At 50.2% G+C, this 60,404-nt stretch overlaps 2 protein-coding genes and 1 long non-coding RNA gene across 5 annotated transcripts; 1 reads left to right on the forward strand and 2 right to left on the reverse strand.

Moving 5' to 3' along the window:
- Positions 1-2,054: 2,054 nt before the first annotated feature.
- Positions 2,055-42,951, reverse strand: LOC121065894. Of its 3 annotated transcripts, none has more exons than XR_005817380.1 (2): positions 42,645-42,951; positions 2,055-2,610 (listed from the first exon to the last, which is right to left on the reverse strand). It is a non-coding gene; the product is annotated as an uncharacterized LOC121065894 (long non-coding RNA). The 3 variants fall into 3 exon arrangements; XR_005817381.1 differs by lacking the exon at positions 42,645-42,951 and adding an exon at positions 40,997-41,232; XR_005817379.1 differs by lacking the exon at positions 42,645-42,951 and adding an exon at positions 34,440-34,696.
- Positions 35,854-40,338, forward strand: DLX6 (distal-less homeobox 6). Its single transcript, XM_040549028.1, has 3 exons — positions 35,854-36,297; positions 37,152-37,345; positions 39,176-40,338. The coding sequence occupies exons 1-3, from the start codon at positions 35,940-35,942 to the stop codon at positions 39,425-39,427; spliced, it is 804 nt and encodes a 267-aa protein (XP_040404962.1). The 5' UTR covers positions 35,854-35,939; the 3' UTR covers positions 39,428-40,338.
- Positions 42,952-47,005: 4,054 nt separating the features above from the next.
- DLX5 (distal-less homeobox 5) lies at positions 47,006-49,978 on the reverse strand. The gene is made up of 3 exons (XM_040549467.1): positions 49,376-49,978; positions 47,906-48,090; positions 47,006-47,710 (listed from the first exon to the last, which is right to left on the reverse strand). Exons 1-3 carry the CDS (start codon positions 49,728-49,730, stop codon positions 47,378-47,380), a joined length of 873 nt encoding a protein of 290 aa, XP_040405401.1. The 5' UTR covers positions 49,731-49,978; the 3' UTR covers positions 47,006-47,377.
- Between the last annotated feature and the right edge of the window lie 10,426 nt (positions 49,979-60,404).

The raw sequence follows: 60,404 nt of genomic DNA on the forward strand, positions 1-60,404 counted from the left end.
CCAGTGAAGTGATGGAAGCAGAGCCCAGAGCAGCCAGCTTCCCACTGCCCCCATCGAAGTAACCGTAGACGCAGCAGGCATGACCGCCCAGTGGCACAACCAGTTGCCTTTTTAAACCTCCCTTATGCAGAAGGGGACGGCTGAATGGGCTTCGGGACAGTGAGGAACAAGCCCTAGCATCTCCAGCTGTCTCGGTTTGTGATCTGAAGGGAGAAACCTCTGTGGATATGGCACTGCCTGTTGTTTGACAGCAGTAACAATCACAGCTTTCCTCACCTGGGGCTGCCTCTGAGTGCGCTGCAAAGCTCTGTCCCTGACTAACTCTTTTCCCTGAGGCTCTGTTTAGCATTTCTACAGATTTCATGAGACTCGGTTACTTAAGCGTACTCCTGAAAATATAGGGCCACTTTATTGAGTGATACAGTGCTATACACTTCCCTGGCCTTATTTGTTTTTATTTACTTTTTTTCAACTACTTGTTCCTTGTTAGAGCTGGGTAGAAAAAATGGTTTCCTTGAAGGGTGAAAGATCTCACAGCTTCAGGAATGTCCCTGTGCCTGTTCTACTTCAGCGTGCTACCAAGGCCTTTCAAACAAGGCATGCTGCCAGCCATATTTTCTTTTCCTGCTCAGAGCAGTAAACAGCCAGGGATTAAGGCTCACTGGAGCTGTTGGAGAACTGGGCAAAAATGATTACTCTGTAGGAACAAGAATAAAAGGCCGCTGTAGCCCGGGATCAGCTCGGTGTGTTGGAGGAGGGTGTGGTGCTTTGCTCATCTCCCCTGCTGAAGGTGTTTCACTCTGTGCAAGTAATGGCACGTCAGTCTGAGAGGAGACAGGGACTTCCACCTGCTCCTCCCAGCACGCTGAGCTAATTCCTGGACTACCAGCCCAGGCTCTTTCACTCTCTTGCCTAATGTTGTGTTGTTATGTACGTGAACTGGAGCTGCTCCAACCGGAGAAATTCTCCTTTTGAAACAGTCAGCAATGCCAAACCCACCTGGGCTGTGGGGTGCTGACTCTCATCTCCCTGGGTCAACTCAAAGGCACTATAGCCTTACATGGAGTGTGCTCTTTGGGATCTGAATATCCCACCCAGGAACTTCTGGCTGCCCCGAGGCAGCAAACAAGGGTCTCTTATTTCAACCAGAAACTTACTGAACCAGAGTACAGCTTCCCGTTGAAAGTTATGGGTCTGGCAAATCAGCATTTTTTGATTAGAGGACATTTTTTTCAGAAAGTTCTCAGCCATTTGTGTTCCCTCTCACCCTTACCTGCAGATCTTCAGTAGGTTCCTCCACCTGTGCATCTTCGTTTTTCTAAGAAGTTTTCATTACGTTGATTCAAATATATGTATATATATAGGAGACCACTTCAGCCATTCCACAGCATAAGCTGTCCTTTTATTTTCACCATGTGAAGGGTCAGCTTGTAGCTATGCTAACCTAGCTGCCACCCTAAAGAGAGGGTCTCCCATCATCCCCCATCACCAGGACGAAGCAAATTGCTGAAACACTTAGCGGGTGCTATACCTCTGTTACATCTCACCAGCTGAGCGGGGGTACCTGATGTAGTATGGGAAGATAATTGGAGGTTCCTTCCATCTGATTAAGTGAATCTGAGACGTGGGCAGAGCATGGGAACTATCATGGGAAGGGGTGATGTATGGCCCTACCCCCTCGAAAACCACAAAATCCAAAAGAGAATCAGTCAAAATCTTGCCCCATAACAGACCCGTGTGCCTTTCTTTTATTTCCTCCCTTCACGTGGCAGAGCTTGTCTTTGGAAATCTCTGCTCTTCTGATGCTTATGTCAGAAAGAGGGGGGTGGGGGCTGTCAGAGCAGGCAGAGCTCAGCGACGTTCCCTCCTCAGGCTCACCGCTGTTCTGATGCTCCAGCTAAAGAAAATCTCCGCCGATTTTTTTTGTGCTCAGAATGAAGCTTCCCACTGCTAGCCTTGGTAGATACAGAACATCCTGACTGGGCAAGAGCTCTTTATGGATATTTCTAGTGCTCAGAGGGAGAAGGGAAAAAAAAAGCAACAAACTACAGTAAGTTTGCAGTAATTGCTTTAATGAGGCAAAGCCCTTTAGAATGCAAACACGCTCAACAATACACAAAGAAACAATCAAAAAGAAAGTGTTTTATACAGGCTGTTTTATAAGAAGGTAATAAAAACAATTGTATGGCACACTCAGTTGCATAAACAGGCTCACCATGGAAGGTGTTTGTGTGAGAGCAGGACTATGAATACTTAATTGCTTCCATTATTCTTATTTTCAGTACAAAATACTGCAATCAAAACTTAATCTGCAGCTTGATTTTTAAATAAAAAGGTTATATTCCAGTTCCATTGTTGTAAATATAATAAAACACAGTCTTTCTGTAAATGCTCTTTCATTTCTTACTGCTTCTAAGGAGGTATAAGAGTGGTTAATATCTACATCCCTGTCAATTTTAAGTCATTTTTCAAAGGCAGGATCATTATTTCTCTTCACGTGGAAGGTAGAAGACCAAAACGTTCAAAAGGTCTTCATTAATGACGTGACTAGAAGTCATGGAAGCCTTGGTGAGATCCTTCCGTGGCTGCCAATCCTCTTTGAACCAAGCCCTATAAGCAACACAGAATTCAGGTTTATTTTCATTCACACATCTGTTCTGACAAGACCAGAGGAACACACAGGGGAACAATATAAGGAAACATGAGTTTGGGGACCTTAGTAAATAGCAAAGTACAAAACTGAAAAAACGCCACCTGTTTTCTAGTACTTCTCAAGAGGGTAAATTACTCAGACAACAGGCTCATATGAATTTGAATACAATCTGGTGTGTCTGGAACATTGTATTCTACATCTAGTGATTTTTATTTTTTTTTAACATGTGCTGTTACACTTCTGCTTTAGTAGCATCTAGACCAGAGTAATTTTCAAATACTTAGACATAAGTACTCCTTTTTTTTTTCTCTGACTTTTCACTTCAGGAAAAGATGCAGAACTGTCAAAGATCTGCTGTGTACATAAACTGAGTGATACATCTGAAAAGATTTAGGGACCGAGATTTTCTTATATGAGAAAATGAGTGCCTGGATTAAAGAAAAAACAAAACAAAACATATTCATTAATGGCATGTGCTCTACACACTGAGCACGTTGTTGTAAAATAACATAACAGAGTAATACCACAAAGACCAGAGTCATTCTTGTTGCAAACTGGTGTCTCTAGGAAAGCAACGATGGCTTCTATTTTTAAACTAATAGCAAAGCATGACTTTAAACTTGATATTTGTTACTCAGACACATCTTAATTTACATATTTAATTAGAATCTTAGATGTTAAGAAGTAGCGCTAGTAGGCCTGTAGTAATTTCTAGCTTAGAAATTGTCTGACTGTTGGACTTCTGTTAGTGCTACAGACCATCTGACAAATAGAAAATGTCATTATTATTTTCACCTTTCTCATCATTACATATAGCACTATGTTATCAGGCATCAAGCAGCTACCATTACACGTTTCCAGCTCACAATTTCATCATCACACTTCACATCATTACTTTACACTATTAATGCCCAAAACAAGTTCACATGAAGAAAAAATTAAATAAAAATTAGTAAGTCAGAAATTCAGACATACAGTCTGAATTTTGGGAGGTCTTGTGCAGACCCAGGAGTTGGATTCAGTGATCCTTGTGGGTCCCTTCCAACTCCAGATATTGTCTGATTCTATGATTCGCATTCTCATTCTTCCTACCCCAGGGAAAATAAGTATTTTTAACAACCTTTCAACTCACTACAGTAGAGCTCCTGCCCAACAGAACAGAGGACATGTAACTAAGTTGATGAATATTTCAAATTGCCTATGACTTGCGTGTGGAGTATAGCCCTTTCTATAACCAAACTTTGATCATCTCAGAAGTCTTACAGCAAGATCAGCCTTCCCAGCCACTTATCTTCAGGGTGTCAAGGAGACCAAGAACTCCCAGACACTGCTTGTTGACCTTTCAGCAAGGTACCTTACCCTCTTATTAGACATAATCATGCTGGCATCCATCAATCTTCAACAATTAAAGGCAAGAGGATATACTAAAGAGGAACACGTGTATGTGTATATGTATGTGAATGTATATATAAGAAGGAATTTTACATATTTATAAGAAGGCATGAATGTACAGATTATAACCATATATGTATAAGGAATATATATATATATATTAGGATGAATGCCTACAGATATTTTAGTAATAGATATATATGTGTGTATGTGCATCTGCTGGACAAAACAGCTTTGATGATTTAAAGCAAATATCTTGATACACTGAACAGCTTTTTTTAAGCAAGGCAAATTACAATTTCTAACTTTCCATTATATGTATCTCCTTAGTTTCTTCATGAAAATAACCAATTGCCAAACAAAGATTATAAACATACCATGATCCTATTGATCTCATTTCTCCTAGCAAACAGTTGAATGATGGTATTCATGAGTAAGATTTTTTTAAAAAATTAAATTAAATGGGTGTCTTGGTTTGGATTACATTTTATGCAGAAAGATCTAGCACATTAATCTGAAGTTTTCAGAAGCAATCCAGACCATGCTTTCCTCTTAGTGTCAAATTCTTCATGGTTCAGAAAGCAAATCTGCAATCCAAAATCCAAACACGCCAAGACGATCTATAATGTGCTGCAGAAGTGGAATTGAAAAGACAAGTCATTCAGTCCAATGAGCTAGATGGGTGTCTGGAAGCATGCTGAATGTCATCTGCTAGCAACAGTCATCAAGATCAAGGAGCCTAGCAGAGGCATATTGAAATGTTTCCAAAGTTCCTCATGAGCTAACATCTGCCTGCAAGGACGAATGAAGAACAGCCAGGAACTAGTAGTGAGGAACTTCCAATAAAGAGGTGCAATACTAACCAGCCCCCCAAGTAATCAGAGAGGCTTGATGAGATGCCACAGTATGATTATCTGACTGATCCTGAATGCTTTGGCTCTAAGGTCCTGATGTAAAACTTTTACTAATGCGTGTTTGTCATCACAATGGATTTTTCAAGTCTTCCTCTTCAATCCCTTGCCAGAGGTTGTTCATTATAGAAATCGGGCTACAGTGAAAGTAGTTCCAGAATAAGCCACACAGTCTTGCTTTGGCCCCCTTCTCTGTGAGGAAGCTGTCTGTATTTGGAGCTCAGCTGAGTTCCTGTACTGGCCTCTCTACATCTGCAGGACCTCCACCTCTGTCACAATGCTCCATTATTACTTTGGGAAGGTAATTAGCTGGGGAGGTATTATCTGGGGAGGTGTTACTTGCGAGCAGCCTGCTGTGATGTTGAATTTTTATTAAGGGCCTCAGAATGGCGATCTTCATGATTTTTCGTGCACTTAGAGATCTTAGAGAGGCAATCTTAGAGATCTTCATGCACTAGTTTGGGCTTGGTTTGCATTGCTGGTAATGTACGTTAAATAGTAGATAAAATATCATTTCCTGGAAGGGAACACAAAGTCAAAACAAGGTGCCTGATTTGGCACTGTGTGATATATTGTGCTAATGGCTACATCTCAGACCAGGTAAGAACTCTTCCTTACTGAAAGAATCTGCACACTGATCAAACCTGTAACGAGCACTTCACAAAGCATAGCGATCCAAGTCTTTGGAAGGTGTAAATGGGCACAGTAGCTATGGTCAATCCCCATTTCCAACACCTAAGGCTCTAGCTGTCCATCTCTGTTTTTATCATACTTGCATTGGTGAAGTTGCTTACTGAAGAAAAAAAAATGCTTCTAAGGCTGCTTCCTTAGAAGAAATGTTGCCCAAGAGCAGTTTACATCACACGCTATCTGGAAGCTATTCTGTGAAACATCGTAATAATTGCTTTCCCTGGACTCACACACTTATTAGTAGCAGCTAAAGTTAACAGATTGGAAGACTGCCTGAAGATGATGGATGGGTTTTCTCAGATAGTAGATTTCTGGTCATTTTCCATGGCAGCTGTAAATTTTAAAATAATATAAAATTAAGCAGCGGTAGAATAGAATTCACAAATATTACACAGCTACTGACTTGATCATTAATCATCCTAAATTAACATTAAAGTGTTACATATGATGAGTGAGATTCTGCCCTGGGGTGTATACAGAAGTTTCTCATTGATTACAAATGGGAAATGGCACGTGTATATGGGCAAAGAATTTAACCAGCTGCTTGTTTTGATGGATTTGTCTTTATTACTATTTAAAGGAGGTGGAGACATTTCTGTTTTACAAATTCCTTTTCATACTAGTGATCTGGAAGAAAATGGTCGAGAGCCATCTTCTGATTTTAGTCAATATCCCAACATTATCACTGCTTATTTTTGAAGTTGGAAGAGCGTCAATGACCTCCAGAGTTCAGCATTCATTTGATCTGCCTGATGTCCAATTTTGAGGTTGCTGCAGTCAAAAAGGAATCTGTTAACAAACAGAGTGAAGATTTTTGTCAACTACTGATATTCCCTATAGGCTAAAATAGCATATTTTCCTAGACTTTGTCCTAATTTACTCTGTTATTTTTTTAATGAAATCATATCTGTCTTCTTCAAATGACTAACTAGAGAGGAGATGGCAGAGATATGCATGTAAAAACAAACAAACAAAAACAACAATGTCCATCTCCTTGTCCAGCAACCAAATCAGATTCAAATGAAGAAGTCTTGAACTCCGATATAACGATTCCTCGCTTTCTGAGCAGAATCTGTTATACAAATTCTGTACTAATTACACTATATGTAGGCATATTTATGCCATACATGCAGTTAGTATTAATATATACTAGCTACAGGACTGAGTTTTCCAGCATTACTTAGTCTGACATTTAATGTCTTTCAGTCTCTATGTACAATACTATGTAGTAGTAACACTGAAAACAACTTATTTGAATGCCAGCTACGGAATACTGTTATCACCAGTTTTTTTCAGGGCCGATTTACTTCTGTTTATCTACAGGGTTTGGTAACAAATACATGTATTTTGGGGCTCTAGGTACATTAAACATACTGAATAGTCAAAGCTTGTAGAAGCTAATTTCCCTGTCATTGCATTATAGTTAAACTGGTTACGCACGTCTCATTCAATTATGTAACTTAAAGAATACCAACAACATAGGTTCCCAATTTCAATAGTACGTATGCTGGTTTTAGCACTTACAATGGATCAGCTTTTAGCATGAGACACTACGTTCATCATACTTTGAAATTCGGAGCCACAATTTAAAATGTAATATTGTCTCTGTGTGTTGTTAATGGCCTTTCTTTTTGTACTTTCTGGATGTATACTGTAATATTTTGTTCAAATCAAGATCAAGACTGGAAGTTAATTCACAATACATATACACAGGTAAGCATTGGCACCACAAGAACCTCTGCTGTTATCAGCCTAATCCAGTAGGTATTTAAGCAGGGAAAAAAAATGCTTAATACAAAAATGAACTAATTGCTGTTAAATCCCAATGTGGGGAAAGTGCCAGGTATACTATGAAGTCTTCTTTAACGGTACTTCTTTAATGATATTTATTCTTGTATTAGGTTTATGTGGCAAGGTTTTGGTAGCAGGGGGCTGCAGGGATGGTTTCTGTGAGCAGAGCCCAGCAGCTGCCCCATGTCAGATCAGAGCCAGCTCCAGCTGGCTCCAAAGGGACCTGCTGCTGGCCAGAGCCGAGCCAAGGAGTGATGTTGGTTAGGCCTCTGGGAGAGCAGTTAATGAAGGGGGAAAAAAACTGCTGTGCAACAAGAGCTGGGAGAGAGGGGTGAGAACCAGCCCTGCAGCTCCAAGGTCAGTGCAGCAGGAGGGCAGGAGGTGCTCCAGGCACGCAGCAGCAGTTCCCCTGCAGCCTGTGGAGAGGCTCCTGGTGGAGCAGGCTGTCCCCCTGCAGCCCATGGGTCCCACATGGAGCAGATCTCCACGCTGCAGCCCGTGGAGGAGCTCCCGGTGGAGCAGGTGGATGTGGCCTGGAGGAGGCTGCGGCCCATGGAGAGCCCCCGCAAGAGCAGGTCCCGGGCCGGAGCTGCAGCCCGTGGAGAGGAGCCCACGCAGGAGCAGGGGGTCTGGGGGGAGCTGCCGCCTGTGGGGGACCCATGCTGGAGCAGTCCTACTCAGGGGGAGGACATAGAAAGGGTGGATGGGGGAAGGTGTCTTTACTTCACTGTTATTTCTCACTGCACTAGTCTATTATTAGTGGGCAATAAATCACATTAATATCCCTTATGCCAAGTCTGTCTCAGCTGTGATGGTAACTGGTGAGTGATCTCCCTGTCCTTATCTCAACCCATGAGCCTTTTTTCATCATATTTTCTCCCCCTGTTCAGTTGAGGAATGGGAGTGAGAGAGCAGCATGGTGGAGCTGAGCTGCCCATCGGTGTGAAACCACCAGAACTCTGTGTGGGAGGCACTCTGATATTGCAGTGGTACAGAAGGAGCAAGGAGAAAGGAAGGGTTAAATTAATATCCACAGAAACTGACATACTATTATGATTTTAGCATTGTGCAATAGAAATAAAGCACATATCAAATGGATTAAAAACTAGCTGACAGATCTCAAACAACTAAGCATCAGCTGGGATTTGAGACTGTCTGAATGTTCCCAATGTTCCCTTGGGCTCTGTACAAGGCCTAATATTCTTTAGCAATTTCACCAATGGTCATGTAAACATATCCCTGAATACAATCTGTGAATGACATGAGTTTGGCAGGATAGTATACAGTGATGAAGACTGGGCAGTCAAACAGAAATCAGGAATGGTACAGGAAGGAACCACAAAAATATTCAAAGGATAATTCCTTGCAGTAAAAACATGATAAATAAATAAATAAATAAAGAGTTTCATCTGTTTATTTTATCAGAAAGAAGATGAGGAGAGGTGAGTTGTATAAATAAGTAACTCACAGAGGGAAATATCGAGAAAAGACTCTTCCATCTAGCAGAAGAACCATGGGCTGGAAACTTAAGCCAGCTACACCAAAATTGAAAGTAAGATGCCTTTTTTATAATAAAAGAGCTTATATTTCGGAAAACATTTTCCAGGGATATACCAGATACACTGTATGATCTCTTAAAAACAAGAGGAAGAAATGCTTTAGCCAAAAACGGTTGTTTTGTTGTTGTTGTTATTGTTTTAATATAATAACAGGAGATAGTGTAAAGACATATAGGCAGGCAAATTGATCATATTCTGTGTGTGTGGATTTACACAAATTTACCAGAGTCAACATTTCCTCATCTGTATTTGGTATAAAGAATGAAAAATTATCAGAATTTCTTTCCCATCTGTCTATGTAAGAATTCTAGCAAAATTCTGCAAGCTTATTTTACATTTGAATTCTAGCCTTTATTTGTTTCTTAACTCATGTTCAGTTACTTAAGCACTGTCTTCTAAGGAGGCAGATTATCATCGTTTAGTCTTACCTTAAGGAATATTATAAAAGAAAATGTTTATGAGACGTTTAGAATGTGTAACAAAGTCTACAACACAAATTGTTATGCAACACGGCAAGTTGCTAGAGAGAATAGCCCTTATTTGTTTTACTGAGGTAAAATAGAGGGAAGAAATGCAACTAATCATAGTGTAGCAAATATTAACAGACTAATCATGAAATTCTACAACCACGTATGCTCTGAAATGCATGATGACATTAAAGTGTGCCTGTGTTAATTTTAAAATAGTTAGAGCCACAATAGCACTTCAGATATTTTCTGCTTCTATCAAATAACAATAATTAATAACTGTTAGCATCCTCCCCCCTCTTCCAAGTGGTAGTATATTATATCTCCGAGAAACTTGCTAAGCCAGCTACATTAGCAGCAACAGAGAGTAAATCCATTCAAAACAATGTGACTAAAAGCAGATTCTGTGTGTTTGCTTTTGCGTGACTAGAACAAAAGGTCCCACTGCTGCTTTTACAGCTAGATAGCATTTTATAATGCATTCTGAAATTTTGGGAAAGTCAGATTACAATGTTTGTTTAACATCAGACCCTCTAATGTTCAGATGTAAGGTCACTGCAATGTCCAGTCTGTGAAAACTTCAGTTTTTCTTTAGATATTAAAAAACAAACAAACAACAACAGCAAAAAACAACACTGAAATAATCCAAAAAGAGCTCGGGCTGTAGGAAAGAAGTCTGAAAAACAAACACTGTTAAAGCTTGGTCAGACACGATTATGTGGCTGACAATTACATATGATAACAATTAAAATGATCTGATTCCAATCACATGGCATCTTAATACAGCAAATCTCCAAGCAAATAATGTGTCACATAATAGGTTTTGATTGATGTTGTCAGCAGCCTTTTGAATGTTACGGGCACCTTCCCATCAATGCCTCAGAAATCAGTGGAGACTACTGACCTCATCCTAAACTGAAAGTATTTGCATGTACCTAAATAATGTCTCTGGCTTTAACTGTTCACTAACCTAAAATTCTTGGCTTACTAGATGATTTGATCCACGCATACATGGTGTCCAGCTGCTTACTTCCAGTTGCAAATAACTCAGCTAATATACGCATTAGTGGTTTTAGCAAAAACCCTCGATGTTTTCTGAGAGGTCTTTAAGTTACCTGCCAGTATAGCTGTGCTCGGGTAAGTCTGATTACAAGCCAGCTGAAGCGCTCCAAACAATTGCTGAAGTCCATGTGTTGGTTGGCAAAGGGGACCTAACCAGAAAGCATAAGGAGCTGCCAAGGAGCTGCCACTGAGCAGCATGAGCCTACTCTACTGCCGACTTTAATTTGCGTTAAAAAAATAGGGATGAGTTAATGATTGCTAAACCAACAAATCATCCTCCTATTGGAGGAGCCCCAGAGGACATTCTGTCTCCAGTGGTGATATAACCAGTAAGCAAACACATTGTCACATTGCCTAGAATGGGCATACAAAAAGCAGAGGGGATCTGACCAGGAATTTGGAGTATTTTCATGGTGCCAGTCTCCACACATGTTCTTGGCTTGGCCTCCTGCTCCTTATTTTCCTCTAGACCAGCATGAGGGCACAGCCCAAAAGCTACTCTTCAGATCTGTGATGCAAGTTTTATTGTTTCCTTCTGTATACTGTTAAGTAGGAAGAGAAACATAATGTCTTAAAAACGAATTGAGGAATAATACCATACATTTGTTAGAAGGATAGTTTTTGCTACCATTCTTGTTAAAAAAAAAAAAAAAAAGTTTTGTGTTTTGGCATCTAAGCCATGATTGCAACATCTCAGCTGGAAAAACAGCTGTCTCTTCTAACCATGGCTGCAATGAATACAGTTGTCCCACTGTAGGCTGTGGAGACCTAGATTCTATAAGAGCACGGTAAAAAATAAAGGTTTAGTTAAAATATTGCAACAATTTTTTTAGTGTTGTTGATGGTCAGCAAAAACCTTATGTGTTATTTACACCAGTTTCATTCGTCTGACAGAGCTTGTTATCCAGTCACAATGCAAGATCTTGCCTGTGTTTTAAATGTATGGGGTTTTATATCCAGTACATTGTAGTTTTTCCCATTATTTATGAGATCACACTAAAAATCAAGAATTATAACAGATCACCCTAGAGATCAAGAAATCAATGAAGCAATAATCCTCACGGGCAGACTGCAATGCAGCAGTTACTCGTGACACCTCAGACATAAATGTATTTCTGTTCTGAGTTAACAGTTCTGCAGAATACAGCACAGCTTTATCTAAATGGCCTTTCCTGTGAGTACTGGTCATTCCAATGCACGATGGATGTCATCTAACTATGAAGGAAATATATTGGTTTCCAACAGTAATGAGAGGAATTATCTAGAGCATCCATGTTAAATTAGAATCACATATTGCTCCTCTGCAAGGAGAATTATGTTCATTCTCTTTATGCACCAGAACTGGCTAGCATCACAGAAGAAAAGATTTTCAAGAAGAGCAGTGAAGCATCAGCTCATTGCAACACACCGCAGAGGACAAAAACTCCATATCCATACAGGTCTAAACTTTCAGCACCAATAAGACAACCACATGCCTTGTCCTGAATTGCAGAGAATTGTCTCAAAAAATCACTGATGTCAATCAAGTCATGTGATACTTAGACTTTACAGATGAAAGATCTCGACTTTGTGCAAGAACACGTTAGACAGAATGTCCAAGTCATTAATAGGCCATCACTAGAGCAATCAATAGAGTAGGTAAATAAGTCCAATCTGTATAAATACGCACATATCCATACATCTGTAGAGATCTAGCCATAGACATACTCTCCAAAGAGAACAGTATGACAGTAAGTAGTTCAGCTGATGCATAGTTTCCATCTCTGATGTCCAACACTGTAGATTCAAAGGCTACTTCGTAAGTAAAGTGCACCTCTTCACTGGAAATTATTTGTATTGCTGAACTCTATGAGACAAGAAATGGAATCTCACCAGTCATAAAGGAATGGGCCTTGAGCAGAACAGTGTGCCAGCACCGCATGGTCAGTGCCTTGTCTGCATGCTGCGTGTCAGTCCGTGGCCCCTGGCTTGCCATTGTGCAAGTTCTCCTCAATCACTCGAAGCGTTTTAGAGAGTATGGGAAAGAAGGAGCATGGTATAGGCTTCACACATTGGTCCAACCCAGATGGGTGCAAAGGAAATATTTTTGTTCCACGTGGCACCGTAGAGACCCATCTTCCCTTGTGCTGCTGAAGCATAAGAGGTGATTAGCATGGGAGGAAGGTCTCTCGTTTTCTTCATGCAGATTCTAATACAGAGGGACTTTGATCTTTAGGGGGACCTCGACCACAGTGTGAAATAATAATGATGATAACACAACAGTAATAATAGGTACAGATAGCAATAATGAACCTTGAACATGTATCCATTATAGACACATAAATATTCAGCTGTCTACAAGAGAAGAAGAGCACAGGTCATAGACTCTTTAGCTTCATTCCCTTCCTACACAGCCAAAAGTAGGCACAGAAATTATTGAAATACATTTATTAGCTGGTAAGTAGTGTCTTTTCAAATTGGTATGATAGGAATTTGGTGAGTCAAGCTGCTAATTTTTATCTGGGAGTTTATATAATATCAGGACAAAAACAAAACAAACAAAAAAAATGAGCTATGAAAGAATCTACAAAAACAGCCAGAGCAGCAAGGACTTTCTTTCAAAATGGGACAATAGAGGTTGTGACACATCTCAGTTCTCTGCAGTGCTTTGAAAAACTTAACATGTACCTACAAATCAATTGCAGGCCTCAATTTATTATTCAATTGATCCTATATATGACTTTTTTGAGAATAAAGGAGAAATACCCAACAACCATAGGCTGGGTGGCCTCTGGTCCAGCTTCCAAAGGCCACAGTAACTTATCCAGCCAATAGCCACACTTTGCTGCCACGTCCTTCACTGCTGCCCTCAGTAACAGGAAGGCAATAAATTGCAAGCTGTTAAATTGGCAAAGAGTTGGCCAGCAGCTTAGTCTTAGCATCATTTTTGCACAGCGTCCTATGGCCTCTACACCATTGCAAGATAGGAGTTGCATCCGTCCCAGTTCAGGCATGTCCCTACCACACGATGAGAACAATCCTGTGACAAAATGTGTGTAAATCTCAGCCTTGTGACAGGCCGTGCTTGAACCTCCTCATCTATTCCCAAAATAATCATTTTGTGAAGGAAGCATTTGCATTTTGATTAATGGATGTTCTTATCATGCCAGAGGTTATAGTGTATTAATTCCTCCATAAAAGAAGATGTAATCTTCTAGACCAAAGGGCTGGTATTGACACAAGGTATGTGGAGTACATATTTATGGAGTAAACACAATTATAATGTGTTGCCAGATGTAATGCACCAGAACTTCGGCTTTGGAGATAAGTAGCAAGCCTAGCATTTTCCTGAACGTGAATAGCGTCTTTCTGTCACAATGATTCATTCGTGATAGCAACAACCTATGTGATTCAGGTGTATGCAGGAAAGGAGCAGCCTTGCTTTGGGAAGTCAGCACTCTGAGAACAGAGGGGCAAAAACATGTTTCGGGGTAAAATGCTCAAGGTCATCAACAGTGAGATTTTCTGTAGGCATCGTAGGAAGGGAATAGATAGAATGAAAGTGGAGAAGGTAGTGTGGTCAGATGAAAGAATTCAGGGAAACTGAAAATTACCAGTGGGGCTGCACGGTAGAAGCCAAATATCTCTGTTATTTTCTGATCAAAAGGAATCAGTTGAACTCCAAACTCACTGAAAAGCAATGAGCCAGTGCTTCCGAGAGGGGCTGAAAACAGGGAGGTGGGGCTGCTTGTATAGTTTTGCTTGGCATAATTTCATTTTTCACAAAAACGTGGGGGGAATAACAATATCCTAAAACACTTCCAGACGGTCATTAATTATTTTTCTCCCTTGGATTACAACACACACAAACATAAACAACCCTTTCGGTTATGCTGGTCTGCAGTTCTGTGCCGACTTCCCGTTTGGAGCTAGTATGGAGCTGTCCCACTCTGTGTGTTGAAAGTCTCTCCCCTTGGAAATGCACTTGGACTGATGCCTCAAAGTGACATTTGAAACCTGCCCATGCTGCTTTGCTTTTTTTTTTTTTCTCCCCATTCTTGTTGTCAGACTCATCATGCTGAGTCATATTTGCAGCTAGATCACAATGATTATACCGAAATGTCAGCAGCTGCTCTTTTCACCCCCATATGGTGCCAGATTTAGGATGAGGTTTCCCTAATGCATAAACAATGACTATAATTGTGGGTTTTGACAATCAAGGTATCACAGAGATGTTATTTTGTTGTAAAAAAAATGCATTTCCACAGTTGTAATGAAGGGATGGGTCACACTGACCCACATGTTTCTTTGTAGTTCACCCCAAAGAAAGTCTATGACGTAAGTGAATCCCTGTCAGCATCGCTGTTGGTCATCAGATGTTGTTTGACAGGGAAAACAGCTAAAAGCTTTCTCATTTAATATCTTCCTAACCGTGAGGGCATGATTTGCTTAATTCCAGAGATGACTGATGGGCAAAAACCTGGCTTTAACTCCTGTTTAACTGCAATATAATTTCCTTGTGGTCCTCAGATAGCTCTGTCTTCTCCCACAGTGCTCCTTAAAGTTACCTGCTCTCTTTAAAAGTCAATTAAAAACAGCTGAGGTATCAGAGAAATAATAAACAAACAAACAAACTGGCAGAAGCTGGCAAAAGTAATGAAAACCCAAGGCTCTGTCTCTTCTTTTATTCATAGATATGCATCAAATATACCTCCACTATCTAGCAACAGTGGAGACAGATGATTGTGGAACTGTTGTCAGTGAGAGGTGAATCCAGTCCCAGCACCTCCAGTCTGTATTTTAATGCCACACAAAGCAATACAGAGATAAATGAAAGATAAGCAAGTAGAAAACCCTGTAAGGGCAAAGGCAGGGTGAATATGCTGTATTATTGTTGAGGACTGGGAGAAGAGTCATTGAGGCTGATGGAAGTAACCACTACCCTTCATTTAAGATAACAGAGTCAAGGTAGTTCTTTGATGAGGTAATACAGGGTTCCAAGACAAAGCAGAAGTACACCCTAAATCTTGAACAATGTGGGCAGATGGTACTGCTGGTTACTGCATTGAGTAAGGATGTATTTGTGTGTATGCATGTACAAAAGAACAAGCCAGCTGAAACAGAGAAAGAAATAAAGCTTTAAGCACAGCAGCTAAAAGAAAGCTACCTAGGCATAAACACCTAAAGGGAAACCTTATCTGGGGTGCTGAATTAAAAAAAAAAAATTAAAAAATTAAAAAAAAAGTGGTATTATAAGCAAAGTTTGGTGGTTTGATTGCATCTGCAGTCAGAGAAACAGGAGTCTCCATGTTGCTTGTAAGTAGGTAGAGCTGCATGCAAGAAAGACCTGACTCCATCAACAGCTTAGCTTCCTAACCAGAACAAGGCTTGTGGCCATCTGCATCAAAGGACGGAGTATTACAGGTAGTGAAACAGACTAAAATAAAGACTACCGACAAGCCTACACTGACCTGGGAAAGCTAAGGATGTTGTAATGAATTAAATCTTGTTGTAATGAATTAAATTCATTATGCTGTAATGAATCAAAAGCCACATGTTCAGAAATTATTACAAATGCAAAATGCTTTCACAGATAGCAACACTGACACTAGCAATTTTTTTCAGTAAAAGGAACTGTTCTGAAGCTTAAGCCAGCCCTCAGAAATGAGCCTAGGAAGACGCTAGTACTCTGCAGGATGAGAGGCTTAGCTGCGGTGAGGCCGAAGTGGGATGCCAGTTCCAGAGCGGGGTCCTTCCGTGAGAACCATCTCCAGGCTCACTATGTAGGTGCTTAGGCCTTGTCCTCAAAAGTGGCTCACACAGCTAACACATAACTAGGTGCCTAGAGTCCTATCTTCTCCTTCCCCTAAAACAACCAATGAGACCGGATTTTATGTACCCAGCGGCACATGAAATAGTAGATGGGTCTAACTATTTTGCTGGTTTCAACCTTTCCTGGACAAGCCTCTCCACTGAAACCCTCAGATGAGATGAAAATTAGTTGGACACATGATCACCGTGATGACCTCTGCAGTGACCTGAAGTGTACGTGTTATGCTGCCCGTGTAGCAACAGGTAGCGTGCATCCCCTCCTGGGTAGGAGTTCATCTGGATCTCTGTTGCTAAAACCATACAGCCCTTCTGCAGATGTAACTGAAAAGCAACACTGCTCTTATTGGAAACTATCCTGATCCTTCAGAGCCTAGGCATGGAAGATAATACGTAGGATACCAAACATAGAGCCCCAGCTGGATGTTTTTTTACACACCTTTACTTTACCTGTGTGGCTGTTCTCTGGGTATCTTGTTTCATCCACTTGGATAAGATTCATCTGCTCAGATCAAGCTGTCAGAGAACTAGGCATCTAGGATGACTCCGTTTCCTAGACTTCCCTTACAGTTATGGAGATACATACTTATTTCCAGAAAACAAGTCACCATATCCGAACAAATAAACCGAAGTTAGGTATCTCTCATAAATAGTACAGCCCATCTTTCTACCACCATTGACTGCAGTGGGGGCCTAGACAGCTAGTCGGTCTAAATGCTTTCCCTTGGGACAGCAGAAGTCAAGTGACAAATACTGGTTCCTGTGTACTGGGACACGGTGCATTGACAAATCTTTTTCTAGAGCATCTGTGGTTTCCCAGATGTAACCTTTCATTGCCTGTCCACCATCACCTGCTTTTACATTTGCATCTGTGTCACCATGGCTACTGTAGACTTGGGGTGCCATTTGTTTGGATGCCGCTTGCGGAACCTTTCTTATGTGTGTCAGAAAGACACTGCCAAAGGTAGTGAGCTTATGAGGGCAGAACATCGGAGGACTCTCTGAGAAAAGAGAGTGCTTCAGTGTCTGTTCTGCTTCAGAGTCTCATCTGCTTCAGTGTCTCATCTGGGGAGCAAACCTCAGCTGGTTTCTTTCCATGAAGCAGCACTACATTTCATTCAGTATTCCTCCACCACAAAATGTGTCTGGTAGGAAAAAAAAAAAAAAAAAAAAGTGTACTTGTGTCAGAAAGGTGTGGCTTGTTCTGGAGGTTAGAGTTGAGCACCATGGTCATCTGAAAGAGGAGAAGTAAGAAATGAGAGCATTTTGATTTGACTGCCAGTCTGCAAGGGGTGATAGAAGGTTGGTTTATTGTTCCTCCAGCATAATGTGTAAGGATGATTTGTAATGAGGTAGAATCTAGGGTAAATAGCTCTTGCTATAATACTTTGCCTTCAGATATCTTAAGAAGTAATCTGTGGCAGGTATGCTTGCTGCAAATCAGAGGCTGTCTTTGCATTTAGAAGTCACTATTATTATGCTAAAGGGTGTATGCTTACATAGTTCAAGTATGGCATTTGGAAAGAAGTAATTTCACCTCAGAGTGGAAGTTGCCCTGAGGCACAAATCCTCAACAGTGAAATTTTGTACGTGTACTTTGACAAACGCATGCCCGGGGGGCATGTGCCAAATTATGCCTTTGAAGCCATGGAAGCCTGGCTGTGGGAACCTAGAACCTTGAAGAGTTTCTCAAGAGAGAGGAAGCAGAGCCAGCTGGACTCATTTTCTATAGACAGAGATTTAATTGCTAGCTAGTAGCTACTACATCAGAAGAGAAATCGTTTCGGGGACCTGGAACATGCTGCTGTGAAGCTCTTGTTAGAGAAGTCAGGTGGCAGCCTGACTGTGACCCATACATATCCCGCTCTTCGCACATTATTTTTAACTCCAGTATTTACTGTCACGGTAAAATATGATCATAATTATAAGAAACAACACATAGCTGTCATTAAGCAGCACCTAAGAACAAACTGCAAATATTCTGCTTTTGAGTGCAAGCCAGCTGAGCAAAGAACAATTTCTCTAGAGCTAATGCGTATCAATTCAGCAGACTTCCAGAGATGAAATTAAGTCTATGTAGTAGAATTGATGTACAGCTTCTTATGCAATAAGTGTGTTTTTTTTTTCCCAGCCTGGTGGCGGCTGGGCTCTATCCTTCCCATTCTCTGAGAGAGAACCTTGCAGCCCCTGAGAGGCTGGCTCCTCTCTGTGGTACCAGGTACCTGTCTTCTGCTCCATGAGCTCTTTTTTGACTTCATCCTTCTTCAGTGCTCACAGGTAGGTCCTACATCTTCCTTAACTCACACAGACAATACGTGTGTTATTTTGTTTGTACACCAAAAGAGGTAGAAAATTGGACTAAAACATTGAGCTAAGAATAGGAAGCATAGTGTGAAATAATAACTCAACATTACTGTGCTACTAAGATAAATGTTTCTGTAGCAAATTCATTACTTTATAAAAATAGCACTTATGATAATAATAAAAAGTCCTACTGAGGGAAATTAACCTATGAAAGGGGGCTCAGGAGGGGTTGGATTATACCTTTATCACTACTCTGAGGTCAGAGCTAATTGGCAGACAACAAAGCTTATGAACCCGGAGTTGATTGCTGCCTTCTGCTTTTCTCCACTGACAGATGAGCACACCGCTCCCTCTATTACTCTTGTGATTTATTTTTACTTGTATGCAGATAAGATCAGTGCATCATTATGTTGGATTCTGTACCAACATGGAGCAAGAGCACCTCCACTATACAGCTTAGGATCTGGGCAGAGAGAAGGGGTGGGGGTGAATAAAGGAAGCATTTGTTCCTTCCCTTTTACGTGGGGAACAAATGCTCTAATCCATAGAATACACAGGTGCTTTGCTGATTTGGATCTAATAGGTCAGACTCACAACCACATTAATATATCTTCAAGCAACAGCACTGCCATTGCATGCCAGACATTTTTTACCTCCCCAAATAACTGTTCCTGCAGAGTGACCTGCACTGGGGAGTGGGTGATGGTTAAAAGCGATCCAGCAAAAAAGCAAAACCAAAAAACTCCCACATTTTAAATCAGATCAGTTCCCCTGTCAAGGATACAGTCTCATGGCAGCAGAGTTGGTTGTACTGGCTTGGGTTGCTGGTATAACTACACTTTGGATCACATCAGCCTGTGTTTGCCTTGGGTAAGAGTGCACACAAGGACAGTCACTGCTGTTCAACTGAGACACAATAGCTTGTTAAATTGTCATAAACTGATCATAAGTCTGAGTCCCAACTGGCTTACCCGAGGTCACCCAGCAGTTTGAGACACACCCAGCGACTGAACAACATCTCCGGAGTCCAGCCTAGTGTCAAATACAATGGCACTTTTCCTCTCTAATTGCAACCAATTGTCACTGTCTTCTGGTGGGTGTAACCAGGAGAAAATGGACATGGGAATGAACTGGGACTGTCCAGAGAGCCCTTCCAGCTTCAGCTGAGGCATGCTGGCAGGGCTTCATCAGGAAAACTTCATGGTTCCACCAGGTCCCATCTCCCCGAAGACAACAAACTGTTAGGTATCGTTGAGTAACTCCGAGAAAGTTCCTGTGATCCGTATAGGAGTTGCTATCACACCACACATTTCCAGGAGCGTGGACATCAGCTGCAGAAACGAGAAGCATTTTTCACCCTAGGGAAGCTCGTTCAGTTCAATGCCTTCCTTTCCCGTGCATCAGAGGGGCTGCGTGGTTAGCACTATGCAGCGCGTAGTTTATTGGCATTCTGTAACCAACATGGGAGATGTAAAAATGAAGTAGTGGGGCAAAGGGATGCAGTGCTGGAGGAACGCTGCTTTCCACAAGCCATGTAAACCCTAATTAATAGACAAAGGGCTCTATTCTTTTCCTGTGTTTAACTCCACCCCTCTCTTCTCTTCCCTTTAACCATACCCCTTCTCACCCTCCAGTTTACAGTAGCATATACAGGGCCTGACGAAAGCCCACACAAATCAATGCCAACACTCCCATTGACTTCAATGGGCTTTGTAACAAGCAAAGGGAGAAGAGAATAGGTGATTATTTTTCCTTTCCAAATGACAAGTCCCTCCCCAAACAAAACAATCCATATAGTAGTCATAAGTGTTTTATATTGTGCAGTGCATGGGCATAATTACTCCAACCCTTTAAACAGCTAGCAGCAGTTGGTCTCTTTCAATGCTTGGAAAATTATTTTAGACTTCATATCTACAAAACCGGAATTTTTTAGACCGTAAGTAGCTCGGATCAGATCTCAGCAGTTGCTACCACCATATCTGCACTGACTTCAAAAAGGACAGTCAGTTTGCACGTATAAAAGAACTGTCCCAGACTAGTACTTGCTGCACAGTCAAAATCATTTTGCTATCCACGAGTGGCTCTCTCAAAGCCATAAACGTAGCATCACCCCTGCTGTAGATGTTCAGCCAGTTATCTAGGCATGATCTTGATTAATGACTCACCTGGCACTTTGAATTCAAGCAGACTTCTGCCTACATAATCCTCATTGAACATGATTGCATGGGCACTGCGAGCACTGGGTGAATGTTCCCACTTCAGCACGTAAGTACCTTGTGGTCTCTGAGCCATGCATCTGTACGACATCCCTCAGAGGAGAGTGTGCCAGCCTCCCACCTAGCAGCTGGGGAACTGAGCCACACGATTTCAAAGGTATCGCCTCTCGAATCACGTAACATGAGTCTGAAGGCCTAAGTGACTTCACAAAGTCACGCAACTAGAAAACCCAGTACAGAACGGGCTACTGAGTCCAGATCTCAGTCTTGCCTGGGGACTTCCCAGACTTTCTGTCCATGTCTCCATAACATCTCCATCTATCTTCCCTACCCTACAACAGGGCATGCAAAGATTCCTCCACCTCTTCCTCTTGATTCATTGGTGTAAGGGCTTTACTGTGAAGTACAAAAATCCTGAGGGTATTTTAAGAGTTATTTTCTTTTCCCTCATAGCTGCCTCCACAGTTTGTCTGCTTAACAAAAGGCTATGATATGGAAAAAAAAAAAAAAATCTACTGCTAACTTAGTGTGCTAGTATGTTCTGGGCATCCAAACATCTTCATTCCAAAAAGCTCCATACTTTTTTTGGCAACACTTGGACAGAAACGATCCAACTGTATTGAAGTTTAGGTAACATGCAAATTGCTCTTATTCAAAAGGGTGTATGGAATTCTATTTTTCTAATCCTTCAACTAAAATACAATTTGCGGCTGTTCTTCTTCTGTCTGCCTGATTAAACATCCTTGAAAAAACAAGCATGGGACTGCAATAAAGAAAAATAAAAAGGTTTCTTTTAATCAGTAATTAAGGAGCAATTAAGTACAATTATTACAATTTGTATCTAATTTATAATATCTGTAGAAAGAACAGATGTAATTTATCCTCCAATAGTCAACAGTGTTTGGCTTAAGCAAAGCCACCTTACGCTTTCCTTCCCATTTACAACAGGGAAGGACACTGCAGATGGTGAGCTAATGTGCCCTAGCCAAGGGGTGGGAATGTTCGGCTAAGGGGTAGGAGCTGCTCAGAAACCTTTAAGTCAGTCGTCTGGGAGCATGTGAAAATACCCGTATGGGCAACATAAGATTCTCCAACTGTCTTTAGCAGAGGAATCCTCCATTTAGGTCAAGTGACAAAATTCTTCAGGATTTTAACCTGAAGTCTGAGCTCTTACTTTGGGGTAGCTGGCACAGTAACCGTGTTCCGTGTCGCAAGGGACCTTTGCAGAATGCCCCCCACGTGCATTTTGATATAAAATATGAAGAAAATTGGTCATTTTCATTTGATGGTTATGGGAGAAGGATTCTTCATTAACAGGCCATGAAAAATTACTTAGCTTACTGAGCTACTTACTAAGTCACAGGAAAAAATAATCATTATAGACTCTAGATTAACCTCTTTAACTCCGCAGTCTTTACATACTTAGGAAATACAAGCATCAGTTTGGACTGTCTGGAGTCAGCCAAAGCCAACATGACTACTTTCTGCCACGGATGCTTTCAAATAAAACTGTTACAAAATTTTATTTGGTGTCTAACCTTGTTTACAGTTCATCTGAGCCATACATGACTTGGTTGTAAAAAAATCAGTCTTCAGACACAGACGATTACCACAGAGCTGTGTTCAGGTGATGGATGGCTATAAAAGCACCTTATAAAGTTTTTGTTTGTTTGTTTGTTTGTTTGTTTTTGAATCACATGGTGTAAAACAGATACTCTTACAGACCAGAATGCATACAACGGGCCTCTTGCAAAGGTAGCCTTATCAATTTGGGTCAAGGAGAAGTAGTTACTGCACGTGGATGAGTCTAGAACGTCCTTCAAGCTCACCAGGCTGAATGCATGCCCCAGCCTTATCCTGATGCCATACCAGGGTAAGAGTCGCCCTCCCAAGCATCGCTGCCACCTGGGGAAGGACATACCCAAGAGGATCTGCAATACCTTCCAGACAGGTCCCTGACCTGACAAACCAGGGCCAGGAAGCACTGTGGTGTGCACACAGCGCTCCCTCAATTCATGACTTACAAACATTTTGAAGTTCTACATAGTGCTAGTGTTAGCTCTGACCAGCTGACTCTAGAATGGCTTGGGACTTCAAAGGGCAAAAGAACCTGTTGGGATATTAAAACCTCGCTCGTTCAAGCCAGTGTTACTTCAGAGAACCAAACAGTTCTGTAGTTTCACGGCTGACAGAAGCCACACGCAGTACGTGGGATTAAGATTTCTTGCCCCTTGCATGAACAATGTAAATCTGTTGAAAAAAAATGTTACGCAACAAAAGCCTTATGGTTTAAAACTGAAAATGATGGGGTTTGGGTGGAATGTACCACTAAAACCTGCCCATTTTAAAGTGGTAGCAAGGAGACAGATGCATATTCGAATGTTTCTCTTTTTAATTTTTCCAACACCTAATCTCTTAAATGACAGTAATCAGAAAAGAGGCATTCGAATTCTCTTGTGGGGAAGAGAAGGCGCCAGAGATGAAGCGATAACCATGCTGTGTCTCAAGCCATTCTCATGAGACTTCGGCTATGTGTGAACCCAAATCAGAGAGGAGAATTGTAGGCGCTGTGTCTGCCAGAATCCAAACAGCAGACACACTTCTGCTCTCGTGGCATGAACCCAAACTGTGGACAACCTCAGTTTCAGAAAGCTTTGCAGAATGTCGGGCTTGCTTATTCTGCTTTTAGTTTACATTAAAAAAATCTTTCTCACACACATATCCCTCAAAGCTAAAAGAACAATAAGATTGAGAAGTTAGTCATTCAAAAGGTAGAAAGTGCCAGACATGAGGTTACATATGCAACCCAAATTCAGTTCCTCATATGAGCTCATGATTAGACATGCTTTAATTACGTGGACACATACACTTTTTCCATGAGGACAACGATATCATAGGCTAGATTTATTAGAGGAGCAAAGTAATAAGGAACAGCAGAATCGTATCATGTGCCATGCTGGACAGTCTTAACAAAAGGCACTTGGAGCAGCCAGTGTGACTGCTAAAGAAACGGACAGAGCAGCCCAGCTCTGCCCTGGATGCTGTGGAACTGCCCTGCTGCAGTGGCAACAGGTTCCTTCCCTCCACCGTGCAGTGAGCTCTTGTACGGGCACGTGGGGAGGAAAGGAGAAAGGGAAGGCAGCGGGCTACGACTGCAGCTGTGTGGTGGGTAACGCACCAAGGGAATCGCTGACAAAAAGGGCTAGATTGCAGCCAAGGTTGCTCCCTAGCCTATGACCCATTTTATTTTCTGTGGCAATCTGGTTCACATTATGAGTACAGTACTGACAAAGTTGGGCGGGTTTTTTTCCTAATATTTTTTTTTTTGGGGGGGGGGGGGGGGGAGGGTTGGTGGCAATTCCGTGCCTTTTGCCACCTCCTCGCTAAATATTTCTTTGTTCAGCCTTGTGCCTTTGAAACTTCACACCCAGGTCTAGCAATCTTTGCTTTTCTAGCCCTCTGAGCAACGTAGCCACTTGTAAGCGAACGCGGGCTCATCTAGGCCTAAAGCTTTCTCCAGCAGAAGCCTCCCAAGCAATCGTTACGACGCCAGCGACCTGCTGTCCGACGGCACCCTCGGGACTGCCCTGGGTGCCGCAGACCCCTGGGCTGACTCCTGCAGCCCCCTCAGCGTGCAGCCGCCCGCTCCCTCGAGCCCCGGCCGAGCTCCGGGGCCGGGTGGCCGCGGGGCCGCGCTGAGGCGGGGCGGCCGCGGGCGGGGGAGGCGGCTCCCGGCCTGCCTGCCTCCTTCCCTCCTTCCCTCCCTCCCTCCCCGCCGCCTTGGCGGGCCGACGCCGCCCGCCCGGCGCCAGGGGCGCGGGGCCGGGCCGTGCCCCCAGGTGCGCCTCTCGCCCTTCCCGCAGGGCGGCGGGGGCAGCGCGGCGGGGAGGCCGCGGATCCCCGCCGCCCGCCCGGCCCCGGCCCCGGCCGCGGGATGCGGGCGGTGCCTTCCCCCGGGAGCCCCCCGGCAGTCGGCCGGAGCCCCGCAGGCAGCCCCCCCCCGGCTGCGGGACGAGCCGGGCGCAGCCCCAGCCCCGGGTCTAATCGAATAGCGGCGTGGTTAGGCTCGATTGGTATCCGCGCGGCTGAAGGGAGATTTGCAAATCGATAACGTAGCCGCATGCTTGGCTGCTCGGACGCTCGTGGAGAAGCCGTTGGCCGGGGCCAATAGATCAATCCTCCTCCTCCTGCCCCCGTCCGGTTCGTTTCTCCTCTGTCCCCGGAATTTTCTTGCCCCCATCTAACAAGGTGCCACGGTGCAACGCATCATTCCCGAAGCCAGCGTGCTAATTATAGATTAATAAGAGGTAAAACTCGGTTGAAACGACGCAGTGAAAAAATCCGAGCTGACCGAACTTAGCACGTCATCAAACGCATCGTGGTCACTTAAAATTCTGTGTTTCGGGGGACGCTGCACAATCTGCCAAACCCCGTGACTCGCTGGCACCGGCTTTTCCTCAGAGAGGCGAAGTTAGAATTCACTTAAAGTTACTCCGTGGCAACCCGGCTCTCGGACCTCGGAGAGTGTTCACGGCCCCAGCCCCGGTGTGTCCGATATTTCTGGCCTGACGCGGCTGCAGGCGACCCAAGTACGTGAAATGAGAGCGCTGGACGAGCCTCACGCCTTTCATTCATCCGGGCTTGAACCGAGGAGCTGAGCTGAGCCTCGAACCACCAGCGAAGGAAGAGCATAATTACTTGTCATTACATTCATTCCGATTTATAAATAATGTTTCTGGGTTTATTTTATTCAATGTTTAATTTAAAAAAAAAAATACTGATTAAAAATTAGCCCTTGGGCTACGTGCTGGATTATAGCCAGACGCATTATTACTTCTCCTTGGGACTCCGGAAGTATCTAAATGGACGAGGAGGGAAAATGAAGAGTTCCCACTCAATTAGTTACGACGGAAGGACAGTGCCGTGGCTTAAGCATTTCAGGTTTTAATTGTTGTAAAATGAGGAGGTATTTCGCCAGAATCGACGCCTAAATGTTGGGAGTGATCACACCGAAAGAGGATTTCGTCTGCCTTTTGGTATCCTCTCTCTCTCTCACACACGGAAGAGCACACAAACACTGCGCTTCTGCATCTGTCTGTATACACACACACACAAGGAAATTGTAGGTGGCTGCATATCTGCGCACACACGCACGTACATAAATTTCTCTAATATGTTTATATGTTCAGGGGCTGGAACAGCAGCAAAATAAGTGTTCCCTGATTTAGAACACTTCCCAGGTGCTGCAAACACTGATGAACCAAAATCCTGATGTAGAAAATGAATAGTTCCTCCGCACATACACACACACCCCAAAAAAAAGAGGGAGAAAGAGAGAGAGAGAGAAAGAAAGGAGAGGACAGGAGAACTCGATTTATTCTCATTTGTTTATCTCTAGATTTTTCCCCCTTTCTGCAAATTCATTTGAATAGCTTTCAAGCTGCAAAATGGAAATGTGGCTCCTGCCCTCTATTTCAGCAGCAGCGTCCTGGCAACAGAGCAATTTTCTATCATCAAGGATAAATGGCATCGAACAGAACATTCTGATAAAAAAGAAAAAAAGCTTTAGCCCAAGAAGCCCATGATTGCTGCCCTTCCTGTCTGTCATCCCTTTACAAAATCCTCTCCTCCAAACCTGAGCTGCATGCTGTCAGAGCTAATAATGTCTTCTAAAGAAAAGGGGAAGAAACAGCATTCATGCACAATGTTCCCATTTATTACATAGAGCGCTTATTTAAAAAAATTGCAAATATCTTTGTTTGGTTCACTGCAAATTAAAACCGAGATGTAGGAAGTTACACGATGCAACAATTATTCATGTCACAGCAGCGCATCAAAACCCTCGCATCCCGCGTCTCCATTGGTTAGTGCGCGCCTCTGTGTGTGTGTGTGTGTGTGTGCGCCACGCGGGGAATATCCCTGGCTATGAAAATAAAAAAAAAAAATCCCCTCGGCCCTCCAGGTAAGCCGGCGTCGTTCTGTCAGAGCACAAAGCACGGCGCCGTCAGGGGGGGACAACCCGGGCAGGAGGCTGCGTCCCAGCGCCGCAGGTGGCGCGGGGGGCTCCTCGGGGAGGACATTTCGGGCTTCTTTATCAATTTATTTCAGTATTTCTCTTTTTTTTTTTTTTTTTTTTTTTTACCGCGAAGGCAGCGGCAGCCCGGAGGCGCCGCGCTGCCCCCGGCGGCCCGCTGGGGGCCGTTGGGGCCGTTAGGGCCGTTGGGGCGGTTGAGGCCCGGCGCCGCGCGCGCATGCCCCGCGCCGCGGTCACGTGCCGCGCGCCAAGGGCCGTGAGGAGAGGCGGCCGCCCCCCCCCCCCCCCCCCCATTCCCCTCACAGGCACCCCGCGGGGCGGGAGGCGCGGAGGGGTTCGCGGTGTTCCTGAGGGAAGGGGGCCCGCAGCCCCGGCCCCGGGCTCACGAAACGACCCCCCCCGAGTAAAAACAGCCGCCATGGGGGCCTGGTGTTCTGCCCCCCGCTGCTTTGGGCTCGGGGATAGCCCCCCCCCCAGCTCAGCGAGACCCTCGGGAGCCCAGCGCGGTGTCTGTGTGAAACTTGCCTTCCCCGCGGGCCGTGGGCGAAACCTAAGCGGAGACACAAAGCGCGAAGCTTCCCCGCGAGCTCACACGTTCCCCCACACATATATATGCACCAGAAACCAGCAGAGCCCTTTAAACCTCGTTTCCTATTGGAAACCACCAGATCCCCTTACACCTTACAGTCCACGAAACACCTTTTGCCCCGCTCTGGCACGCAGGCCGTTTGATTTCCTTTTTCTCTCTTTTATTTTTTCCCAGAGGAATGGGGCAAGCCGTGCCATTAGCAGTGGCATCGTCATAATCCCCGTTCCCCAACCTGGAAAGACCCCTTGTAAACAATCGGCTCCTTCCCCCAGCCCGCTTCCCACCGCCGCTCGGCACTGACTGGAAGATTAATGAGGGTTTTTTAGCAACACCTGTCATTTTAAGCTGTCGACACAACCAATTAATACTTTTAATTACCCCTACAAGGAAACTAACCAGAGCCTTTCTGATTCGATTTGGCCGCCGCGTTTCGCCTCCCGTGAAACGAAGCGGGGGGAGGTGGGGGGGGGGGGGTGGACTGCTCCTTTGGGCGCCTTTACCTCGGCTTGGGCTTTCCCTAAAGGACTGGGAGTTATTTATTTGGGGAGAGAAAAGAAGGAAATAAATTTGTTTTCGGTCCTTTGGAAACATTCGCCGCCGCCCTGGAGAAGGAGAGCCCGGCGGGGCCGGCTCGGGGCCGACCTCAGCGCTCCCCAGGTGGAAGTGGCAAAAAGCTGGGGGGGGAGGCAGGGCGAAAAGAGGGGTTCAACCCCAGCCTTCCCCCTCTGCACGAGTTTGCCAGGGCAGAGAATGAGCACCCAGCTCCGGGAGCCTCACCCTGACCCAGCCTCCGTGGGTGTCCCCCCCCCCAGCTCCCAAAGCGGGCGGTGGGAGGCAGGGAGCGGGGATTTGGGGTTACACAGGCACCTCGCCGCCGGGCGAAGCCCCCCGAGCCGTGCCTCCTCTGCTCTCCTTTGTGTTATCTCTCGTGCTGCCCAGGCCTCGCAGAGTTCTGTCATAAAGGCGATGTCCCACATTAAAACAATATGAATTCGCGGATGGATCCTGAATATGAATGAGGTATGTGGTCGTACGGCTGCTTTTAAGCTGTACTTCTCCGAATATGGCTTTAATTAAATGTCTTCCGGCTCTAAAAGATTACATGTTGTGCAAAATATATCCTAGCATGAAATTTACTTCCACGATGCGAAATTAGGTTACTTATAAATGTCTTCATTTAAAAAGGAAAATCGCTTCTCCTCGTTCTGGTTTCTGTTTTGTTGAGCAGAGAGCTCCAACGAGGAGAGAGGGCTGGGATAATATATTTATAGAGGCACGTGTAACAAAACCTGCCAGGAGCGGAGTGGGTGAGGGCTGCTCGCTCAAATGCAGACAATTCACAAAACAGGCAAGTTAATCCAGATCTGATTTGTTTCAGATCCAGCTGTCAGAAGCCCGGGATACCTCCCGCGTCTCAGGCTGCGGGTACCGCCCGTGCTGCCCCCTTCTCCCCCCGCATGTGTGCGGGGCGCCTGGGGCTGGGGGCCGGGGCAAGCAGGTGGAGAGCGGCGACCATCTCCACTCGCAAAAAAAGAAAAAAAATTTAAAAATAGAACAAAATAAATTAGTTTTTGGCAGGGCGGAGGTGGAGGGTAGCGCCGTGGTGAGCCTGGGATGAGTAAAGGGGGCACAGCGGTTTGGCGGTGCCGGGGACATCGCGCTGGGTGCCAGGAGCTCTCCCCCTCCGGCCGGTGGGTGCAGGAGGAATTCAGGGCGCTGGAGGCGATGCTCTCTGCTCGCCTGCTTCTCTTTGCGCCCCCAGATACGGGATCTCGCCTAGATGAGTTTCTACAGGGAGATCAGATAATGGATCCCTCCGGATTACCTCTCTAAATTAACTTTTAGATTTGTTTTTATAGGCTGTTGAGACCCTGACAAAAGAGGCTATAGCCCGATGGAGATAGGAGATAAACATTTAAGGCAATCTCATTACACGGGAACGAGTGAAGAACTCTCCTTGCAATCTACTCTAGATAACGAGGCTGCCTGAAGGAACAAGTAAAGCCGAGATATTTACTTCTTTTCCTATTAAATAAACCTCAATAACTGCATTGACTTTGCGCAGTGTTTACTACATTTCTATTCAATGCTTGGGTAAATGCATCCCTAAAGGTAGAGTAAATAATTGCACTGATCTCAACAAGGGAAATGTGTAGGCATCTGAAGTGTACTAAAAATAAACGGAGGCGAAACAGCCTGGAGAGAGGACATCGCGCTCGTTCGCTGCGATTAAAGCCTCTGCTTTCACTCGCCGGCACCGGGGGCTGCCGAGCGCGGCCGGGTGACACCGGGAGCCGGCAGGCAGCCGCGGCCCGGCCCGGCTCGGCACGGCCCGGCTCGGCACGGCGTTTGGCTCGGGAGAGAAGGCGGCCGCGACCGCAGGAGAAATTGCAGCCTCTGTCCTGACTTAAAAGAGCCTCGAGTTTCCATCCGCCTCTGAGCCCTTCCAAGATGGGCACTTGAGAGCTGTGTTTTTTTGGTGTTTTTTTTTTGTGTTTTTTTTTTTTTTTTTAATTGGATGGCGTCTTCTTCTTCTGCCAGAAGCAAGGGGTTTTATTGTTGTTGTTGTTGTTTTTTTTTTTTCTTTCATTTGAAAAGAAAACAAAACAACAAAAGTCCCCGCTAAAACCAACATCTCTATTGCAGCAGCGCCCGAGCGGCCGGGGAAGCACGCCAGATAAAAGCCCGGCGGGCAGAGCTCCGCAAACCTGCGGCTGCCTTTGGGGGACGCTCCCCCCGACCCCAAAAGGGGACGGGCCCCCGGCGGGCCCCGGGTGGCAGGGCAGCAGCCCCCCGCGGAGGGGCGCGGAGCTCAAACCCAGCCTCTCGGGCTGCTCCCGGGGGCCCCGAGTGAAGGGGACAGGGCTGGCCGTGTGCGCAGGGTGTGGGGGGGGGACCTTTCCCCAATTTTTGGCTCAGGGATGTGGTTTGGGTGCGCACCTGGCCAGGTGCGGGGGGAGGCGGCCGGCCAGGCCCCCTGCCCCGGCTGCGCGCCTCTCCGCCGGGCTCCCGTCCCCAGCCAAGCAGCCCGAAGCCTAATTCCGTGTCAAAGCAGTTATCTGCCCCCCCCCCCTTCGCCCCCCCAAAAACACGCACCGCCCCGTCCCATCGGGGCGAGCAACCAACGACAACAACGACAAAAAAAAACCCACGTTACCCAAACAAAAAGCCCCGAGCCCCGGCTCTCTGCGGAGCCACAGATTGAATGAATCTGCCTGTAAGGTTTTAATTACGGCGAAGCCTTCGCTACAAATCCGTACAAGAGACGGTGGCTGGTTCCCTCTGGATCTTTCCCCTTCTGACTCCCATTATTTTGACCCACGCTGCAACACGGAGAGCGGCGTGTGCGATCCGGCTGCGGGGCTGGGCTGGGGTTTACCCCCCCCCCCCCCCCCCCCGCCCCCGCCTCCCCGCCACTTCCTTCACACTCGCGGTACGGAAAAGCCATCGACGCCTGCCTGTCTGTTATAACGCCAGCGGCTGGGAAGCCGGAGGAGCCTCCGCTCCGCTCCCGCTCTTGCGCTGCCGGCGCTCGGGTTCCCAAAGCGTCCCCTTAAAAGAGCTCGCCCGCAGCTGGAGGAGGCGAGCTCCTCGTGCGGGAGCCTCCGCTCGCCGCTCGGCTGCCGTTGAGGCGGCGGCAATGCGAAGTGCCGGCGGCGAGGCCGCGCGCTTGGGGGCGGGCAGGCTTGGGAGAGCGGGGAAGGGAGAAGAAAATAATAATAACGCCGTCGGCGGATGCGGGGCGAGGCGTTTGGGTTTGGCCCCCGCCAACCGGGCCCGCGACCGGGCTGCAAAAGCCGCGGGGAGGCGCCCCGTGCAGTTCTGCGGGGGGACGCTCCCTGGCTTTCCGCCCCTCCAGGGATTTCCCCCCCCCCCCCCCCACCGCCACCACTTTACCGGGGACCCCAACCCCGAGCGCCTCTCGGTCCCTTTGTTCATTCGGTTCTGCTGCTAAAAAAATCAGGGGGCCAGGCACCCCCCCCGCCCCCGCAGCCCACCTTCGGCATTTCCCTGTCCCTTTTAAAATCGAATAGCGAGGTCCGCCTCAGGCATGTGCGTGGGGTTCCCACAGGAAAAAAAAAAAATATATAGAAAAAAAAAAAGAAAAAAAAAAAAAGAAAATAAACCACCCGCGCTAATGTAATTCCTGAAATCAGCTTCTCCCGGACTTTCCCGGCCACGCTGCTCGGGGTGGGACAGCAAATGCTCTCCCCGGCTCTGATGTGAGCTGCGGGGGGGTCGGACGGGGGGGGACGCACGCCGAGAGCATCCCTCAGCCCCCGCGCGCTCCCTCCGCGGCCGGGGACACCCCAAGGAGCGCACGCCCGGGGGAGCCTCGGCTGCTGAACGCCACCAGCCCCCCCTGCACACAAACGAGCGGAGCAAAGCCGAAAGAGGGGATCCTCCTGCAGAGCCCCCCCCCCTCCCGCACAAACGCCAGAGCAGGACTTCGGGAGAAGGAGGGGATGAGAACTGAGAGGGGAACGTTTGTTTTCCCCTGTTGTTATTGTTGAACGCATGAATGAATGGATGACTGAATGAATGAATGGGACAGAAGGTGCTCCGAGGCATATAGGAAGCCTCCGGCCGCTTACATTAACTTCCTATTATACCCTAAAAATAGCACCCCGTTTCCTGTTGTTCGTCAGCTCCTTCTGACTGTTGTGTCTGTTGTGTGACATCTCTCGGCTCACGAACGCGACTCCAAAGCACGCACACGCTCGGGGCTCTGGCGAGCCTTACCCACAGCCATCATCAGGGCGGCGCGGTTCGCACCGTGACGCGGGGCGCGGGCGGCACGAAGTCACCGCGGCCCGGGGCACGGTGCCACGCACGGGTCCCCGCCCGTGACCGCGGAGCGGAGAGGGGCTGGGGGTGCAGAGGCCTCCGTGCCCTCCGGCTCGCGTTGGGCACCTCGGGGCGGGGGACAAGAGGGGACGGGGTGCGCCCCCCCCCTCCCCATTTCGCGAGTCGCCCCTCTGCTCCGGTGCCTTCCAACCCCACTGACTGAGGTCTGATTTCTCCAACCCGTGGCCGTCACGGGGGTGGGCAAGTGGCCCGGCAAGGACCCGCCGCACCCCCGACCCCCCGGGCCTGGGGCCTGCCAGCCGTCGGGGAAGAAATCCCCCGACACCTGCCGCTGCCCCCGGCAAGGCTCGGGCTTTCCACGGGGCCCTCATCGCCCCCCACACCCCTCCCCGGTTCCCCGAGCCCCTTGTCCTCCGCCCCGAGGTGCGGTAAGAGAGGGGTGCAGGGCAGCCGAGCCGTGCCGAGCCGTGCCGAGCCGCGCTCCCCTCCCCACAAGCGCGACCCCTTCGTGCCAGAGGCCACGAGGAAAGCGGGGGGTATTTATGGGGGGGGGGGGGGGGGGGGGAGAAAAAGCAAAGACAACAATAAATATTGACAAGCAGCGTGACTCCTTGCAGCCGAGTCATTAACAGCGACCAATCAACGGCAGCTCCATACCGGGAGATTTGCCTAATTAAATTGGGGGAAATTAGCGGGGTGAGGCTGGATGGAGTCAACTGCCCCGACGGAAGACGAGGATGTCTGAACGCGGCGGGGGACCGGCGCTCCCCGAGCGCATCCCTCCTCCGGTGCCCACCGGAGGCTCCGGGGGGGTCCAGGGGGGGCTCCCGAGGGACCCCCGCGGCCCCGGTGCGCGCCCCGCAGCGCCCCCGGCACCGGAGCCGGGACCGCGCACGGATGCGACGCGTTCGCTGCCTGCGGCAGGAGCAGCCCCGGCAGGCGCTGCCTGCCTCCTCCTCCTCCTCCTCCTCCTCCTCCTCCTCCTCTCCTTTTTGTTTCCCGTCTCGGCCGCCTTTCTCCCTTCCCAGGTACCGCTGCGAAGCGGTCTCCGGTCGTGCCCAACTTTTCCCGATGCCCGGGTTGGCGTCCGTTATGCCGAGGGAGCTCTTTGGGAAGAAGGAAGCGACGCGTTGCCAACACTCCCTAGCCCATTTTCCGACACCTTTTGTTACGCGTGCTCTTGCCGGTGGAGAAAATGCTAGTGTGTGTGCACCTGCGAGAAAAACGCCTTCGTGATGTTAACGGCGAGCTGGAGGGTATAAAGCAATAAAACTGCCAAATGTACCTGTTCCCACTGAGCGCGCTACCTCCACCTATGAATAAAGAGTCCCAGTAGGAATTCTCTCCCTTCTCTTCCCCTTTCTCTATATTTTTATTCACTGTAGGTTTGTAAACGCCTGGATCGGGTTACCCTTTCGCGTGTTGAAGTGGAACTCTTGTTAAAAGCCGGAGAACAAGGCTAGACGCTTACAACTGCATTCAGAGTTACTGAACCGACTCCAGAGGCTCAAGAAGTGAAACGGCGATGAGAGGGTGGGCGAGAGGGCACAACGCGCCCGGCAGCCCTCGACGAAAGACCCCGCGGATCCCCCTAAAACAAGCGAGCCGAGCTGAGCCCGGCTCCTGCCCCGCACCGCCCAAGGTCGCTTCGCGTCCCCGTCCTCCCCCGGGGACAGCGCGGGGCACCCCCGGGGGGCTGGCACCCACCCGCCCCCCTGGGCTGCCGGGGAGCCAGCAGCAGAAACGGACGAAGAAGGAAAGAAAACGGAGAAAAAAATGTTAGTAATTAAAAAAAAAAAAGGCTGATAATAATAATAATAATAATAATAATAATAATAATAATAATAATAATAATAAAACCACCCTTGAAATATTTCCCAAAGCGATGCGTTAAAAAATATATATATATTAATAAATCAAAGAAAAATCAGCGGAATCTAGGAACCAGTCCTCTGGGGTTGCCGCTGCGAGGGGCAGTGTCAGGACCCGTGAGTGGTCTGGGGGTGGCTCGGGGCTCGCGGGGCTTCTGCGAGCGGCGGCTGCCGGTGGTGCCGGTGCGGCTTTTCCGAGCCCGAAGCCTCCAGCCCCATCTCCCCACCCGCAGAAACTTGCGGGTCTCTCGAGGCTTGGCGGGGGCCGCCGTGCCCGTCCTACCTCAGTCCTCTGCGGTGGGGTCTGCCTCTGGAGTTCATGCTTAGCTGGACGCCAGGAGATTTAAGCGAGGGAAAGGGAAAAAGGAGAGGGAGAGGGAGAGAGAGAGAGAGGGGAGAGAGAGGGGAGAGAGAGATCCTCCGCGGCGCTGGATCAAACTTAATGTCTTTCCCCAGTCCATCTTTGAAAGAGAAGTGGTAATACCACCTGGATGCTCGGATATAAATCCCCTTGCAAATAATAAATGGATTAATAATAACAAGGTATGAAGTTCTTTTTATAGAAAAAAGGAGAGAATTGAAACTAAATGCGGCAGTTAGACAACCATTTTGATAAGAGGATAATTGAGGCGACACTGGTGTATAATTAGAGGATAATTTATGCTATATCCACTTTTATTCCACCTCCCAAAATAAACCCAGTCCATAATCATTACAGGCAAATTGTTCTGAATTTTATAGCAGCAATTTGAACAAAGTACTGCAGTTAATCATGGGAGATTTTTGTGTATTCCTGATTAGAAGTCTAATTGCCTCCTTCCAGAAAGTAAAAATAACTGTAAAACGACTCTATTTTTATCATTAACAATGTTGACAATAAAATAAAATCAACCGGAATTGTAATCTAAAGACAAATTTAGGGCGAAGGCGCTTTTCCTTGGGTCGTTTATATCCTAATCAAGCTTTGCCAAAACCACTAACCGCACGTAGCCATTTGCATATATTTGAAAGCGATTACGGGAGCCGCTGCTTTCAGGCGGAAAAAATGCGCCGCTTCGCCGGAGCGGGCCCGGCCGCCGGCGGCGCGCAGCGCGAAAATACCGCGCAGGGGGGAGAAAAATGGGGGGGGGGGGCAGATTTGGGGGGGGGGAGGAGGGGGACGAGCGGGGGCGCGCACCCCCTCGGCTCTCCCCCCCCCCCCCCTTTGCGCGCAAGAGCGCGGGGCGCGCAAAGAGCGCGCAAAAAAGGGGGGGGGGGGGGGGGTGGCGCGCCCGGGGAGGATGCGCGGCGCGCCCCCCGCGCGCAGCGGCGCGCGCCGGCGCGCCGTGTCGGTGACGTCAGGGGGCCGAGTGACCAATGGGGAGGCGCTGCCCTCCGGAGCCGAACCATTCGACTTGTGGCGTCCCTGCCCTGCGCGCCCAGGCGCGCCGGAGCCCAACTTTGGCAGAAGCCACCTTAAAAACCTCCGCCCGGGACTCCGCCAGCCCCCAAAAACACCCTTCGGGGGGAATGAGGAGCGGGGAGGAAAGGCGCCGGGAGTAGCCCTCCCTTCCCCCCCCTCCCCGCTCGGCACACACCGCCCTCCCTCCCCTCTCCTCTCCTCTCCTCTCCTCCCCTCCCTCCCTCCCTCCCTCCCTCCCTCGGTTAACAAGGCCCCTCGCACCACGGCGCCTTAAAAAAATAAATCCCCGCCGCCTCCAGCCGCGCCGCGGTGGTGGCCGGGCAGGGCGGCCGCGGGCGGGGGGCGAGCCGGAGAGCGCCGCTCTCTGCCTCCCCGGCGTCGATGATGACCATGACCACGATGGCTGACGGGCTGGACGCGCAAGACTCCTCCAAGTCCGCCTTCATGGAGTTCGGGCAGCAGCAGCCGCCGCCGCAGCCGCCGCCGCCGCCCCACTCCCAGCAGAGCTCGCCGGCCATGGCCGGCGCCCACTACCCGCTGCACTGCCTGCACTCCGCCGCCGGCTCGCACCCGCACCACCAGCACCACCACCACAGCTCGCCCTACTCCGGCACCGCCGGCTCCTACAACCACCGCTCGCTGGCCGCCTACCCCTACGTGAGCCACTCGCAGCACAGCCCTTACCTCCAGTCCTACCACAACAGCAGCGCGGCCAGCCAGACGCGGGCGGACGACGCAGGTGAGCGGGGGGGGCCCGGCCCTCCCGGAGAATCCCCCCCCCACGGCGGATCCCCCCCTAACCCCCCCGACCCCCGGGGCGCCGGCAGCGGGACGCGCGGAGCCCCCCCCGGGGTGTCCCCCCGCCCCGTGCCCCCCGACGGCCGCGGTGCCCCCGGTGCGGGGCGGCGGCGCCCACCCGCTCGCCTCCCGTCGGGCGCCGGGCTCCGCTCGGCGAGGCTCGGCTGCGGCCGGCTGGAGGCAAAATTCCTGCTAACACCTGAGGAGTGAAAGTTTCCGGGCGAGTGGGTCGCATTCCGCTTTGCTTTGGGGCCGTCTGATTTATGGTGGTGGTTTTTTTGTTGTTGTTGTTGTTTTGTTTTGTTTTCTTTTCTTTAAAATAATCCGGGAGCGGATCGTTTGTACGTATTCACCCGAAGGGGCAAGGCAGGGGGGCGGGGGGGGGAAGCATTGTTGGCAGTCTCGGGCTGCTGCTTCCCCGACCACCAAACTGGCGACGCGAAGTCCATGAGCCGGGGGAAACCTGGATGGCCGGGGAAGCAGCAGTCCCCTCGCCAAGCCGGCGCGGCGCTCCGTCGATTATTTTTCTTACTGTTTTTCTGATTATTCCTCTTATTTTTTCCCCTGGGAAGGGCAGCGCGCCCACCCTGCGAGGGGACCCCCGCGAGGAGCCGCGCCTGCTGGTCCCGCAGCAGCCGCAGCGATGCTGCCGAAGCGGTGCCCAGGCGGGCTGCGGGGCTCCCGGGAGCCGTCCCGACCGACCCCCCCCCCCCCCCCCCCCCCCCGATTTAATAGCTAAAGGAGGGTCGTGCGGCGTTCCCGGCCGAGATTTCAACTGTGCTGTTTTGCTTGCAGATCAGCAAAAAACAACGGTGATCGAAAACGGTGAAATCAGATTCAATGGAAAAGGGAAAAAGATTCGGAAGCCTCGAACCATTTACTCTAGTCTACAACTTCAGGCTTTAAATCATCGCTTTCAGCAGACTCAGTACCTGGCACTTCCAGAGAGAGCTGAACTGGCAGCTTCATTAGGACTTACCCAGACACAGGTAATTACTGGGAATCCCAAATCACTGAAATCCGGCTCGAGCAATAAAGGCCAAGCCCGGTGCGCTGGTCCCTAGGCGTTTTGGCCTCTGTACAGGAACGGTAGCAAAGGTAACGCACACGGCCCCGTATCTATCGCGATAGGACTTATTTAATGCACGACAGAGAAAACGGTCTTCTGCTGAAGTAACTGAACGTGCCCTTCCTTCCCTCAGCCGCCTGCTGAGCAAACGCTCCCCTTTTGATGTCACAAATAAAATTCTTAAATTGCCTATATTTTTCGGATGAGACTAATTCCAGCACCGACGTGCAATTGCCCAGCTGTGGAAAGGAGAACAAAACAAAGGCGAGGAAGCCTTGGGCCTGATGTAGAGCTAAAAGAAAAGGAAAGCTGCATCGTAGCAACCTAGAGGTAGAGAGAAAGCAGGAACACGTTAGGAAATACCTGTAAAATCAATAGTTAATTCATCCTGGATGACTAACGCAAATGCAGTGGTTACCCTTGGGCAAAATGTACAGAAGGTGATAATAGATCTGAAGATCAAAGCAGCCACGTACGAAATTATAGCAGGTTAAGCCATAGTTAAGTGTGGTTGGAGTAGCTGTGCCATTCTGCTAATTTAAGCCTGAAAGACACATGAGGCATTACAGACTTCCCGAGCTGGGGTTTGCGGAGAAGCGCACGGATAGATGGGATCAATTCGGGCAAAATGTAATCGTGAATTTATGGGCTTAACAAATAACTTCACTGTTTTATCATTGTCATTGATAACAGCCGCTTCCAGCCAGCGATTTCTGAATGCTCGGCAAACATTAATCACGGAAATAGACCTGATGGCCATACAAATGGGATTCTGGTGTATTTAGCGTGCACGCTCTCCCTCTCTCCCTCTCTCTCTCTCTCGTAGATTTAAGGGCCCGATCCTGAAAATGCAGACAGGCAAGCACCCCTGCCTATGTCCTACCATTCCATCTGCAAAGTTTGCAAGGTCGAGAGACAACACATTCGGGAGTTGTCTTTGTTTGTTTGATTTCGGGACGTGTATTTATATATATATATATACGTATGGCTCACATCTATATCACCCGTAGCATAATAATTCTGATCTGCCACGGCGGGCCCGATCCTGGCACGCCTCCGTGAGGGCTGACTCCTTCCTCGGCACTTTTGCTGGGTTAGGAGCAGGATGGGACCCAGAGCGACCCTGATAGCCGATCGCTCTCTGAGAAAAGAGAATTTTCATTCCCTTAAAAGCAACTCTTAAAATAAAGCTACAGTCCCGGCTCTGCTGTGCCTCCTCCCCTGTCACCTAAGCGAGGACCGTTTGGCCGTGCATGCTTTCGGATGCGCGGTTTCCGCGTAAAGATGCCCTTTGTCTCTTGGCTCCCCTCTCCTGGCACGAACCCGTACGAGTGCCCGTGTTTGACAACAGCGTGCCCAAACGAGCAAGTGACCCCCCAAACCCTGATCGGGGCACCCGCGGGAAGGCAGTAACACACGCGGGCACATGTAAAGCAGGAGGGCTCAGAGCACGGCCCCTACTCCAGCCTGATCAGTCTGGCCTGCCCAGGCAAAATCACGCTCCGGCTTAAAACCTGCGTCCACCTCGCTTTCCAGCTCCGCTCTTCCTCTGCTGTTCTCTCCGGTCACATCCAGAGCCCAAGAGCAGCAGTAGCTCACCCTCCTCTCCCACTGCCCACCCCCAGCCTGACACCCGGATGGCGTGGACTCTCCAGACCCTCTCTCGGAGCAAAACCACAGCCCCCGGGATCTTCCCTGCCGGGCCCTGGGTGCTCACGGCAGCCTAATATTTGCTGCGTTTTGCTTACAGGTGAAGATCTGGTTTCAGAACAAACGCTCCAAATTTAAGAAGCTGCTGAAGCAGGGCAGCAACCCCCACGAGAGCGACCCTCTGCCCGGCTCCGCTGCCCTGTCCCCTCGCTCGCCAGCCCTGCCTCCAGTCTGGGACGTTTCAGCTTCTGCCAAGGGAGTCAATATGCCTCCCAACAGCTACATGCCCGGCTATTCTCACTGGTATTCTTCTCCACATCAAGACACAATGCAGAGACCACAAATGATGTGAATTGTCCAAGAGAAATAATCTCCCAAGAACGCCTCGTCTCGACATGGCAAAAAGTTCCCCTGCTTTGCCAAGCCGTGCCAGCTAGCAGGCTCTGTGTGAACTTGTAGATGCGGCAAAGAGACAGAGTGGCTTTATTTTCTTTCTCCTTTTTTTTTTTTTTTTTTTAAAGTAACCTCAGCGATTGATCTCGACCAGAAAGACACAATTTTCATCCTGGCGCACAGAAGACACTTCTCTTTAGGATATTTTCATTTGGACTCCAAGGCACCAGCCTCTTTCTCTGTGGAGTATACGTCAAAACAAACTTTTTACTGACTTTGCCCACAAGAAGAACCTGAATCTACAGCGGCAGCCGTTTTTACTTGTTTAATGAGCTAAAGACATTACACGATGAAAGAGAGACTAGTCAAAGCTCCTTCATTTTTATTCACCAAATGCGGACTGGGGAAAAAGATGAAAAGAGAGAAGAAGAAGGGATAAAAAAAAAAAAAAAGAAAGGAAAAAAGCGAAGAGGGGAAAAGAAAGAGAACTGCTTGACGATGAAAATAACGCTGTGAGCCCCGAACATTGCCACGCAGCGAAACCTGCATGCTTTCCCGCAGCGGAGCGGGCTGCGGCTCGGAGGCGAGCACCGGCTCCGCCGCCCAGAGCCCCTCGCACACGCGTGGGGCCACGGGGTGACACGGGCAGGGGGTGACACGGCCCCCCAGGTCCCCGGTCCCCCGGCCCCGGGCAGCGGCAGGACAGACGGAGCCAGGGGCGGCTCAGCGCCGGCGTCCCCCCGCTCGTGAAGCCAGAGGGACCTTTCTCCCGAGCAACCTTTTTCTGTATATATTGTTGAATTTTAGTTGTACATATACTTTGTATGGTTTTGTCTTCTTTCATATATAGAGAGTAAAAGCCACAAAACGCCCGCCCGCCTCGCGTGTCTCTGCCGCGGCCCCCCGCTCCCCCCCCGGCCCCGCGCAGCGCGGCAGCGCCCCGACCCCAATCCCAAACCAATCCCGACCCCAATCCCAATCCCGACCCCAAAGCCGGTCCCGGTGCGGGCAGGGACCAGCCCAGCCCGCAGAAGCCCCCGGCCGCCGCTGCGATCGCGCCGCTCCCTCCCTCTGCGCTTCCCCCCCCCCGAGGACAGCTCGGAGCCCTGCCTTGCCTCGGAAGGTCGCAGAAGCAAAATTATTAGGAAAGGAGGCGCCCTCCTTTTTTTTTTTTTTTTTTTTTTTTTTTCTCAACAGCAGACAATGAAAGCCGAGGAATGCTTTGCAAAGCCTCGAAAGGTGCCTAGGCACACGCCACGCTGGCCAGCGAGCTCCAGCCCTCCTGGCTGGTGGCAAGCACGGCGACCACCGCAAATGCGAAGCCCTTTCCTCATCCGAGCTGGGTGCCCCATACTGCGAGAATTAATGGCTAGAGACCTGGGCATCCTGCAAATTATGAACCTTGAAACCACTGAGCCATTTATCAGAAGTCAATAGAGATCCTCAGAGTGCTCCGTATAATGACAGCTACACACAGTCGTGCAAAAGGACAGTCACTATAATTAGACACAAAGCAAAGACTACTTACCAATATACCAGTTTTTTGGGGGGTGTTTTTTTGTTTTTTTTTGAGCAACTTCCACGCTCAGTCAGTCTTCAGAGTGGTTTAAAACCGATCAGTCTTGTCATTTTCTACCATTCGTATTGTTACATTAGGAAAAATGTTTTCTTTTCTTTTTTTCCCCTTCCCACTGTGAAACTTTGGGTTCAGAGCTCCCCAGGATCAATTCTGAACAAAGCCTCCAGCTGCAGTGCCATCCAATTTGAAGCAGACATTGGGGACAATTTAAGGTTTTTATCCACAAGAAGGTTTTTTTCCATTCTCTTAAATGCAGCCATAATTAGAGTAATTTTTCATGTAGCCCGCTGATTACAGCGTTTTTACCGTCAAAGATAATTACCTGTAATTTTCTTCCACTTTTAATACTAAAAAGCCATCTTTATTTAGATTCAGGAACAGGAAAGGCGAAACAAAAGAGGAAAATTATTCTGTTATTCATACACAAATTGCAGAGACGTAGGGCCTAAAATTGAAAATTAACCAAAATTATAATGCTGAAAAGAATGGAAGAGGCTTCAGAAGTACAGCTGCTAGTGGGGCTCACTGAATTATTCAGATGACACTGGAGAGAAAGCTACCATACATTTAAACCAACAGCATCCTGCGCGGGGATGTGCGGGCGTGTGCGAGCTCCCTGCTCGCTCCGCATCAGCCCCGTTTACACGCGCACGCGGGCGCTGCCTTCGCGCCGGTTCCCCGAGCGCCCGCAGGACGGGGCTGAGGCTCGGGTGAGCCCCGGGGACCGGTAACCGGGCCGAGCCGGGCCGAGCCGAGCCGAGACTGTTTGCCCCCCCCCCCCCCCCCCCCCCCCGCTCCGCTTTAACCCTTTCGGCGCCGAGCAGAGGCTGGGGGAGGCCGAGGGGGGCTCGCCGCTCCCCGTGGGCTGCAGCGGGGCAGCCCCCGGGTGCGTGGCGCCCACCCCACGCGCGATTCGGAGGGCAGGCTCAAACGATGCCCCGACAGCGAGCGAGCGAGCGAGCGAGCAGCTAATGAAGCAGCCCAATTAGCGTAACGCAGTGGGAGAAGGTGACACGGGCGCCGGCGGGCTGGGGAGCGAATGACAGCGGAGGCAGAGCCATCTCCCCCACTCGCCCAGGGAGACTCTCATGAAACAGCGGCATCTATGGATGGAGCGGCGGCAGCTCCCCGCGCCTGCCTCCCGGCCGTGCCGAGCCGTGCCGAGCCGTGCCGGGGGCGCGGAGCTCCGCAGGGCTGGGCGAGGCCGCCTCCCCGCCGCCGCTGCCCCCGCGGCACGGCCCGGCACGGCCCGGCACGGCTCGGCACGGCCCGGCACGGCCCGGCACGGCCCGGCACGGCTCGGCACGGCCCGGCGCGCTGTCCCCGCCCCGCCGCAGGGCCAGCGCGTTTTTTTCCGCCGGGCGCGGAGCCCCCGCGCAGCCCCTGCGGGAGCCCGGCCCGGGCCGGGGCCGCCCCCGCCGCCCCCCCGAGCCCCCCGCCGCCCCCCGAAGGGGAGCGGAGCCGCGGAGCCTCCCGGCCCCGGCGGGGGAAAGGAGCGGGGAGGCAGCGACGAGAGAGAAAAGCCGGAGCGTGCCTCGAAGGGAGGCGAGAAGCAGCCGCAAAGCAGCCCCAACCCGAGCCGAACCCCCAAACTTACCCCCTGCGCCAATCGGTTAGGCAAGGATCGGGGTCTGGGAACCTATACCGACCAGAAGCGGTGTAGGATATTTTTCTGAGTCTCAGGGCAGAAGCTCTTTCTCTATATTCTTGGTTGAGTGAGCACATCCAGGTGTGAAATTGTTTGCACACCCCAGCACCTCTTATATTGCCAGCAAAATTAGCTGTTATTACTGTCACTGTTTAGTGATGGTTAGCTTGATAAAAAAAAACTGCTGTAATCAAGACCTGGCGCATCTTTGCAAATTACAGATAATTGTAAACGTCCAGATTATGATAATAGCATCCTAATCCAGCCTGCAATATAATTATTACAGAGTGTTACATCTGAAACTGTCCAGTAGGGCTAATTCAGCCATTATTTAGACCCTATTTTTGCACTGCAAATGGGTTGCTGAGTTGAAAATGTACGATTGTAATTTCACGGGGCACTCAATGAGTAATGGTATAGGGAGAGAAAAATACAAAAGTGAAACGCGAACGGTAGCGATCAAATCAAACTCCGAAGGACAAAAGGCTGTTTGATTCATAGGGAACGAGAAGAGCGGGAATTAAGAAAAGAGCAAATCAGTGGTCTGCGGCGGTACGTGCCCAAACCTCGAGGAGCGCGAGGCTGCTGGCAGCCGGGGGCTGATGCTCCGGGCTCCTGCCGGGACCATCCCGCCTGGCACCGCGGATCTTCCCCGCCGAAGGCTCCCCCAGCCCCGAACGGCGGCTCCCTCCTGCCCTGGGCCCCCTCCCAGGTGCCCCAAGCCTCGGAACCGGCCGGGGGGAGCCCCGGGGGGAGCCCCAGGGCTGCTGCCGGGCGCGGGGGGCCGGTGCCGGGCACCCTCCGCGGAGAGGTGCGGAGCCTCTGCGCGCCCGCTGGCCCGGTCGTCAGGGGTCCTTAAGGAAATTAGCGCAGCCCCGGCTTAATCGAAATTAATTAGCCAAAAGAGCCTGGCTAACAGGACTACCTGCGGCTAGCGAGGCTAACTCCTCGGGCTGGTTCCCCTCCCGATTAGCTTTCCTTAACCCCGGGCGCGGAGCGCGCAAACCCGCTCGGCGGGCGCATGCGGGGGGCTGCGCGGTGCTGCCCGAGGAGGGGGCGCAGCGGGGGGACCGACCCCGGCCCCCTCTCCTCTCCCCGGGCTGCAGCAGCCCCCGGCGATCGGCAAAAACGGCGCCGAGAAAGGGAAAGGGAAGCTCGGCGGGGAGCTGGGGGAGGAAGCCCCGCGAAGGCGCGGTGCGGTGCGCGTGGAGGGGAGCGCAAAGGGCTCCCGGGGCGCGGGGAGGGCAGGGCGCGGAGTCGGGGCAGGATCCGGCCCGGCGAGGCTCGCTGCTGCTGCTGCGGAGCCCAGGCTGAGGTTTAGGCAACCACTCCGGGACTGCCGGCGGGAGGAGGGCGAGGAGCCACCGCCAGGCTCCTCCTTGCCAAGTGCTGAATCAGGCGCAGCTACTGGCCGGGGCCGGCTCCCCGGGCCCTCACCTGGAGGGAAACGGGGAGGCCGAGGGGGCCCGGGAGTTTTTCCTGCGGCCTTAAAGGTCGGATGCGTGGGGGGATGTACACGCAGCCACCCGCGGCGTGGGCGTCGGGATTTATCGGGTCGGTGTTTCTGGCGGATAAACCATCGCTCAGCCTCCTAACTCGCGTGTAAATAGACGCACCGCAGAACAAAGAGCAGAAACATTTAATTGATGGAAGACAGATTCTCCCTAAAAAGAAAAAAAAAAAAAAAAAGAGAGAGAGAGACAGAAAGGGAGGCTTAATGTAAACTCCGCAGTTCCTATTTTCACGGCTCTTGTCTGACCTATAAAACAGGTTATTACGTTACTGCAGGCGACCGCTGAAACGCCCGAAAGCGAGAAGAGGGGTTTCTCCCCACCCCCCAAGCCCGGCTTTCCCCGAGCAATAGATCCCCTTTCCGTAATCCACAGCCGAACCACCTAAAAGTCTGTCAGTCGCAAAATTGCGTGGTAGAAAATCCCTAATGGATGCCACATGGGCGATGCTGCGATGCTCCCCCGCCGGCCGCCCCGCGGAGCGCCCGGAGCCCCGCGCAGGCACCGCGCACCGCGGGGGGAGCCGGAGGGGAGGGAGAGGGCGAAAGAAAAGCCCTAAAAAGCGAGGAGGGCTGCTCGACGCCGTGACAGGTTGGAGGGGGTGGGTTTTTATCCCCGGGGATGGAGGGGGAGGGAGAGGGAACGGCTTCCCGAGGAGGCAGCACTCCCCCGGGTGGAGGCTCCTCCGTGCCGGGGGATGCGGAGATGCCCGGGCAGGGTGCGGTGGGGCTCCCCTGGGGTTTGTTCCCCGCTGTCCCCGGCTGGGTCAGCTCTGGGTGCGTGTGCAGGGGGGTCTGCCGCGGCTGGGAGAGCTCCAGGGGTGCGGGCAGTGTCAGGAGGCCTCGGGCCGGGGCAGCCGGGGCTGCAGTGTGTGTGTGTGTGCGTGTGTGTGTGTGTGCGTGTGTGTGTGTGTGTGTGTGCGTGTGTCAGGCCCTGCGGCTCAGCCCTGGAGCCGCTCGGCACCCACAGGAATGTGGCTCCTCTCGGCTCCCCGAGCTGCCCCGGCTCCGCATGGAAATAGCCGCCAGGAAAAGAGAAGGGAGGGGAAGAGAGAGAGGGGAAAAAAAAAAAAAAAAAAAAAAAAAAAAAAAAAAAAGAAAAAAAAAGCCCCGAGCCAGCAATCCGCCGAGCCCAAACCCAGCGTCAGACAAAGGACAGTTCATCCCATCCCCTTCCCGGGGAGGCCCGGACAAGCCAGGCTCCCTCCGGCCGCCGCCGGAGCCCCGGGGTGCGCCCGGCCGGGGGCAGGCGCTGGGGTGAGCGGGGCTGGGGGGGCCCGGAGCATCCCCCCGGCCGGGGGCTCTGCCCGGGGGGCTGCCGGCCGGACACCTCGCGTGTGCTAACCGGGTCTGGCTGCCCTCCCCCGGGACGCCGTGCCAGGCTCCTGCCCCTCTATATGGGAAGAAATTAATGGTGGAGAGGGGGCGACGGGGAAACCGAGCCGGGGCTGGAAGGGGGCGAGGGGAGCGGTGCCGGAGCCGGGGCTCCCCGGCGGGGCAAATCCCCAGCTCTGCCCGCATCCCGCTGCCCCGGAGCCCTTCCTGCCCTCCCTGCCCCTGCAGGTTACAAGAGCCCAGCAGCTCTTCAAAGGAAAGGGGGGGGGGGGTGGACCGACCTGGGAAAGAGACTTCCACCTCCTGTGTCCGAGCCTTTCCGCGAAGGGAAGGAATCTCAGGGAGGGGGGGGAAGCTCTTACTGCAGGTTAAAAAAATAAAAAATAAAATAAATTAATTAATGCTTGGCTAGAGCGAAATGAAGAGAAGAACAGAAGAAAATGAAAAGGTCGAGCTTTTTTTTTTTTTTTTTTTTTTTTTTTTCTTTTTTTTCTTTTCAGGAGGTGGAAATTATAGCAGCAGACAAAGCCGAGCGTTTCAGCAGCTCCACGGCCGCGGAAACTCCCCGCAACCTGGCGGGGGAAACGAGCAGGAGCCGGTGCCCGGAGCCGCCGTGGGGCTGCGGGAGAGGCCCGGCTCCCCCCGGCTCCCCCCGGCAGGGCTGCCCGCTCCCCGGCACCGTGCCCGGCGGCACCCCCGCACCCTCCCCGGCTTTCAGGGCGAAGCTTTCAGCGAGCAGCCCTGTCTGTCGTACTGCAAGGCGTTTGGCAACCCCCAGACCTGTTACAAAACAGCACCCCCGGGGCTGCTTTCCTTGCGGGGGGGAGCGCACCGCACGCAGCACGGCGGCGGGAGCAAGCCCCCCGCAGGTAAGCGCACCGGGGGGGGGGGGGGGGAGACGTTTTCGGGTCCTCTCCCAGCCCTGCGGGCCCTGTCCCCGCCGAGCCCCGGTGGCCGGGGGCAGCTCGGAGCCCGGGCATCCTCCGCCGGGCGTTTGTGCGTGGGGAGCCGGCCAAGTCCCTCCTTCAGACGGGCCCGCTGCGAGCGCCCCAGCCCGGCTTTTAATGGGAGCGAGGGGAGCGGAGCCCTCGTTTTTCTCCTTTTCTCGTATTCAGCGGCTCCCTCGGACGGAGTGGTAATTTGTGTAATTAGCCGGGCTGTGGAGTGCGCGGCTCTCGACGCTAATTGCTCTCGGGGCGGCTGGAGGCGAGAGCCCCGCTTCCAGCTTCGCTTCGGCAGCAGCCGCGACCCCATAAAAAACCCCACGGGCTGCGGGGAGCCGCGCCGCAACCCCTCGGTGGCGGGGGGCCGCATCCTGCCCAGCCCCCGCGCCAAGCTCAGCACCCGCCGGCCTCGTCCCTCTCCGCAAAAACCCGGCCTTCTTTTTCCTTTTTCCTCCTTTTTTTTTTTTTTTTCCTTTTTCCTTTCTCACCGGCAGAAGAAGGGGGGAATTTGGAAACGCTCCTCGTGGTCGAAATAATTTTATTTTATTCAGAATATACAGTTTAATTCCTCTATCTACAATTATTTACAGGGTTAAAATAACATTGAAAAAAAGTCTCTGGAAAAGTTGAGGTCATAGATTTCAAGGCACCATTGATAGTGTCCACAGCTGAGCCAAAAAATGTCCGTATCGTATAAAAAAGGGTTTCCTTTGAAATGCAATAAGTTACATGCACAAGCTTTACACATTTTAATCTTTTTTGTTTGTTTGTTTCGTTTCCCTTTAAAAATTCCCCATATGCATTCCTTTCGTTATTATTCCTTAACAGTAAAACACAGGAGTCCAAGGAACAAATAATAATAATAATAATTAATAATAATAAAGGGTCAGGCTCTAATAAATTGTCCCAGAGGCCAGCGCTAACGGGTGCTGTAGGGAGCCGTGGGGTTGGAGGTGGGAGTTGATGGAGTTGGCACCGGGGTACCAGGAAGAGGAGCTCTCCAGGTAGCTGGATGCGGGGGACGGGTTGGAGTTTGGAGGGTGAGCGTGTGCGTGGGCATGGTGGCTGAGGGAGCGGGACGAGCCCTGAGGTTCCCAAACCGCAGGCGACTGGGGCGAGTTGCAGGCCATGGGGTCGCTGGAGCTGGGGCTGTGCTCCGGAGGCATCTCCCCGTTCTTCATGATCTTCTTGATCTTGGACCGCTTGTTCTGGAACCAGATTTTCACCTGGGAAGGGGGGACGGGAGGAGAGAGGAGGAGGGGGAGGAAAGCGACACCGTTACTGCCAGCCCGGGGACGGGAGCGCCGGGGGAGACCCCGCCGGCCCCCGGCCCCTCGACCCTGCCCTTCCCGGCTCCCCATCCCGCCGTGCCGAGCCGTGCCGAGCCGTGCCGAGCCGAGCCGTGCCGTGCCGTGCCGTACCTGCGTCTGCGTGAGTCCCAGCGAGGCGGCCAGCTCGGCCCGCTCGGGCAGGGCGAGGTACTGAGTCTTCTGGAACCTCCTCTGCAACGCCGCCAGCTGAAAGCTGGAATAAATAGTCCGGGGTTTGCGCACTTTCTTTGGTTTGCCGTTCACCATCCTCACCTCGGGCTCCGCCACCTCCTTCTCTGCACGGGCGCAAGGGCGGGAGGGAGACAGACAGACAGACAGACAGACAGACGCACAGACAAGACAGACACGCAGACGTTAAGGCGCGGGGCCCGGACACGACGGCGGCGTTGTCCCGCCCGCGGGCCGAGCCGAGCCGAGCCGAGCCGAGCCGGGCCGGGCAGCGGCGCCGGCCCGACGGGGCCCCCGCGGCTCCCCCCCGGGCTCCTCCCGCCGGGGCTCCGCCGGGGGGGGGGGCCGCTCCCTGCCCTCCGGGACCGACCCCCCCCGGGGCTCCTCCGCCTCCTGCGGCCGCGCCGGGCGCCGGGGCTCCTCCGGGCCGGGCGGCCCCGGGCGGCGGCGGCGCCGAGCGGCCGGGAGCGCGGGGCCTCGCCCCCCACGCGTGGGGTTTGCGCGGATCCGGCCCCCGCAGCCCGACCCCCGGCGGCGATCGCTTCCCCCGCACGTCCCCAAGCCGCCCGGGTGCCCCGCCGAGCCCCCCCCCCCCCCCCCCCCCCTCCACGCGCTCGGCTGGGGGCTCGCCGGATTTATTGATTTTCCCCCCTTTTATTTATTCCTCCCCCCCCCCCCCCCAATCTTACGAGGCAGTAAAGGCAAAGCGCTAAAAACGCGGTAAAAAAACCTAAAAAAAAAATCCTCCGGCTCTGCAGCCCTGCCGCCGCGGGGCTCCCCCCTCCCACTCTCCTCCCCCGCCCCTCCGAGCGCAGGGGGAAGGAAAACTTTCTTTGCCACCGCGAAGCCGAGGCGGAGGCGCACAACAAGGCTCGGCTCTTTTCCCCCTCTTCCTGCGGGGGGAAGGAGGAGGGAGGCAGCCGGGGGGGGGCCCGGGGCCGCTGCCCGACGGCTGCTTTCCTGGAGCACCACCGCCAGCAGCCCTTTCCGACGGGCTTCGTGCGCTTCGCATTGCGCGGGGTGGGCAGGAAAACTATTCCCGGCCTTCCCCCCTTAAAAAAAATATCAACATTTATTTGTTTTCTTTTTATTTTCTTTCTTTTTTCCTTTCTTTTTTCTCTTTTTCTTTCTGTTTTTTTACTTTTCTCTTTCTTTCTTTTTCTTTTTTTTCTTTCTTTTTCATTTTTTTTTCTTTCTATTTTCTTTCTATCTTTCCTTTTCTTTTTTTTCCTTCCTTTTTTTTTTCCCCCCCCTTTCTTTTATTTTTTTTTTTCTTCCCTTCCCTCCGCTGGCAGCTGCATCCCCTCCGTCCCCGGGGCAGGGTCGGGACGCTCTCCCCCCCCCCCCACCCGGGCTCCCCTCCGGCCGCCCCCCCCGGAGCCCAGCTCTCACCTGGCTGGCTGCCGGAGCCCTGGACGCGGTTGTAAGCCCCGCTGTACTGGTGGTAGGGGCTGGCGTAGCTGTAGTCTGCATAGGCTTTGGCAGGATAGTTCCCGGCGGATCCGTTCATGCCGTGGTACTGGTACTGGTAGGGGTTGAGCGCTTTGCCGTAGGAAGCCGAGGTAGGCGAGCAGTAGCCGTGCGGGGCTCCCCCCGTCGGGCTGTAGTAGTCGGAATCCGTCGCCGAGGACTCGGGCAAAGTGGGAGACTCCTGGGACGGGTGGTGCATGGCTGCGGCGCTCTGGAAAGGAGCCTGGAAGTCGCCGGACCTGACGGTGGGGACCCTTCTGTCAAATACTCCTGTCATAGCTCGGAGCCGGCTGCGGGCTGAGGGCTGCTGCTGGGGCTGCTCGGGGCTAAGCAGCCATGGCTGGGGGAGGAGGCTGCGGCGCTGTGTCTGTCTCCGGCAGACTGCCGGCTGGGGCGCAGCATAGGCTTGGTTAAATCCTTAATTGCGCTCTTACGCACAGCAGGGTGGATCGGGTTCCATTGGCCAGAGCAATCGGGAGCAGCGACACCCTAACTCGTCCAACTAGTTTAGCACAACAAAGCTTCGGCTTAAAAAAAAAAAAAAAAAAAGGAAAAAAAAAAAAGTCCCATTCAAGCTCTTTTAAAGTGAATACCAACAGCAACATCCGAGGCAGAGCGGTGGGGAGGTTTCCGTCTCCCCCCCCCCCCCCCCAGTACAGTGCAGCCTCCGAGGGGGCTCGGCCGGCCCCCAGCCCCCAGCCCGCAGCACCGGAGGCGGGGGGGGGGGCGGAGAAGCCCCCCCCGGGCTGTGCTGCCTCGCTCCTGCCGGCCTCGCCGGTGGCTCGGGAGCAACCCGCCGGTCCCCGGTGCGATTTCAGCTCCGGTGGCGGTAATGGTTAGCGCCTAGCCTCACCCGGCTTGCTCTTCCCCTCCTGGGGGACGTGGTCCGGAGCGTGTGCGTTAAGCGAAATAAACCCCCTAATAAACCCTCGTACCCCCCCCCCCCCGAAAAAAAAAAAAAAAAAAAAATCTCGGTTTTTGGTTGCATCATTTCCTGCATCCCCACCGCCCCGGGCCGCCTGCAGGCAGGTCCGGCTCCGGTGGAGCCCAAATCCCCCATCACACCTCCGCCACCGCCGTCGCAAGAGTCCTGCCGCGGGGTGGCAGCCCCCAGAGGGGGGGGTGAAGGGCTCGTCCCCCTTTCCCTCGCCCCCCAGCACCCCAAAACCCGTCCAGAGGAGCCGCAGCCGCCTCCTCCGAGCCCCGGCACCGGGGAGCGGCCGGGACGGGGCGAGCCGCGCTCCGGCTGTGCCCGGCCGCGGTGATTTCTATGGCGAAAAAAATGGATCGGATTTTACAAGACACTAAGGAAAACAAATAAAAGGCTGTTTTCAGTGACCTGGAGTTGTAGATTTTTTTTTTTTTTTTCTGAAGTTGTTTACCCTCCAGATTTAGCCTGTTTGCTCACCGAAGATCTCGTAGCCAGCTGGGTAACACTTGTAACACAACCGTGCATGTTGTACTTGAACTCATTGTTTGCTTTGGAAATGTCCACAGCTCATATAAAATCACATTAAACAAACCCCTAAGCATTTCATTATATGATTCACTTAGGTCTATGGAAATATCTCCCCCCCCCCCCCCCCTTTTTTTTTCTCTAAAGAGAGGAACCGGAGCGGGACACGTTTACGACTGGCGGGGGGGGGGGGTGGGAAGCGGGTTTGTTAAAGCTCCCGATTTGCATCCAGTCGGAGAGATTTTGAGCAGATGAAGAGGGGGAGAGCGGGGGGAAGCCCATCGGTGCCATAAATTCCAGGGCACTGCTCTCCAACACGCCCGGGCAGGAAGGTGCCGCCTGAGCGCCGGGGAGAGGAGCGGGGCCGGCGGCAGCCGCTGCACCCAGCCCCGGGAAATGGGGGAATAAGGGGGAATAAGGGGGGATAAGGGGGGATAAGGGGGAATAATGGGGGAATAAGGGGAGAAGGGGTGCCTGCCGCGGCAACGGGTGCTCTGCCTTTATTCAGAAGCAAGGGGAAAAAAAGTTTGGATGTTAAAAAGCAAGCGTGGGGGGGAATCCGCCAGGTATACCCACAACAGCCCCACGCTGATTTGTTTTTTTTTCGGAAGGCATCCGCAGGCGCTGCCATCCCCGCTCCCGCAACCCCTCGCGCGTTGCGGGACTCCTGCCCCCCGCCTCCACCGTCCCGCACCCGAATTTCTGGACTTTCCTCCTGTTTTTTTTTTTTTTTTTTTGGCCGTTTTTTAGCTTTTTTTCCCCCAGCGGTTTTTATTTAACACATCCGGTGGGGCGAGCGCCTTCGCGGGGCAGGAGCCGGCGCCTGCCTTCCACCCCACAATACGCCCATTGTTTACCCGCACATGCTCGCCGCGCCGCCCCGGGCCCCCCCTTCCCCGTTCCGGGCCGAACCCCGGGGCCGAAGCGGGCGGAGAAGGAGGGGGGGAGAAACGGACGGGGAGGAAGGGGGGGGGGGGGGTTGCGTGCTCGGAGCCTCCCCGTGGCCGTGCCAAGAGCGCCACGCCGCGGTCACGCGTGGCAGCGGCACGGCAGCGCTACCTGCGGTGTCCCCCCCCCCCACACACTCCCAAAGCTCCGCCGCCGCCGCCCCCTCGGGGCCCAGACTGAGCGGCGGCGGCGGGCGAGGAGCCGGGCGGCCCCGCCAGCGCCGGCCCCGGCGGGCACGGGCACCGGGGAGCGGGACGGGGCGGCGGGACAAGGCGGCGATTGTTCCCGGGGAGCCGCGCGGGGGCGGCCCCGGGAGGGGGGCGCCGAGCTGCCGCCGCCGGGAGGAGCGGGAGCACCCAGCCGGGCCGGCCCCGCGGGTTTTGGGGGGGGGGGGGGGGGGGGGCTGCAGCCGGACGGGGCCCCCCCGCCGCCAGCCCTGCGTGGGGCTGCCGTGGGACCCCCAGCCCGGGAGCCCGGAGGGTTTGGGGTGGGTTTTGGGGAGGGTTTTAGGGAGTGTTTCCGTCCCCTCTCGCCCCTCGGAGCTTTGTCTCTTCTCCAGCCGACGGGCGAAATATTTCGGATGAAGCCTCTCAGAGTTTTGGATGAAGTCTTCTCAATTGTTCAGAGAAAATCTTTTTGCTTTCTGGATAAAATATTCTAGGTTGGGCACCGAGTTTCTTTTTTTTTTTTTTTTTTTTTTTTTTTTTTTTTTCTGGAAACTGTATTTCCATGGAAATTGCTGGCAAAGAATGAAAGGAATTTTTCGCCCCCTTTTCTTAAAAAAAAAAAAAAAAAAAGCACACACACACACAACCTCCACAGTGGAAACATGGATTAACTCTTGTTTTACAGCACCAGAAAATGGTGATTTCTGAAGAGCTTGGACAACTTGAGGGCTTTGCTGGAGCTCCAGCGCTTCGGCTTCGGGCTTGCTTGGCTAGGGGAGGATGTTCAGCAAGGAAAGGTGAAGGGTCTGAGAGTCCTCGTATTCAGCCTAAGGCTGGGAAAAAAATTGCATCTGCTTCAGAGTAAAAATCTTGGTGTGTTCAGTATGGGGAAAAGGTAGATGGAGGCCAATGAAGAGGGCTAGCGAGCTGCCCAGAAGGATGTTCACAGGGCAATGGTAGAAGGGAAACGTGCAGGAAAGGGGCTTGGAATAAAAAGAATTGGGAGCAGGGGAAGAGAAATAAACCCAAAAGAAAATCCAGGCAGAGAGCCTGGGACTTTCTGGTCAGATTTCAGTAGGTTTCTGCAGAGCAACCTTGCTGGGTCAGGAGGCAGAAAAGGGGCATTTCCCCTAGGCACGACGCACACTGCTCTGGAGAACTTGCGGCCCTCCAAAAACCAGGATTTTGGGGGTGCCCCTGTGAATGTCACCATTCGTGTTGACGGAAGGATGCATGTTTGAGTCTGGGATCAAAGCCCTCGAGGTCTCCCAAGAGTTTGGGTGGACGTTGTTCCTGCCCTCCCGTCTGAGCACTTGCCAGGCTCTGGTGGCAGCCACTGCGAGTGCCCAGGAGGCGCCGGGCCTGCAGCTACCAGGCCGCAGGGTCAGCCTGGCCTGCAAATACACCCCGCAGAAAGACCACCACCTAAAATGCGTTAGGGATCGAATTTGCCCTTTAACAAACTCAGGGCAAATCGTGGCTGTCTCTTTTACTTGCCAAGGAGCTTATGCTTCTGCCTATTTTCCCCCAAACTGCACCGGCCTGACTGAAGGGAGGAGCCGGGGCTCCATGTTCGCCTCAGCTGTGTCGGCTGTGAGGGACAAGCTGATACTGGGGAGATTGCTGGAGATGTGAGATCCCTTCCCTCCTCTCCGGCGTCGCTGAGGGGCTGCTTAGACATCTCTTGACACATCACAACCTTCCCAAGGAAGGGCATTGCCTTGCCACCATGGCCCAGCCCACGGCCTCCACCTCCAGAATGGGAAGTACTTGGCAACCTCGCCCACTCCCTGGCCTTTCTGACCTCCATCCCTGTGACCTGGTGACATGGGAGCTCTCACTCGATTCATCTCGGCACATACACTACCCATCTTTACAGGAAAGGAGACCTGACCTGGGCTGGGTGGTGAGGAAAAGACCCTTCCAGGGTTTCTTCCTCTTTCCAGCCCATGTGCTTCCACCGCGGTGTAACGCCACCGGCCTCTCTGAGGTCATGGAGGCCAGCAGGGAAACGCTCCCAAGAAAATATTTGCACTAGCTGCCCTTCCTGAGCGGCTGCGGTGCCACCGGGCAGGTCTGGCGCAGCCGTGACAGCGGCGCAAGGGGAAGGGCAGAGGGGGAAAGGACCAGGAGCCGAGGAGGAAAGGACCTCGGCCACCGAGGGTGCTGCCCTGCAGGCACGAGATAGGCAGGAGGGGCAGGAGGAATGGCTTCAGGAAACCCGGCGTCCTGCGTGACTGACCAGCTGGTCTGGATGACTGTAATGATCTTTTCAGGCCTTAAAATTTATTGCTGTAGCTTTCAGCTCCGAGTAGCCACAGGCGGTTGCTCCTCAAGAAGAAGGCTGATTCATCTCCAGTACGGCAGCTCTCTCTGCTTATTCTCTCCCGCCTGTCACATCTCCTTCAGCCGTAACTCACTTCTCGGTCTCTCAGATAGGAGCAGGGCTGCCTCTCTGCGGGACTTCAGATGTTTAGATAAGTCTCTTTGCATCCCGATGCGGTAGGAATGCTTTCCCAGATCGCTGACATCCCTGTTAAAAGATGACTGACTGATCAAAGAATTTGAGGCGTAGCTTTCCAGGGCTGTTGTTTCCCTTTGGTCTGTTGTGGCTGGGGCAGAGCCGGGCAGGTTTGCTGGCAGAGAGGCTCGTGAAAGCCCAGGCACAACACGACACGTGGATCTTCCCTTGCAAACCTCAGGAGTGTAGCTTACCACCTTTGTTTTGCTCATTTCATAATTATCTAATACCGTGTTATCCTACAGAGGTCAGCCAAACTTTCATAATTTAGACCTTGACGGATCTGCGGATGATGGCAGTGTTGGAAAAAGCTCTCAGAAAATCCCGTTCAGCTAATTCTGTGTTTGATGCAAGGTTCGAATGCCTGTGCAATCAGCACAAATCAGGCAATGTTAAAGCATACAAATCAATGCAGTAATAAACCGCAGCAATTAGGCTGCTCAGGCAGCGAATACAAAAAGTGACATTCACAAGGGGCTGAGACACCTTGCAGGTTAAAGATCAAAATAGCAAAATCACATCTCTTTTCATACCGTTCTGTCTTTACTACTCCCATCACATGACCTACCGGCCTCTCCTGTTCGGTTTGTCAATGTGTACTTGTGTACACATATCTAGTAGATAATACGTATAAAAAGTCTTACTAACTTGTGACTGTCATACAAAAAACACTTCATGTTCAGTTCCTCAGTACAGCTTTGCCTTTTTTTTTTTTTTTCAATAAATTTATGCTAGACTTTCCCTGACTGCAATTTCTGGGCTGTATTCTTTTATCTTCTTCCTTAACTTTTACGTCCTTCGCTGAAATGCATACTGCCATGATTGAAACTTTGTCTCTTAAAACGTTCCTGTGCAGCACAGGGGAACCTTCTCCTCCTTTGTCTTTCGCAGTCCGGGCTGCAGCTTCAAACAGCCCTTCAGGGAAGCAGGACGTCAGTGGCTGCGTTGTCATGCCGGCTGTTCAAGGGGCTCTGTAAGGTCACCATCATGGTCATAAGCGTAGAGGAAAAGACTTTCCTTTCTCTGGTCTCCATGTTTGAATTACATCTTTGTCCCTGAAAGAGGCCCTGCTGGAAGAAGCATCAAGATGCCCTGCTTTAGCACTCATTTTACATTCTTGTGAAGATCTTCATTTATTGGGAAAATGGAGGTTATTTTCTTCTTCAGCTCAGATTTCTTCATCACGATGTTCTCTAGTCAGTGACTGAAAAATAGCTCTTGGGGCCTTATCTTTTGTGCTTCTGTGAGCCTGCTAGTTCTTTTATTATTAGGAAAATGCCTTGATATGGGACTGAGAAATAAGGTGCTTTTCTTAAGAATCACTCACTATTTTGAGGCAGGCGAGTACTGTGAGGTAAAGTACTGCCTGGATGAACACCTACAGAAGGAAAAGGATTTTCATCAAAGGTCTTTAGCTGCAAATGCATTTGGACAAGGAACCGGATGCATTTGATTGATTGATTTAATTTTTTATTTGTTCTTTCAAAGAGGGTAAATTCATCTTTGGAAAAAACAAAGGGCCATGGTGGCTTCTTCATGACTTGTACTTTTTCATGAAGATGGACTCCCCTTCCGAGTGGGACCTTTCAGTCAAGCAGAGAATGAAAGAATGGTGCAGAAATTACTAAATAGGGTTGTATGGCTTGTACTGTGCAGGAAATCAGAGCAAATGATTACTGTGGTCCCTTCTTGCCTTCAAACCTGTATATTTTTAGTAATATTTCTGCCGGTTTTATAAAAAAATCCACTTTTTTTTTTTTTTTTTTTCTCATGTGCTGCCAAAAGAAGTATTAATGGTTAATGTGACATCCCTCTGATTTCAGACTCCCTCTATGTTAGAAATGATGGGCACATGATGATGCCTGCATTTGGATTTGTGACTTTTCCTCTCTTGAAGGACTGGCAGTGAACCCTAGGATCTCTGCAACAAGGTGTGCATGGCTGCCTCTTCCTTTTCCCTGTCTTCACGGGGAACCTGCCTGTTGGTGGGGCTTACCTGGTACGAAACACAGACTTCATCCAGATCCTGTTAACACCAGTAGAAAGGGTTTCAGCGGGGGTGGACGGATGTTTTGTGTGCCCATGCTCCTTCTCCCGTCTCATCAACAGCTGGAAGCACATCGCTGTAGCTTCTGCCTTAGCCTCCCCATTTTGGTTCCTGAGCTTTAGACACCCATCAGCCTCCTGACAGGGCTGCTCGCTCGCCGGCTCATTCTTCCCAGTCCCACTGCTGAGATGGGTTTGGCATAAAATCTTTTCTTCCTCTTGCACTTCTTACTGCTTGTAGGCAGACCAGAAATCCTCATCGTGCCTGCTGCTGCTCTTTGTCTCAAGGCACTTACAGTCCGGAGAAGGTATCGGGAGACTGGAGAGCAGAGAAAGCCATCTCCCTGAAACCCGTCCCAGGCTTTTTTGTGGTGTAGTACAAAAGCTGGCTATTACCCTTTCTGGCTTTGGAAAAAGGAGTTAGATAAAATGCAGAGATTACAAAGGGAGACAGTCATCTTGCAACAATTCTGGGCAGCTAAATAATAGTTCTGGGCTGAGTGAAAGGATGGTGCAGTGTGATCCAAAGGTGCGCTGGTGCCAGCGCGAGGCTTTCCAGCCACGTTCAAAAGAACTTGACGAAGCCCTTTGTGTTCTTACACATGTTGATGTAAAAGATGAAAACTTCCATAGTCCAAAGTGGCCAGGACCTCATTGGTGTGATCTTACACAGGGTTTCGGGGGCGATAGCTGTGGGTTTTTACAGTCAGAATTTGCGCTGAGGATCTCTGTCGAAGCCTGGCTCTTCTTCTAGTGAATGGCTGGTGGGGAATGGCTGCAGGTCAGAGTAGAGCAGAACTTCTCGACTGCTTAACATTTCACCTTTTCCCACTAGGACTTCAGAGAGTAACGGAGTGTCAAAATAAAAATGACAATCACATATTTCTGCACGTTTTGTTTTTACAATTATGATATTATAGTGCTGTTTACTCAACCAATATAAGCCCGGTGCTCTTGGCAAATGCTTACAATGTGTGTGCTCCGAATTTATTCTTTGCAAAGCAGACTTTACACGCCACAGATGAAAACACTTCAGCCTCATTTGAATAGGAAATAAAAGCAATTGCATTACTCTATTTCTTTGCAAGCTGGAAAAATAAATAAATAAGAGGCATTGTTCTCTTTCAGAGTTCAGATTTCATTCTCTTCAAATGAAGTTGCGGTGGGTTAGATTTACAAAACCTCTATTCTTTTATTTTTATTTTATTTTATTTTATTTTATTTACAGATCTGCAGATTTCCTATCTTTAAAGAGATTGCACAGAGTCAAAAAGAAAACAATAGAAACAAAAATCTTCAAGCCAGAAATTCCAAGCTGGCATGAAAATGGCAAGAACAAGATGCGAACACTTCTTAATACCAGCGCAACCACCAGATTATTTCTAAATTCCTTTTCTCTGAAATTCTGTATTTTAGTTATCATGGCAAATCAGAGTATAAGGCAGAAAAGACACTTGTAAAGATTTTCTTGGACTGCTTAAAGCTATATCTGAGGACATATAGACTATAATAGAAACACATACACAGAATTATTATTGTGTTTTACATTTTGGCATTTTTGCTAACTTCCATAATTATGTCATTTTGGTGCATTAAAACAAACAGCAAGGAAATAGAAAATACTTCTTCCACAGCTGTGTTTACTACCTTAAATGTGTTTTTTTCTCAACTAGGCAACCAGTCTGAGATAAGAGGTTTCCCTGCTGTGTAACACAGCATAATCAGGAGCGCACACAGTACCCACCTGGAGTATTCCAATGTACAAGAGTAGTGGAAAATTAAAGCAATAGAATGGAAAAGTCAATAGCTTTTTCCAGTGAGACACATTTGACATAGTAATAGACTTACTTTTTAAATATATGAACATGCAGAAGACCTCGGAGAGTTCCTTTCAGTGAAAATCCTGTTTATAGACAGAAAACAAGAATATCAAAGCTTCCTTAAACAAATTCAAGTTTTATTTGAAAGACTTTAAAGTGCATTTAACTATAATGTGAAACATTATTGTGCACTTTCTTTACTACTTTGGGGAGCATATTTCACACAAATGAAAGCTTAATCATTTATTCTACTCAAATGAAAATATTTTGTCAAAATTGCAAATATCTGAAAAATATTATCTAGTCAAAATTGACAGCACCTTCCAAGATCTCCTGAGGAGTTTTAATCTGCTTGAATATCCTCTTAGAAATTAATTGAACTTTTTCCTGGCACCGTTTCTAGAGCAGAAGTAAGTTGCAAAATCATTGTAGGAAAATGTCTTTCACTTGGAATTAGCAATATTGCTTCCAATTTTCAGCCACTGGTGATATGGGGCAGCTACTTTTGATAAAATCTGGGCGATTTAGGTAGGACTTTATTTCACCGGAAAGACTGGTCGATCTTTTATAAACTTGTTTTGAATGATCAGTCAATATTTACTCTGAATGTTGCAGAAATCAAAAAATCTGACAAATTTTTTCAGGTCATGTAAAACACATGTTTTGCTTGACCTGAAATTAAATGTTTTACTTCAGCTTTGAGTGTTTCTTTATGGTCTTCAGCACCGTATAAGGGAAAGGAAATAAATTTTGCAATCACAGAATGAAAATGTGTTTTAAAATATCAGCGTAGAATTTTTAGATTTCCGCATTATTTTGTCTCTCTTCAGCATGGACTGTTGGAGAAAAAAATTCTGAAATGAAGTCTCAGGATATTTCTGAGTGACCAAATGTACAGTTTTTGTTAAAAGACAACTTTGGCTGCAAAGAAGACATCTGAACCCACTTTGTTGTTTATACTTAACACTGAAAAGGGAGGGTCAGCCCCTAAGGTAGGTGCTTTGAAATATTCCTCTCATCAGGTGAAATTTTAGGCAACCTTTTTCTGTCTTTTCTGAAGGTTTTATGTTTGAGCATCAATGCAATCTGTTATGGCTGGTCAATAAGTTTCGTTTACATGGGATGCAGCCCACCTAATTTTAGTCAGGTCTCAAGTCTAAGCCCAGGTGCTCTGCTTCCACTGCTGAGGTGGAGAAAGATGGCTGTGTCTAGGGGAGGAGTTGTGCTCTCCTAGAAGAGACATCATAAGGCAGCTGTGTCACTGCGTAGCTATCGCTTACACCAAGAACATTGTCCCACTCGAGCACGTAGGATGCTCGTGGATGCTAATATACACTCTGCAAGCTGTATTAATTTGACTTGTCAGCAGTGCTTTCCAGATCACCTATAATACAATCTGAGCGTTAACATTGAACTGCACGTAACCCAGATGGTGTGTTGAGAAGCAGCAAATAGCGGTGGCTTTGCTGCGTGCGCACACCCCATCAGTTTAGTGTTTGAGTCCTCACGCTTAGGTAAGCAGGGTGTCCCCTGGCAAGCCTGCCACTCTGAGCAGGTCCCGCTGGCTGCATGCTATTTCACGCTTTGCTATGTCCTTTGCAGTACTTGGCTTTAAGTTGTGCTTCAGAAGTGTTGTGCCCTGAGTTGCTAGCCAGATCATGTCCCTGGTATTCTGCACATGCACCTCTGGTGGGTTGGTCCCAGCCAGCAGCTAAGCACCCCCACAGCCCTCCAGTGAGTGTGCCAGGGGCAAAATTGGAAGGGCAAAGCAAGGAAACTCATGGGTCAAGACAGAGACAGTTTAACGGGAGAAGGAAAGAGAAAAAAAACAGCAAGTGAAGCAAAGGCAATCACCCATCATGTCCTGCAGGAAGCCTGATGCCCAGCCAGCCTCTGTGCAAAGGCCACCTTGGAAGACAACAGCCTCTGTGAGGTTCCCTGATGTGCTTGCAAACTTCAAATTCCTGAGAAATTTCCTGCCAACTATTCAATT

This window comes from Cygnus olor, chromosome 2, assembly GCF_009769625.2.
Source record: "Cygnus olor isolate bCygOlo1 chromosome 2, bCygOlo1.pri.v2, whole genome shotgun sequence".
In the NCBI taxonomy this organism is placed as follows: Eukaryota; Metazoa; Chordata; class Aves; order Anseriformes; family Anatidae; genus Cygnus; species Cygnus olor.

Bases quoted from the DNA above. Each gene is read 5' to 3' on its own strand.
- DLX6 (XM_040549028.1), top strand. From the start codon at position 35,940: ATGATGACCATGACCACGATGGCTGACGGGCTGGACGCGCAAGACTCC. The intron at 36,298-37,151 runs GTGAGCGGGGGG...TTTTGCTTGCAG, and splicing joins GACGCGGGCGGACGACGCAG to ATCAGCAAAAAACAACGGTG. The intron at 37,346-39,175 runs GTAATTACTGGG...TTTTGCTTACAG, and splicing joins TAGGACTTACCCAGACACAG to GTGAAGATCTGGTTTCAGAA.
- DLX5 (XM_040549467.1), bottom strand. From the start codon at position 49,730: ATGACAGGAGTATTTGACAGAAGGGTCCCCACCGTCAGGTCCGGCGAC. The intron at 48,091-49,375 runs GTGAGAGCTGGG...GCGCCCGTGCAG, and splicing joins GGGCTCCGGCAGCCAGCCAG to AGAAGGAGGTGGCGGAGCCC. The intron at 47,711-47,905 runs GTACGGCACGGC...CCCCCTTCCCAG, and splicing joins TGGGACTCACGCAGACGCAG to GTGAAAATCTGGTTCCAGAA.